General features: G+C 48.5%; 2 protein-coding genes across 4 annotated transcripts; both read left to right on the top strand.

Moving 5' to 3' along the window:
• Positions 1-972: 972 nt before the first annotated feature.
• Positions 973-29,359, top strand: MLXIPL (MLX interacting protein like). 3 transcript variants are annotated; one of them, XM_051991914.1, is made up of 17 exons: positions 973-1,283; positions 10,298-10,404; positions 15,595-15,677; positions 15,928-16,017; positions 16,325-16,369; positions 16,676-16,877; positions 18,183-18,263; positions 21,714-21,874; positions 23,642-24,137; positions 24,479-24,546; positions 24,675-24,813; positions 25,159-25,271; positions 25,358-25,477; positions 26,017-26,144; positions 26,274-26,397; positions 27,638-27,767; positions 27,984-29,359. In XM_051991914.1, exons 1-17 carry the CDS (start codon positions 988-990, stop codon positions 28,100-28,102), a joined length of 2,502 nt encoding a protein of 833 aa, XP_051847874.1. In that variant the 5' UTR covers positions 973-987; the 3' UTR covers positions 28,103-29,359. The 3 variants fall into 3 exon arrangements, with proteins under 3 accessions (XP_051847874.1, XP_051847873.1, XP_051847875.1); XM_051991913.1 differs by having other exon boundaries at positions 24,672-24,813; XM_051991915.1 differs by lacking the exon at positions 18,183-18,263 and having other exon boundaries at positions 24,672-24,813.
• Positions 29,360-44,448: 15,089 nt separating this feature from the next.
• Positions 44,449-51,962, top strand: TBL2 (transducin beta like 2). The gene is given in 8 exon segments (XM_051991911.1): positions 44,449-46,607; positions 46,609-46,828; positions 48,406-48,530; positions 48,812-48,996; positions 49,333-49,484; positions 50,158-50,284; positions 50,382-50,534; positions 50,655-51,962. Coding segments are annotated over 8 exon segments (1,491 nt in total). The 5' UTR covers positions 44,449-46,541; the 3' UTR covers positions 51,118-51,962.
• The last annotated feature ends 8,986 nt before the right edge of the window (positions 51,963-60,948 follow it).

Here is a 60,948-nt window from a genome sequence, read left to right as displayed (position 1 = left end):
TGGAAATAGCCATAGATGGAACCACCGAAACAAAAGCTCTTGGCGGTCTCAGTTTTGTAAGAATATTAAGAGATCCTGAGACCAGAAAGTTCCAGTGCCCTAGAATTTAGGTCCCGGATCTAGACGGAGCAAATCCGAGGCTCACTAGCTGTGTGGCCCTGGGCAAGTCACTTAACTCCAATTGCCTCAGCAAAAAAAAAAATCCGAGGCTCAGTCCCTGCCCGCCCTGGAACTGCGCCGTCCCTCAAGGAGTCAGGATTCTGTTAGGCAAACAAATGGAACGAAGTAACCCCGAAGGGATACAAAGTAGATCCAGGGGGGTCTCGGAAGGGGGCTCTCGGCGCTGGAGGGAACGGGGCGGCTTTAATGGGAAGGATTGGTCTGATCGGAGGCGGAAAGAAAGCTAAGGATTCTAGAGGGCGGAGGTGAAGGAGAGGGGGAGGGGGAGGGAGCCGGTCAGTGCCAAGGCTGAGAGGCCAGACGAGCTGAGTCCGGACAGAAAGATGGCTGTGATTGGACGTATTTCTAGAGCGCTTGCCACGCGGCACTGAGCCCCTTGGAGGTGCACAATCACCCCAGAGTTTAAGGGTCGATCCGAGAGAGCTTGGGTAAGTACCCTCTCCGTGCCTCAGTTTCTTCCTCTGTAAAATGAAGCAGGAAGAGCTCTAAGTCCATGCTACTTGGACAGCCGCGGCTTTGGGCGCGACATCTCTTCCTCCCCGCTGCTTTCCCCTCTCTCCCTCGAGGTTCCTCAGCTTTCCCTCCAGCCCCCGCGGGTCCGGCGGCCTGGAGCACACCTGGAGCATATATTATGTTAATGAGCTCCTCGCCCCGCCCCCGCCGGCCCAGCCGCTTGGCAGGAGACCGGGGGCGGGGCCTGGATGGGCGGGGCGGGTCATGCTAATCAGAGCGCCCCACTGCGCGGGCCGGACGCCGGAGGCAGCGGGCGGCGGCGGGCGGGGCGGACTGGCAGCGGCGGCCGCGGCGATGGCCGGGGCGCTGGCGGGGCTGGCCGGGGGCTTCCCCGGGCCGCGTGCGGAGCCGGCGCCGGACTCGGACTCGGACACGGACTCGGAGGGGCCGGGCCCCCGGCGCGGGGCCGCCTCACTGCTCCGCTCCCCGCAGGTCATCCACAGCGGCCACTTCATGGTGTCGTCGCCGCACAGCGACGCGGTGCCCCGGCGTGGCTCCCAAGAGGGGCCCGTGGGGCCCGCGGACTTCGGGCCGCGCAGCATTGACCCCACGCTCACCCGTCTCTTCGAGTGCATGAGCCTGGCCTACAGGTGAGCCGGAACGAGCAGGGCTCGAGGTGGGGAACCCCCCCCCCCCGGGTGCCGAGGCTCGACTCCCCCAGAGCCCGCTGCCCCCCTCGCTGGGTTGTTCCCGCCCGTCCCAAGGTCTTCCGTTCTTCTCGGACCCGCGGCCACCCCCCCAAAGCCCGTGTCCCCTTCACCGGGCTACCCCATAACCTCACCCCCCACACACACATACCCGGGACACGCGGCCACCCTTCCGCGGGCACCTCGGGGCGTACACGCCGGAGCTCCTCCTCTCTGGCCCGCCCCAAACCCCAGCACCCTCCACCCCCGTCACCCCGGGGACCCAGGAACCGAGGTCGCCTTCGGAGCTGCCGCTACTCTAGAGCTATCCCGGGATGCGCCCCCCTCCTTCCCCTTCGGGGCCTCTCCCCGCTCTCGTGGCGTCGGAGCCCGATCCGGACAGAACCGACGCAGCCCCACCTCCCGGACCTCCCCCCACTGGTTATATTCTGGGCTCAGCCACGGGACCTTTCCTACAGACCCGCATTTTAGGGATCTGCGTTCCTGGACACCTCGGGAAAACGCACCAGAACTTCTTGGTGCCTCCCGAAATCCCCCAAGTTTCCTCACAAATTCCCACCATGCCCAGGGACAGAGCAAGTCCACAGTAAAGCAGGGCTGTCTACCCTCCCCCCCTGATGGCCGTAGTCATACCCGCAGAGTCCCCTCCTCAGAATTCCCAGCCCGCTGCCCATTTCCTGCCTGGACCCTCACTGCCCTCCCAGAGTCTCACCGAGCCCCCGCAAGCGCCATTCTCTCACCTCGGAACTGTCATCTTCCTTCTCCTCAAAACTCGCACCATCTGCGCGCCTCCAGGCTCCTCCTCCCCCAGAAACTCCTGGCCCCTTCCTAGTGCGGAGGGACCTTCCTCTGCCCACTCCCAAGGTGCCCACTAAGAACCTCGCCCAGTTGTGACTTCCCCTGGGAAGTTCCCCTGTCCTAGAGGAAGCTACTGGTAGGGCTTCCCTGCCAGGCTGGAGCCTCCAGCCCCATTTCTCCTGGCAGCAGGCACAGCGCAGGAAGTCTGTCCCAGCAGGGGGCGCTGCAGGCCGCTTGGGGGACCCGGGTCTGGGATGGGCCAGTGGTCCCAGCTGCTCCAGGTCTGGAGGGAGGGCTGGGCTGGGCAGTGGGGAACTGGTGGTCCCAGAGGTGGCACCTCTCCACTGCCTCGGAGCTTGGAGCAGAGGGGTCCAACCTAGAACCTCAAAGGGAACACTGGGGGGAGGGGGCTGACTGAGAACGGGTGGCAGCCTGTGGGGTGGAAGTCTGCGTCCAGCCAGCTCCAAGCTGGGTGCATAGGAACCCCTTTCCCTGCCCCCTTCCTGGCCAAGTGCCCTGGATGTCCCAGAGCAAAGTTCCCAGAGCAAAGAACAGAACAATCCAGGGATTGGGATAAATTATCAACTGGGAATAGGAGAGGAGAAAGGGGGATAGGCCGACCTTGATCCTCTCTCTGCAAATATCTCTCCCTCCCTCCCTCCCCCCTTCTGAGAACCGCTGGCATCCGTTGCTCGCCCTTCCCCCTGCCCTCAAACACCCAGGGGTCCTGGCAAAGGGAGGAGAGTCGCCTCCCTTCAGTTCCAGAAGGGAACATGGCAAGGGGGCGGTGGAGGGGCTCTTTTTGATCAACCGGGGGATTGGAGCCCTTGTTCCCGATGCCGAAAATCTATTGGCCAGGCGAGCAGCGGGTAACCTTGGCCCACATAAGTTGGCACGATGCCCAGGTCATGTTGCAACTCGATCGGCTGGGTGGCCAGGACCAATGTGGAAAGTTCAAATTCCCACCTCAGCTCTCCCCCTCCCTCTTCCTCCCAGGTCACAGGACAGTCTGGGGCATCTCAGGTCCTGAGTATGGTCTCGCCCTAAAAGAAGTTAGGGTCCTTTCTGTCCCTTAACACCCCCCCCCAAAAAAAAAGGTCCCTGGCCTGTGGAAGGTCAGATCTCAGGGAGAGGCCTTCAGACACTGGCCACTGTTTCTCCCAGAAGACAAGGCAGAGGGCAGGGTGTTCCCTACAAATACTCAGCCAGGTTTCTGACTGTCCCTACGGTACAAGGGATCCATGCGTGGGATGAGTTTCTTTGAGCCCTTCAGCCCCTCGGTGCTGTTCCTCCTTCTTTGCCCTCCCTGCTGTCCTGTCCTGCCTTCAGCTTTGGGGACAGGTGGACTGTGGGCCAAGGCTTGGGGGATGGGTCTCACTCTGGGATTGGCCACTGAAAGTCCTGTCCCTCCTCCAAAGAAAAGATTTCCCTTTGACAAGCCAGCTCCTTTCCCCCCCCCCCCCCCCCCCCCCACCCATGGCTTCAGTCCCTCTGCTTCCCCTCCCCCCGTGGTAACACATGTGCTCTAAAAATAGTCCAAGCTGCCCAGAGAGGCAGTGTCACAAGAACCCAGGAGTCCTGTCTCCTAATGTTGAGCAAAGGTGCAAGTGGGCAGTCCCAGACCCCAGACAGGCACAGTCCCAGGATGTGAGCTCCGAGGGGTCCCCACCACCTCCAGCCTAGGAGGTGGCAAAGCTCCTAACCGGCCTCCTCGATCCGGGCAGTCGCCCTCTGTCAGCAGCACTGAGGATGTAATCTGTAACCAAGTGTCCTTGTGTTGGGGTTTGTGGGGAGGCTGAAGGAAGATTGGGCGAGTTCAGAATGTTGAAAATGGCGCTCGATCATAGGCAGTCAGAATTTAAACCCGGGACAAGACTGTTAACAGATTCGGTCTCAGTTTGCACTTCTGTAAAATAGGGATAATACTTGCAGCTTTCACCAGGTGATTGTAGGGCTCAAACGAAGTCACAGGTTAAGTGTTTTGCAAGCTTTAAAGTTTTCTATGAATAATGTTAGCTATTTTTCTTGGAAACTCCTTGCTATTCCTTCTCCCTAGCCCTGGCTTGGAGTGGGGAGTGCTAGGAAGCTGGAGGTGATAAATACTAAGAATGAGAGCCTAACACTGGGGATTGAGAGGGAGGAGGAGATCCAGCCACTGGAGAGGCTCAGCAATCAGCAGAGGCGAGATAATGGCAGTTTCCTGAAGGAAGAATTAGAAACCTAGAGAAGTTCACCAGCATTTGAGGGGTTCTCCAAAGTTTTCAGAGGGGCCTTATATATAGTCTCATTTAAGCCTCCCAGTAGCCCCGGAAAGGAGGGAGTGCAGGTAAAGGCTGGCCTTATGATTTCAATGCTATCAGAACTCCCAGGTGAGGAAACCCTCCACTGATGCAGCCAGCGCCTCCTCTGCAACTTGTAGTCTGAGAAGGTTGTCTGCAGGGTGAGTCACTTGCCTAGCATCCCACAGCCAGTATGAGTTAGAGACAAGGCTTGAATCCAGATCTTCCTGGTTCTGAGCTACCCCTTTATCCGTACACCACCACTGCCTCCCTACAGATAGTGTTATCCCCATTTTCTAGATAACAAACAGAGGCTCGGACTTTTATGAATTGCCTTTGGTTACACAGTTATTTCTGGATCAAGTGTTATCTCCATTTAATAGATGAGAAAAAAGGCTCAGGAAATATAATTGTGAATTGCCGGTGGATTTACACAATTTGTAAAGTAAAAGGCGTACCTTGTCCAGAATCATGCTAAGCTATGCTTGGCAATACCCTAACTGTCCCTGAAGGGACTTCCCTTTGGGGAAGAAAATAACAATGATTCCGATCCATTCAGAGGAAGATGATGGGGAGTCTGGGACTGGGAGTACTTAACCTAGAGAAGAATAGGCCTGGGGAATGTATGGAAAGAACTGTCAAATGGGAAAGGGAGTCGTCTATTCAGAAAACATTTATTAAATGCCTTCCATGTTTAGAGTATCATCTGTGCTGTAAGAGTGCTGTAAATGTTTAATGTGGTCAGGAGCCTGTAAAGTTGAGAAAGGGGAAAAACATGGTCTCTGCCTTCATGGAGTTTACTATTTTAGTAAAAGGGCAAGAGGCAGTTGAAAATAATCCTAATCAGGGCAGCTAGGTGGCGCAGTGGATAGAGCGCTAGCCCTGAACTATCTGATCTCAGACACTTAACACTTCCTAGCTGTGTGACCCTGGGCAAGTCACTTAACCCCAATTGCCAGAGAGAGAGAATATCCTATCCTTATCTGCAATGTTACCTCTGCCCTTTGGAGCTGAAGTTCAAGGGGAAGGCCATAAGTCTCCCATTTCATCCAGGGTCATCTCCAGTCATCCTGATCTATATCTGGCCATGGGACCTGAATGATACTGGAGGGGAAAGTGAGGCAGGTGACTTTGCCCAGCCCTCCCTCACATAAATACAATTGGTTTGCATGTCATAGCATCACTTCCCTGATGTCATGGTCCTCTTAGGACAAAAGACAACATTATGGACCAAAGATATCAAGGAGACAACATGGAGAAGGTAGTTTGGAGGTAGGTTTGAAAGGAATTAAACAGGAAGAGAAGAGCATTGTAGGAACAGAGGAGGGCAGAAGGGAAGGGATGGACGTGAGAGAGTTCAGGGCAAGCCGAGAGGCAGGTCAGCTCAGCTGATGTATCATGGAGACCGGCCAAAAGCAGGAAGATGGTTGACAGAATGTCCAAGGCAAGAAACACCAGGGAGACTTCTTTGCCCACTGAGCAAGAAGGATAATGTAAAGTGAAGCTGGAAATGTAGGTTGGAGGCAGATCCTGAAGGGTTTTAAATAATCAGCAAAGGAGTGAGGGTTTGATCCTAGGGACCATAGGGAACCAATCAGGTTTATGGAGTAGGAGTGTTACATAGATCTGTACTTCAGGAAAGCCACATGGAGAAGGGATTTGAGAGGGAAGAGGTTGGGGAGAGGAGACGGGGTAGGAGGCTCCTGCAAGGAAGAGGTTGGGGAGAGGAGATGGGGTAGGAGGCTCCTGCAAGGAAGAGGTTGGGGAGAGGAGATGGGGTAGGAGGCTCCTGCAAGGAAGAGGTTGGGGAGAGGAGATGGGGTAGGAGGCTCCTGCAAGGAAGAGGTTGGGGAGAGGAGACGGGGTAGGAGGTTCCTACAATGACCCTGACCAGAAGTAATAAGGGCCTGCATTAGGGCACTAGACCTCTGCCACATCAGAAACGTGTTTTTTCCCAGATTGCACAGTGCTGACAGAGCTGGGCAAATCCAGGCATCCTGCCTTTTGGTCTCGGAGTCTAGCTCCTTCCTCCTCCTTCTTCCATGCTCTGTATTGGTCCAGGTGACTAAGTTCTTCACGTAATTAGGAAAAACAACTTTGGCAACACTCCCCTAAAGATCAAGTCATCGAATGAGAGAGTGCAGAAAGGACACAGGGATCCTCAAGAGTGATCCTCTCAGCCATGTAGAACTGGGTCCCAGGACTCAACTATGGGCTAGGTGACAGGCTCGGCCAACCTGTACTTTTCAAGCCAGAAGTTGAAATTAAGTGGTTCCTCCTTCCCCCCTTTATCATCCACCTCCATCACAGTCTCAGTAGAGGAAGAAATATCCATCCATTATCCAAATCACGTATTGTAGTGAAAGTTGGCCAGTCTCCAAGGATGGCACCCCACCACGCCAAGCTCCATATCAGACCTTTGTCCAGCACACTCATGCCTGGGTGGGGCTTCTTCCCAGCTACCCACCAAAGTTCTGGACAGCCAGCTGGGTACCTCCTCCGTCCTTAATTGGTACTCCAACTGGATGGCAGCACATATATAGATAAAAAAGTCAAAATGGAATGATCAAAGGAAACCATACTCAGGATCGCTGAGTATAAAATATCCAAATAAAGAAACTGAGTACAGAGTATCTTGTGCTTAAAAGGATATGTAGTTTTTAAGTCCTTTTGGATTTTCTCTGATCCTGTTGGGGTTTTCTTGGCAAAGATAATGCAGTGGTTTGTAACTTCTCCGGCTCATTCTACAGATGAGGAAACTGAGGCATAAAGGGTTAAATGACTTGTCCAGGGTCACACAGCTAGTGTCTAAGGGTCAAATTTGAACTCAGGTTCTCCTGACTTTGGACGAGTGCTCTGTCCATTGCCCCAAAAAGATAAGAGATCACAATTATTGATACAAAACAGGATGGAAGAGGGAGAGAACAAGTAGGCAATTCCAGATACAAATCTCAAATAATCAGTTGTCGAACAGCTGGACACCAGTAAGCTTGTACTGAGCCCATGTAGGTTAAGATTCCAGTCTTTAGGATGTGTTCCGTGCACTAGCAGACCCCACAGTGTACACAACTGCTGGCATTTGTGAAGTCCCCTTATATGGTTTTTCCCTCTAAACTGGAGAGACCAAGTAATCCTAACCCAAAAGTTGGTCCCTGCGGGGGGTGGGGGGCAGGGCTCCACTTTAGCCTTTAGGCTAATCAAGTGGCTTTGATATCCCTGATCAAGCCAGCTCTTCCCCTTCCCCGCTTTCTGTTCCCCATCATCCCCATCTTCTTCACCTCCTTAGGTTGTTAAAGTGTTTGCCAGCAAAGGCTTCGCAATCTCCTCCCTTTCCTTTCAAAGCTTTTACCCTGACCCCTCCAGCCTGGGTCCATTTCTCCTTGGCCTGTCAGTGAAAGCTGACTCAGGGTTCTAGAGTGCTGGATTCGGAGCCCAGAAGACCCCCATTCAAATCGTGCCTCCAACGCTTTTTAGCTCTGTGATCCTGATCAAACCACTTAACCACTCTGGGTCTCAGTTTCCTTATCTGTAAAACAAGAGGCTTGGGCGCTTCCAGGCCTGAGATCCCCAGATGGCAAAAGTGAAGCTCTGTTTGTGGGGCATGAAGGGGTTTCAAGCCCCCCCTTCCCGCCCCCCATTTCTTCTTCCTTCCCAGATGGTGTTTTGTTTCTGGGGCATGAGCCTGGTATTATGTACACTGTGTTAGAGCAATGAGGCCCTCACTGCTGGGGCCTTGGCCCAGCCCCCTCCAGCTGCTGCTGAGCAAATACACAGCCTGGATACCAGGGAAGGCCCAGATGGGGGTGGAGAGGGGGCCGCAGGAGAGCTAGGGCTGGAGCCCAGATAAGTGCAGATCCTCATACAAACACAGGGGCAGGGGGAGGGGCGCCACAGCCTTCCCATAAGCCAACTCCAATCTTAGAGCTTCTTCCCAAGCCCCGGGACTAAAGTAGGAAAGGAACAGAATTCCTTGAGGAACAGAGGAAGGCTGTAGAGCTTAGAGGCTCAAGAGTCAGAGCACCTGAGTGCAACATTCTACTTCTGTCCCCTAGGCAAATCACATTATTCTCCTGTGCCTCAGTTTCCCCTCCTGTAAAAGGTCTTCTGAGATCCCCCTATGAGTCTGAGGTCTTTGGGGCCTGTGCAGGAGAGAGAATCATTGATAGTATCTATTCTCCAAGGTACCAGGCTGGCTTGAACTCGTCCCAGAGCATATTCTGGGGCGAGCTTTAACTAGCATAGGGCAAACATAGATTGACCTCAGACTGTTATCATAGGAGGGGCGTGCTTTCCTTCTCCCTGACCTCATTTCATGATATTTCCCAGAGAAAAACTGGGACTCGAGCAGCTGGACACCATCCAGAGACTTGGATTCTAGGCAACATGCCTCGCCTGACCCCGCTGGAAGGGCACAGGGGGCTGTGCCAGGCCAAGAGCTCCTTATGGGGGGGTGACTTTTTTCCTTCCAAAAGTCCCCCTGCAACCGTGCAGATAAGGCAGGACCCAGGTGTCTCTCTCCCTAGCAGAGGTTATCAGGAGTCTGGGAGCAGTATCCAGGACAAGGGGTGCTCTGGGATTGAGGAAACCGGGAGGAAACCAGGACTGAGGAATGCTGGGAGAGAAAAGAAGATACTGAAAAGTGAAGGGGAGAAACCACCCCGTCTTGTGCCTCTCCTCTATTTCCCTGCCCTTCGCGCTTCCCGTCCCAGCCAGGCCGAACATGTCTCATTTCTCATTACATGTCTCTTTTGGGACTAATCTGATAAAGTAATTTTAACTAAGGTGTTAATGACTGATCCCGAGTTAATGTGTCATCATGTTTCCCAGATACTATAAATATAAAACTGGGAATGTTGACGGTGGAAGAGGCAAATTGGGATTTGTGGAGAATCAATCAATTACCATTTATTAAACCCTTACTGTATATATGGCACTATGCTAAGAATTGGAGATATTAAAACAAAAGTGAAACAGGCCTTGTCTCAAGGAGCTTACGTTGTAGTGCAAGAAGCAATCTACATACATCTTTGGGTATACAGAATAAATACAAAATGAATACAATGGGGGAAAGGGGATATGGGATAGTTGGTGGGAGGGAGGAAAAGCTTACTGTACTTGGACAGAGACTGAAAGGAAAGCAGGGATTCTATGAGGGAGATGTGAGGTAGGAGTGTAGACCAGACCGGGCGGGGAGTCGGGAGATAGAACATTCTGGATGAGAAATGGCAAATGGGCGAATATGACTGGACTATAGAAGGGAAAAAAAGAGCCTCAAGTATAAGGAGAGTGGGAAGGGAAATTGGGAAGAGTCTTCCGTACCAAAGAAAGGTGTTTATATATGGCAATAGGGAGCCTGGAGTTTATTATAGGAGAGTGACTTGGGCCAAATTACACTTTGGGCAAACTCACTGGAGCAGCTGTTTGGAGGCTGTATTGGAGTGAGAAGAGGCTCAGGGCAGGGTGCCCTCTTAGCAGGCTATTGTCAAAGTCTGAGAAGTGACTTTCCCAAGATTCCACTGGGAATCGGTAATAAATCCAAGCCAGGATTCCAGTCTCTTGATTCGGGGACATGATATTTTCACTAAGCCACCTCATAATGCAGATTTTAATGAGGTTTTGGGGTTTGAGTGAAAGGTGGGGATTTCAGAGATGGTGACAGACGTGTGGGGAAGGTGGGGGGGTGGTAATAGAGGACTTAAGGGTCACTGCCAGCGCCAGATCCCAGGTGCCCGCCTGCTGCCATTGTTATAGGACTGGAAGTGTGGGCATCTGAAATTCTCCTGGAGGTAGGTGGTACCCAGAGCTGGGAGAGAGAGGGCTGGCTTTTCTCCCTTCTGTCCCTCTGTCCTCCCTGACCCAGATCTGCTCTGCCCCTCACAGTGGGAAACTGGTATCTCCCAAGTGGAAGAACTTCAAAGGCCTGAAGCTACTCTGCAGGGACAAGATTCGCCTCAACAACGCCATCTGGAGGGCCTGGTACATCCAGTGTGAGTGGGGGAGGGCATCGGGGGGCTGCGGGCAGCTGGGCTGGGGCCTCCATTTTCCTCTGCTCCTCACCTCAGTCCACACCAAGCCTTGTGCTTATCTTACGGTCATGGCTTCTCCAGAAAGCCTCCCAGATTGACTCTGGTTAGACGCCTACTAGCATAGATTTGGAGTGGAGTCAATCATAGGATCAGAAATTTGGAAGAAGAAGGGACTTTAGGGGTCAAATCCCTCCTCTGACAAACCGTTAGAATCCTGGCAGCTGGCATTCAACTGTGAGACATTGAGCCTCAGTTTCCCCATCTGTAAATTGAGGGACTTGGATTAGTTAGCTTCTAAGGTCTCTTGGCAGCTCTGATCCTAAGACCATCCAGTTCATTCTTTGACACAAGAAGACACTAAGGACTTAAGGGATCAAGGTGCTTGTTTAAGTGCCATAGGTAGGTAGTAGTGGAATTCGAACCCCTCTCCCTCTGACTCTAAATATGGTGCCCTGCTCACTACACAACAGTGGGTGCTTGACTCTGAGCAGCAGTTGCATCCCAGGGGTCAGATCCATAGTCCATTGGGGTCAGATCCATAGTCCATCGAGCTCCAGATTTTGTCAGTCAGGTTGAGGGAATCTAAAGTCACCCCTTACATCATCTGAGGTTAAAGGTGAGCCTCACCTCTTTGTACTCTCAGCCAACTAAGGCTTGTCCATATATGCCTGCGATCTGCTCATATACTCAGCCTATCCCCTCTCGAGGGGGACTGAGCTCATTTCCCCGCCCCCCCATCACACTCCAGGTGCTCATAGTCAAGGTAACCTGGGTTCAAGTCCAACTTTGAACATGTCTCCTCGGTGACCTGAAACAAGTTTTTGTGGCCTGGGCAACAGGTTGTAGAGAAAATGTTGGTCTACCTTAGTGAACGGAATTGCCTCATCCTGAAGTTTCCCTACATTAAGGAAATCCCAAGTTTGATCTGGTCCTAATCCCCACAGGCATCTGAAAGTTTTCTTTTAGCCCCGGCGGTAGCTGCAAGGTTTTAATCAGGAAGCATTTCTTTAGCACCTACTCTGTGCCGCACTTTGGGAAAGGAATAAGTATACAGTGCCTACTGTGTGCCAAGCACTGTGCTTAGCACTTTTTATAAATATCTCATTGGATGATTTTTCATGAGGGGTACAAAGATCAAAATGAAAGAGTCCTAAATAAAACTCGAAGCAAAGTCACGGCCTTCTCTTCAGATGCTACAACATTGTACTTGAAGTCAGAGAGATCTGGATTCAAATTTCACTTCAGATATTTACTAACTGTATAGTTCTGGGCAAGCAGCCTCAATCTTCTGACTTGTAAAATGGGAAGGGTTTAACCAGTGATCTCTAAGAGCCCTTCCAGGTTCAGATCGATGTTCTTGTGATCTGCTAATCTTTTGTGGCACAATAGAATGAGAGCCCTGGAGTGATAGAGCTGGAAGGGAATTTTAATATCAGCTAATGTAAAGATTCTTAATCCAGGAGTCTGTGAACTTTAAAAAAAATTCAAATAAAAAAAACATATTTAGGTCCCTATATTTCAGCATAATTGTGGTCATCTTATGTCAGTGGTTCTCAAAGTCTGGTCCAGAGCATCCTGGGAATCTCTGAAATCCTTTCAGAGAGTCTATAAATTCATAATTGGTTTTTATTTTTAATGTGATCAATATCTATAACTATAAACCACAGAAACAAAAACTCCTTGGACAAAAAAAATCCTCTATCATTTTTAATAGGATAAAGATATTGAGAACAAAAGTTTGAGGACCACTATTTATGTATTTTATTCTATCCATTTAAAAGCTTGATTCTGAGAAGGGTCCACAGACTTTCCTAGACTGCTCCCACTTCCTCCCCTCCCCCCCCCCAGCAAGAGTCAAGGATACACATATGGAAAAGCCTTGAGTGACATATCCACCTTACTTAGCTAAGGGCAGTTTGAAGCAGGTGAGGTCTAATGAGGTCTAACTTTACTTCTGAGATGGTGTGAGGGTGTGACCTTAGGTTCCACCCATTCATCCTACGTGTGGGAAAGCATCAGATCACATCCCCCTTTCCACTTCTCATGGGCTCAGAAACCTCTCCAGTGGGCTAGGTCACTGCTGCTTCAGCTCCCAGAAAGGCTGCCAGAGAAAGGCAAGCATGGGCTTTCTGTAAGAAAGGCTGCCAGAGAAAGGCAAGCACGGGCTTTCTGTAAGAAAGGCAGCACTGTGCAAGAGGAAGCTCTTTGGTTACTGTGGGATCTTGGGAAAACACTTTCTCTTGTTGATCCTCACTTGAAATATCTGTGAAGGAAGAGGTTGGTTTAGATGCACTCTGAGATCCCTTCCATTTCTAAAGATGTTGGAGGCTGTCAGTGTGGGAGGCTGCATGGTAGACTCTCATCTCGGGACCACCCAGCTCAGTTCAGAGATTCACCAACTGAATGGCCAAAAATGATTTTCTGCTGTAGCAGCTCTGAAAACTGTCAACCAAGTTATAGAAGGGTTGTAATCTATACTACCAGAGGATCTGCTCCCAGCCACAAAATCATAGAATTTCCAAAGGGAGGTAGATAATGCAAAGTATGATTGGTTCCTCATTTTGCAGCTGAAGAAACTGAGGTACAGCTAGTTGTAAAGGGTAGAGTCAGGCCCTGAACCAGGTCTGAACTCCCTGAACCTGCTGTTCTTTCCATTACTGTTTCAGCAAGTGGTTTTGGTGACGATCCCGCCCTGTGCTCCATTCTTCTCATATTTATTAGCATTTACATCGTGATTTAAGGTTTGAAAGGGGCTTTTAAAATATCGATTCATTGTCTCCTCACTGTAACTCTGAGGGGTAGATAGTATCATTATCGATATTTTGCAGATTAAGAAATTGAGGCAGACAGAATGGAAAGACAGGAGGAGAAGTCGATAATAACCTCCCTTACTAGAGACAGGAGGATGGACTAGCCTCCAAGAGACTGAGCAATATGGATGACTTCCTTCCTTCTAGACTTGTCCTTTCCCACTGTCTTCTCTGTCCAGGACATCCTTTGAGCTCCTTCCCTCTGGACCTTCTCTAGTTCCCTGAGTCTAGAATCGAAAGAACTTAGGTCTTCTAGGTGTGGAGGAAGGAAAATGCAGCTCTCTTGCTGACCCCTTCTCTAATGCCTACATAATGATGGATGGTTTGCCTCCTGGGCCCTCCTCCAAGCTTGAGACCTGGGAGCTTAGGAGGACTCTCCCACTGAGCACAGGCTCGGTGTCTTCAAAGGCTTGCCTCCCTCCTCCAATAATAGCTTACTTGGAATTGGGGGGTGGGGGGGAGTAAACATGTGAAACCGGAGATAGAGGGTGGAAGAGAAGTGGGGTCATCTCTTCTCTAAGGTCCTATCTTGCAGGCTCGATTCCTAGGTTCCTACATGAAAATTGGAGGAGACCTCAGAGGCCAGCTAGTCCAAGTCCCTCATTTCACATAAAAGGAAACTGAGGCTCAATCTGATTAAGTAACTTGCCCTAAGTCACCTAGGTAGTAAGCCTGAGTGTAGGAATTTGAACTCAGATCCTCTAGCTGTAGAATCAGTCTCTCTCCATTATACAACTCCATAGCTATTTCCCAGATATTCCCTTTACCTTCTTGGCAAGGTTCCCAGAGCTCCTGGAGGTAAGAGTGCCTACTTGGGGAGGCATCTGGGGCAAAACAGAGGTAAGACTTGAACCCAGATCTTTCTATCTCGAAGGCTAGCTCTCTGCTCACCACAATGTGCCATCTCCCTTGATTTATTAGTTTGTTTTCATTTTGTTGTTGTTTGGGGTCGGGGGAATCTGGATTGAGTATTTTGCCCAGGGTCCCACAGCTAGTCGGCCAGATTGGAACTCTGGTCTTCCTGACCACAGGGCTGGTGCTCTATCCACTCCCTCCTGATTTGTTAATATTAATATTAATATTAGTGTAAATATTAATAATCCTATTAATTAATGTAATATTAAGTTTCACAATTCTATTAATATTTACATTATAATATTAATAGTCATAATACTATCATATTCATATTAATCCATGTTAATATTAATAGTCATAATAACATCAATCTTCCTATTCATGTTGATATTAATATTCATGATTCTATTAATATTAGTTGATATTAATAGTCATAATAATAGTACTAAAGAGGAAGTCTAGCACAGAAGAGAGAGTTCTCTTGTGCAGTTCTCCTGCTGGGCGCGGAACTTTTGGGAAGGAAGCAGTGGCAATAGCACCTCACGTCATCCTCTGGCGTGGTTCCATAGGGGAGCCCAGCTGTGGACGCAGAGAACCCGGGACCTCGCCTTCTGGGGTTCCAGTCTCCTGATCTAGAACACGAAGAGGTTGGACTAGACGGCCTCAGAGGGCGGCCTTCTCTGCTTCTAGGACTGAGCCAAAGTTCTCCTTTCATTCCTTCATCAAGCATCTGTTGAGTGTCCTTTGGGGCTTGGCCCTGGGTCATCTAAGGGAGCTCCAGGAACTGTGGGCTTTGGACCTTGGCCTTGAGGGGCTTCCCCTGCAGCAGGAGATACGCACACACACACACACACACACACACACACACACACGCACACGCACACGCACGCGCATGCACACAGTGCACACAAAAATAACTCATAATAGCCGAAACAGCAGAATGATCCGTTTCTGATCAAATCTATGATTCCATAAGTATTGTAGAGAATTATTAGAGATGAATTGGAGATGCCGATGCATCTCGGCAACTGTTTTGAAGTTTATAGTCGTAGGGGAGTACTGAAAGGTTACCCAGCATTCCGTGGCTAGGCTGTGGTAGGGGCAGGGTCTGAACCAGCGCCTTCTGTGAAGTGAAGGGGACACACAGTTGGTGCTATGACCCAAAAGGCGGAGGATGGGGCCGCTAGGTGGCGCAGTGGATAGAGCACCAGCTCTGAAGTCAGGAGTTCAAAGCTGGTCTCAGACACTTAACACTTCCTAGCTGTGTGACCCTGGGCGAGTGGCTTAATCCTAATTGCTTCAGGAGGAAAAAAAGATGGAGGATAAAATCTGGGTGCCTTCAGGGAGAAGGAGGGCTTGGAATGGGCCTGGGATCACGCTGGAATTGTTAGTGAGTGGTTGCCATTGCTCATTGGGAGTATCCTGGGGAGGGAGGCTGGGAGAACAGAAGTCTCCCGTGGCCTGACTTGGCCAACCTCCTTCCTAGATGTCCAGCGGAGGAAGAGCCCGGTCTGTGGCTTTGTGACCCCTCTGCAGGGATCCGAGGCTGATGAGCACCGGAAACCAGAGGTATTTGAGAGGACCCCCCCCACCCCCGCAGAGCAGACTCCTCCAGCCCCAAACCTCTCCCTCAAGGGTGACTGACGTGGCCCACCCCGACAGGGGCCAGCCTGACTCTGGGCTACCCTAACTGGGGCGGCAGGAGGCGGGGACAGAGTGGGGCTGGCTGAGGTGGAGGGAAGGGAAGAATTGGGAAGGGGCTCCTGGGAGGTCTTGGGCCTCCGTGCCTCCCTCCCCACAGCCGTCCTCCTCCTCCCAGGCTGTGGTGCTGGAGGGGAATTACTGGAAGCGGAGGATTGAAGTTGTCATGCGAGAGTACCACAAGTGGCGGATTTACTACAAGAAGCGGGTGAGTGGGAGAGGGCCTCCCCCCAGCAGCCAGAGCCTGGTCCCTCCAGGACGCGCCCCCCCCCAGCCGCTCGGGATGGGAGCCCCAGCTCCTGCTGCCCTTCCCCACCTTCCCAGACCCCCACCTTCCCTTCCCTGGATGGCAATCCCTTTCTCTACAGCCAGCCTTGCAGCACCACCTAGTGGCTATGTGATACCTCCATGTCCTCCCTCCTCCCGGAGCCGGGCCCCCGGGGACAGGGGCTCCTGCTGGTGGGAAGGTGGAGGGCATGTTTTGGTGGGATCCAACCCTCTGTGTGTCCCTGCAGCTCCGAAAATCCAGCAGGGAAGGGGACCTCTTGGCCCCCAAGCAGGTAGGTGGCTCGAGGGAGCGAGGAAGAGTGGGGGAAGAGGGAGGGAAGGCTTTATGTTGAAGAAGGGAATGGGATTAAAATTCCCAAGCGTGGCAAGGAGATGGAAGCGGGGGCAGAGAGAAGGATCATGGGAGTAGGGAACAGGGGACCCCGGGCCCAGCGCTTGGCTGGGCAGTGCCGTCTCCCCGCCCTCTGCAGACTCCGTGATTGGAGCCATCCCTCTAAGCGGGGGGTGGGGGGGGGGCAGGGACGGACAGTGGGCTGACCCCTGTCCCGCTGGCTTGCTGGTTGGTGCCGTCTCCCCAGGCGGAGGGGGGGTGGAGGCCACCAGAACGATGGTGCGAGCAGCTCTTCTCCAGTGTGGTGCCGGTGCTGCTGGGGGGGACCGAAGAAGAGCCAGGGGGCCGACAGCTCCTCAACCTCGACTGCTTCCTGTCCGACATCTCTGACACGCTCTTCACCATGACCCAGCCCAGCCCCGCCCCGCTCCAGCTGCCTCCCGATGATGGTGAGAAGCTCTGGCGGCTTCCGGGGTTGGGGGAAGCCTGCTGGGAGCTGGGGTTCCGAGAGGCTCCGCTAGGATCTGAAGGGCCCTCGCAGTACCCCCTTCTAAAGGAGGAAACTGAGGCACAGAGAGCTTGTGACTTCAAGGTCTTAGGGTCTCAGATGTGGAGCTGGAAGGGATGTTGGAGGCCGTATAACGCAACCCCGCTGCCTTACAGATGGGGAAACTGAGGCTCAGAGAGACTGCAGGAACACAAGGTCACAGAGCTAGAAGGGACTTGGGAGGTCACCTGGTTCAACCCTCTTGGCTTTCGGGTGAATGGATTAAATCTATGCACTGTGTGGCCCCTACAATTTCCCAATAGGCTTATAAACCTAGGACAGGACAAGAACTCAGAAAGCACCTAGTCCCATCCCCTCATGTCATAAAGACAGAGAAGTGCAGGGAAGTGATTCATTTCTGGATTGGAGGACCGTAGCCCTCGAACTGGAATCGCCGGCCCCCGTTTTGCAGATAAGGAAACTGAGGCCCCGAGCATTGCACTGACGTGCCCAGTCACACGTAGTCAGGATTTGAACTCGGGTTGTCGGACTCCAAAGCCGGTGCCTTTTCTGCTATCCGAGCCTTTCAGCTGAGTATCCCCCCCCGGGATGTCGGCACCTCAGTTTCCGCATCTGTAACAAGGGGGGCTGGAATAGATGACATTGGGAGGAAGGGGCAGAGCTCCATTGGAGAAAGGATCGGAGAGGACCTGGCAGAGGGGCTGGAGATGAGCCCACTAGGGAAGGACTCTAGGAGTGACCAGAAGGGAGACGGATCAGCAGAAGGGGCCGAGACGTCCCAGGAGACGTGACCGACATTTAGCCCAGAACAGGCCGGGGGCGGGGATGGGGGGGGGGGGACCTGTCACGGTGTAGGATTGGGCTTGTCCTGCTTGGTCCCAGAGCCCAGAACCGGGACCAAAAGCTCAGTGTGCCCACCCCAGAGGGCCCGGGTCCTCACGGAGTTACCCGTTCTCGGAGGCCCCCTAGCCTGCCTCCTACCCGACCAAAGCTGCGGCTTGTGCTGAGGAGGAGGACCCCACGGCCTCCCTCCCCGGCCCAGGCCTCCCGCTGGCTGGGGGTCCCTGCGGAGGGACGGCAGAGGGAGCATTGGTCGGCCTCCAAGGCCGCTCCCTGCCCTGGGCTTCGGGGATTCCGTGAGAACCCCAGGAGGGGGTTGGGGAGCCCCTGCCGAGAGGCTCTGAGACGCCGTGGCCGGCCGGGCCTCCCCCAGCCTCTCCTGACGCTGCCTCCGCCCTCCCCCCAGCCTACATTGGCAATGCCGACATGATCCAACCAGACCTGACCCCCCTGCAGCCCAGCCTGGACGACTTCATGGACATTTCAGGTGAGGGGGGCCAGGAGAGCTGGGCCCGAGGCCGGAGAGCCACCGGAGGGGAGAGGGATGTCCTGGAGCACGGCCACGGCTGCAGCCAAGGCCCCCCTTGGGCCCCCAAAGATGTCTGCAGAGGTTTCTTCTGAGCCTCGGATGTGCCCGGGAGGGAGCCCTCAGACCGAGGTGCCCGGGAGGGAGCACCGAGTCAGGCTCAGTGCTGGGGACAGTTCGGCATCAGGGATGAGGGCTCCCTCAGGCTGGGCTCGGGTTTCATTGTCAGGTGGGGTCTGAATACTGGGGAGAGGCCCAGGGCTGGGACTGGGGGGGGGGTCAGTGCTGGAATTTAGGGCTCAGGACCAAGGATGGGGGGGGTCAATGTTAGAGCTGAAATTGGGGGCCCAGGGCTGGGATTGTGGCTAAGAGATGGGAGCCCGGGGCTAAGGCTGAGGATGCAGACTCAGGGCTGGGGCTCAGGGCTCAGGGCTGGGACTCAGGGATGAAAATGATGGCTCGGTCAAGGTTGAAACAGGCTTCTTGCAGCAGAGCAGGGCGGTTTCAGGCGGGGAAGGCAGCTCTGAGGGAGCGCTCTCGGTGTGGAGAACGGGGGTTCGGTTCCAGGGATGGAGCCTCCGGGAGGAAGAAAGACTTAGCTCGGAATGGGGCCTCAGCATAGGACAGGACTTTGGTGCCCGGGGGGGGCCTTGGAACACTGAGGTCCAGGACAAGGGAGCAGAGCTGGGGGAGACGGGAATTGGCCTAACCAGGGATGAAGAAGCCGAGGCACCAGGGGCCGGTCCGAGAGCTGGGGTGGGGGCTGGTGTCCCCGCTGCTCCCCACGGGTTCTTTGGGTCTGCCAATCAAGAGGCAGGGGCCAATGGGGATCTGGAATGAGGAAGCAGCCCATGCCTCATGCCTGCCGGGCCAGCCATGGGGAGAGGGGAGGTGGCTGCCTCAGGCAGAAGTGGCCATGGCTGGGCTTGGGGAGCAGGCTGGCCCTGCTTGGGGACAGCCCTGGCTGGGAATGGACACCCGGAAACCAGGTAGGAAGAGGCTGCCCGCAAACTTTCCCCGGCTCATGGCGGGTGAGGGGAGAAGGGGAGACCGAGAGAGAGGAGGCTGGACAGGAGAGCCTGCGCTGAGGGCGCGAGGAGTCCGGCTCGGGGCGGCCTCCCGTGGGGTCCCTGCGTAAGGACCCGGAGCCGAGGGTGCCCGGTACCGGCTGGGGATGAGGACGGGGGCTTCGGGGGCCTCGAGTCAGAGCAGTTTTCGGTTCTCACCTTCGCAGCTGGAGACTAAATGATGGTCGTTGGGAGAGAGATTTCATGAGTGCTGAAGACTCTAGGACAGGGAGGACAGTTCAGTCCTGAGGAGGACTCGTGTTCACTAGCAGAGAGAAGGGCAGAGGCCGAGGGCTCACAGACAGGGAGGATGTTCAGTGGCTGGGGATACTGGAGGCTCAATGCTGGGAGGAGGGAGCTCGGGCTTGAGGATGGAGTCTTGGTGTCCGGGGGAGGGGGGGGCAGGGCCAGAAAAGGAGGTTCTAGTGTCAAGGATTTCATTAAATTCTCCAGGCATTTATTAAACCCCTATTGTATACCAAACCCTGTACTAGGTGCTGGGCAGTCAAAGTTAAAAGGAAAGACTCCCTGCCTTCAAGGAGCTTATATTCACAGCTAAGCAAACCCCTTTTGTCAAGGAGATTTGGTGGGAGCACAAAAAGCTGGGGAGACCCAAGAAAGCCTCGTGCAAGAAGTGGGAACCCGGGGGCTAAGGGGCAGCAGGGAAGAGAGGGTCCGGCAGACACAAAGGGCAGAACCTTTGGTAGAGAAGAACCAGGGGCCCCAGCTGACCAGAGCGTAAAGTGTGAGGAGCAAGAATGGGAAACAAACCTAGAAATCGAGGCAGGAGCCAGAACGCCCGGCCGGGGAGCCTGCATCTCCTGGGAACTTCCCGAGCAGGGGAGGGATGGGCCCGGCTTTGTGCTTGAGGACAGTCTGGGGCAGGGAGCCGGACCGGCAGCAGTTAGTGCCCCACCCGAAGGTTGGGCCCAGGACGGGGCATCGGTGTGGGGAGTACCAGGGATGGACTCGGGGTCACCCATCGGTGATGGGGAGGGACACGCTCCGCTCTGGGGGGGCTTGGGGTTATGTCGGGACAGAGGAGGGGGCTTACGAACAGCGAGGAGGTCTTGGGATTCGTGGGCTCGGGCTATGACGCAATGTTGGGTGAGGGTCCCATTTCACAGATGGGACTTAGTCCTGGGGGGGAGATGGAGACTCGGTGCGGGGTGTCAGGGCTTGCAGTGGCAGGGGCCTGGAGCTCCATGCTCTCGATTCAGGAGCAATGGGGGCAGGCAGAGGGCCGAGTCCTTGAGGGCTACCGCAGCCCCTTGGGGGAAAGGCTAGAAAAGGTGCGAGCTGACAGGTTCAGGTGGTCTGCAGCCTCAGGGGTGTATGGGACCGTGGCTCGTGGAAGCCTGAAAGGGTGGGCGGGGCCTTTTGTCTCTGCTTCCCCACCTTGGGCACCTAGTTAGCTCTGGGTGGGGAGGGGGCCACTTTCATCCCATTGTCTCCATGGGATCCATCAGCACCTGAGATGTAGAAAGGCTTCTCTGAGATCGGGAGGCTCCGTGGCCCCTCCTTGTCTGAGCCTCCCTAGGGGTGGGGGGCCTAGCCCATCCCCACCTTGTCCTCCGGGGTTGGAGGCTCCAGGGAAGAGAGAGAGAAAGAGGCTCCATCCCTCAATCTCTGTTGCTCTCAGTCCTTCTCCAGGCTCCCAGCCCCCCCAATCCGCAGCCGGACAGGGCCAGGGGACCAGCAGCAGGGTCAGGGCCGGAGAAAGGTGCCGGGAAGAGGGCAGGGGGCGGGCAGTCGGCAGCGGGCGCTTCGGAAAGCCCTCGGGATGTGGTTAAGCCACAGGCAGCTGCTTCCCAAAACCAGAATAGCCTTCGGCTTACACAACCCCCACATGGGCCAAAGCTGGGGCTGCCCCTGCCCCCTCCTCTCCCTCCACCCACCGGCGCCCTGCCCCTCCCTGGGGCTCTGTACCCTCACTGTCCAGTTCACGGACTCCCCTTTCTCTGACCTCTCACTTCCCTTCCCTCTCCCAACCAGAATGGCAGAACCCTGCCCAGGAACGGGGGTCACGGGCTGGGCAATAGGGCACCCCTGGGAGGGCCATTTCCGGGGGTCTCGGCCCTCTCCTCCTGGCCCGGCCCACCCCACCCCACCCCAGAGCCGCTTCCCCCATGAGTGAGACAGAAACTCTCCCAGTTTCACAACCTACTGTAAAAACACAACCACCCACGGCCACACAGAGACCTTCCCCGACGGGCTTCTCGGGGGGACTGGAGGCCCCCGTCCCTCTCCGAGGCCTCCAGGTGGAACGTGGCAGAGAGGGTCACTAAGGAAAGAGAAGCGCGCCCCCCCCGTGTCCCCTGACTTGCCTGTCCTTGACTTACAGATTTCTTCACCAACCACCGGCCCCCATCGACACCTGCGAGCTTCCCAGAGCCCCCCAGCTTTAGCCCCATGGCCGACCCTCTGTTTAGCGGCGGGTTCCTGGCACCAGAATCCCCGGCTGCCCCCCCGGGGGTGCCCCTTCTCCTGGGCAGCCGCCTACAGGTGAGTGAGTGTTCCCACCTCCCCCCCAAATTCCCCATCTCAGCCCTTGATGTTTTGTTATTCTCACACTCATTCAGTTAAAAGGCCCAGTGGGGGCAAGAAGACCCCACTTCAACTGTAGCCTCAGATACTTCCTAGCTACGTGATTCTGAAACCATTTGCCTCAGTTTCCCCATCTGTAAAATGGGGATTTCCCTCCCAGAGTGGTTGAGAGGATCAAATGCCATCATAATTGTGAAGCACTCGGCACAGTGCAGGGAGAGATTCAGAGAAAGGAGGTGGGGGAAGTGTGAGCACTTATGGGGGCTGGAATAAACAAGGCACGTCTGGGGAACGGCCTGCCTGGAGCTGGGGAGAAGTCACGTCATTTGTGGAATTCTCGGCCATCTACAAAGCCCCTTTTCTCAGCACGACACTTAGGTCGGTGGTTCTGGGGTCATCATGATCAAAATTCCCATATTATAGAGGAGGATACCGAGGTTCCAAGAGGTTCTTGGACTTGCCCAGGGTCATAAAACTAGGACATTACAGAACCCAAGGTTCTAAATGTGAGGGAAAGCTGGGCTGGAGAGGGCTCTGAAGCTCGAAACCCTCCAGGAATATGGGCGGCCACCATCCCTTCATCCCAGGCTCCATCGCCACGCCTTCTAATGTGCTCCCTCCCCTTCAAGTCCTGCCTTCTGCCCGAGGGCTTCCTCCAGCTCTTCTCTATCTGGCATAGACTAAAGGGGGACGCGTCCTTCCCACCTGAAAATGCAAGCTCCTGGAGGACTGGCACTAGTGGTGCTTTTTCTTTTTATCTCCAAAACTTAGGACAATACCTGGTGCATAATAAATGCGTGTCCCCCTTCTTCCTTTCCATGGACATGAGACTGAATAAAAAACCACTTAGGGAGTTGCTATGTCAAAGGCAAGAGGTTATGGGTGTCTGAAGGGGGGTGATGGCAGTGGTAATGGGGAGGAGGGGACTCAGTCAATTAACAAGCACTTATTAATCACCTACTGTGTGCCCAGCACAGTGTGAGGTCCTAGGGCTGTGAAGACAAAAGTGAAACGTCCGAGTACATCCTGTAAGCCACAAAGTGGCTGCAAAGTGTAACCGAACTAGCTCTGGCCTTAGAGTCATCAAGGCCTGGGGTAAAATCCCTTTCTGGACACTTAACTGGCCGCCCGGGCCAATCATTTCCCTCTGAGCCTCAGTTTACTCCCCTGTAAAACAAGGCTTCTGCTGGAGCTGAGACATCTCCTCCGCCCCCCCTCCCTCCCTCCCGGCAGACGTCTCCTTCCCTGTTCATTCTGCTGCTTTCGTATCCCTTCCTCTCTGCCTCCGCCCCTAGCCTTGTTAGACCTTGGCTCTCGAGCTTGTGAAATCCCCTTTTAAAACCCCTGCCTCCAGGAAGTCTCCTTTGCCTACCAGGATTTTCCGCTCCTCTGCCCGGGCCCAGTGACCCCATCTCCTTTCCCCCCAGTGCGCTTCCTTAGCACTTAGGCCGCCCCTTTGTCTTACTGGGTTCGAATGATCTGCTTTGCCAACCCAAAGGTTCCCGTCCTTCACATCCAGAGACCAGCTGGCCCCGGGTGACCTCCCCCTTAGTGACCCCTTCAGAGGGTCCTTAGCCAGGGCTTCCAAATGGCAGGATTGTGTCTCCTTCTCCTGTCCCCTCACTGTGCCCAGCATAGAGCTCGCCATGAAAATTGCTCATGAGTGGAAGGAGATGATGGGGGAAGGGGCTCTCTCGGCCACTAAGCTTTTTGCCCTTCTTTCAGGCTCGGAGCAGCTGCTCTGGACCCCTGGACTCGCCAACTTTCCTGAGCCCCGACTTCCTCCTGCCGGAAGACCCCAAGGCCAAACCCCCCCAGTCCCTCCTCCATTTCCCTACTCCCACCAAGGTGCCGGGCCTGGAGCCCTGTCCCTCTGCCCCCTTCTCGCCCCTGGCCCCTTCCCCTCTCCTGATGCAAGAGGACTGCCTGTATCCGCCCAGATTTCCCTTCCCTAATACAGTGCCCCCTCCAGCAGTTCCCCCACTTCCCACCCCCACAAACTTCCCCCTGACTCACCCCAACACCGGGCCTTCCCCATCCCCTTTCCCCCTGGAGCTCCTTCCTTCAGGATACCCAGAGCCCTGCTGTGAGCCCCAATTTGCCGTGCCCCGGCCACGGCTCAAAAGCAAGCCTCCCACGCCGGCCCCTCGGATGCGAAGGCCCAGCCCCCCGGCCTTGGCCGGGGCGTCCAACCCCTGTCTCACACAGCTGCTCACTGCTTGTAAGGGGGACCCTGGGAGATGGGAGGGGATGGGGGCAAGAAGTAGAGTCGGTAGAAAGGGGGTTGGGAAATGGAGGAGCTGGAAGGGGCAGGGACCCTCCTTGGGGAGTGTTGAAGGGATGGGGGGGGGGGGGAGCCAGAGGGTTAGGGACTGTGGGAAGGGAGGGACAACTGAGGACAGAAAGAAGACTCCATCTCCAGAGGTAGTTTTGGCTGCTTGGGGCTCAGAAAGGAGCCCAGTGGATCCTGCTAAGAGTCAGGATGAGGGAGGGAAGGAAGGGGCAAAGACTGGCCCTGGGCAGGGATCTCTCTCACCTCTCGCTGCTCGCCCTCCTCTTCAGCCAAGCCAGAGCAAATGCTGGAAGCGCCACTCCCTTCGAGCACTGCCCTCAGGCCTTCTGGATCCCCGGTAAGAGAGGCCGTTGGGGGCTCAGGCTGCCGGTCACAGAGATGGGGAGGGACCTGCACGTGTACGGAGTGGTCCCAGGGCAGCCCCTCCCCTCTGACCAAGCCTTCCTCCTCATCTTCTTCCAGAAGCCAGGACCCCCGGACTTCCCCTGTGCCTTCTACTCCCCGCCTCTGGCCCAGCCCCAGCCCCCCCTGGCCCCCATTACTCTGGCTGCTCCCGGGCCCTTAGTGGTGCCCAAAGCCGAGAAGCTCTCGCCTCCAGCGCCCGGTAAGTGGGGCAGACACAGCGGTAGAGGCTGGCGACAGGGCCGGGAAGGAGAGAGTTACTGAGTGAGTGGGAAAGCTAGCACAGAGTGAGCACTTACTGAAGGAGAGGGCCGAGGGCGGAGGGTCCCAATGGGAAAGGCAACGTCGTCCTGCCCAGGGCTTCCTTCTGGGAAGAGGATACGCATGGGAACGGGCGGCCCGGGAAATCCTGGCCCTGGTCAGGCAAGAGTGGGTGAGGGGATACGGGACAGCGGCCACAGACAGACTGAAGGTTGGCAAGGGCGGGAGCGGGGTTTGCATCCAGATGCCAAGGCTCGGGAACACTGACGGTCTTCTCTCATTGCAGGGAACGAGCGGCGTCTGTCTGGGGAGCTGCCTCCCATGCCTGGCCCAGCGGGGCTGGGCACGCAGATCTCTCCCCCACAGCCCACTTTGGGCAGAGCGCGCCCGGACAACAAGGTGGGGCTGCCTCCCCCTCCTGCCCTTCCCCTCCCCGGCCTCCTCCCTCCGGGGACCCTTCGGTAACCCTGGCCCGTCCCCTGCAGACGGAGAACCGGCGTATCACTCATATCTCAGCGGAGCAGAAGCGGCGTTTCAACATCAAGCTGGGATTTGAAACCCTGCGCGGGCTGGTGAGCACCCTCAGCGCCCAGCCCAGCCTCAAGGTGAGCGAGTGCCCGCCCCGGACCCCCGAGGAGGGCATGGAGGCCTGGGAAGCCATTAACCAGTCTCACAGGGAGTGTCGGAGGGGGCAAAATTTGAACCCAAAGCCTCCAATGCCAGAGCCAGGCTCAGGAATTTCCATTCTGCCTCCAAATTACTGCCTCCTAGCTGTTCTCCCTGTTCTGGGCCTCCCACCCACCCATCTACCCATCCATCCACACACACACACACACACACACACACACACACACACACACTCATCCTTCCTTCCTTCGCGCTGCAGACATCTTTAGTCTCTGTTGTGCGTCTGTTGAATTTCTCATTGGAATCATGGCTATGTCCATGTCGCTCCTCCCAGACCAACAAGGGAGAAGTTCTGTGAAGGCAGAGACGGTCGCCCTGAATTTTTGTGCCCTTGCATTCAATGCATGCTTAACACACAGTTATTTTAATGAGTCGAGGAGAGACGAGCCCCCACCCCAGGGCCACCCGTGCTCCTGGAAGGTCCCCCACGGCCCTTTGCTTCGGCTCCATGTCACAGGTGAGCAAGGCCATGACTCTGCAGAAGACGGCGGAATACATCGTGATGCTGCAGCAGGAGCGGGCGGCGATGCAGGAAGAGGCCCAGCACCTGCGGGACCAGATCGAGGAGCTCAACACTGCCATCAAGTAGGGAGACTAGCAGCCGACTGGCCAGGAGGGAGAGGGAAGCTGGGACGGGCGGGCGAGGCCGCAGAGGGGCCGGCCGCTCACCCTGGCAGGCCGCCCTGATCCCCTCTCTTCCCTTGGGGCCTGCAGCCTCTGCCAGCAGCAGCTGCCCGCCACGGGCGTGCCCATCACCCACCAGCGCTTTGACCTGATGAGGGACATGTTTGACGACTACGTCCGGGCTCGCACCCTGCACAACTGGAAATTCTGGGTCGTATCCTTCTCCGAGCAGAAAGACCCCGTTGTCAGAGGGCTCTAAGAAACGCCCCAGAACCAGCCTCCAGGACTCAGAGGGGAGGAATACTTGGGCTTTATGGGTCCGAGCTGATGACTCCATCCAAGGGCCTGCGGAAGATGTGCAGGGATGGAGTTGGGCTGTGGGCGGCATTGACCCTTCAGCCCCACTGGAAGCCCAGCATTGTCCCTGGTCTAAATTATTCATTATTTCATCGCTTAGGACAGTACCTGGTGCATATTAACTGCTTGACAGAGGTATACTGACTTGCTAACTCAAATAATTACTAAGCACTAGCTACCAGGAATAACAGCAACAATAGCTAGCACTTATATAGTGCTTTAAGGTTTACCAAGGATTTAATATGCAGGGTGAGCCAGTATTGAGACTTTTGAGACTCACACATCTAGTATATGAGGAAGGAGTCAAATTCAGGTCTTCCTGACTCCCGAGTGCAACTTTCTTCTCCCTACACCCCCTAACTGTGGAATAGGGACACCCCCATTCTCATCCGCCACCCTTTCTCCATAAGGCTATGATGGAAACAGGTTAGTAGGTGTCCCTTTCTCTTCCCTACTTTTTGCATTCTGACTTGAGACCTATTCTGTTCCCTCTCCTTCCTCATCATTCATTGAGTCCCATCTCTCTACTATTTACAGCCAAAACTTGGCTGAATTCTGGGAATTCCTGGGCAGCCTGTGTGGAATAGGGCAAAAACAGGTTTGGGAGTCAGAAAGCCTGGGTAAGAGTTTTGGCTCCCCATAAAATGTAAGTTATCTGAGACAAGGAACAAATTCCTTCTACATGAAATTTTTCCTGATGCCCCCAAAATAGCTTTCATTTGGAGGAGTATATATTTTGGGCACACTTCCATATTGTCCCCATCAACCAAATGTAAGCTCCTTGAGGGGAGGGCCCATCTCACTTTTGTCCTTGTATCCCCAGCATCTCAGCACACTGCCTGGAACTACTAGAGCAAAAGGCTCTCCTGGTCACTTTGAGCAAATCACTTCCCTGGACTTTCCTCTTCTGGAAAATGGGGGAGACCAAATGGGTCTCCAAAATCTCTTCCAGGTCTAAAGTCTATGATCTGGAAAGTGAAAATAACTGCATTTCCACTCTTTACCTCACAAAATGGTGACTGTGTGGTAGCTGTGTGGAACAGACAGAGGGGGAATCTTACCCGAGATGTATCTTCTTTAACCCATGGGGCTGCCAGTTCAGCATCCTTATCCGGCCTTTGTTTGAGTCCTTCAATGGGATGGTGTCCACAGCAAGTCTACACAGCTTACGCCAAACTTCACTGGCCTGGCTGGACCAGTATTGTTCTCTGCCTGCCCTGCGCCCTAGTAGGTCAAATTCTGGCCACCCCCCCTTCTTCCCCGACCGCCACTCCCTTCATCCCACTCCACTGCATAGATCACAGCCCGCCAACCATCAAACCCCATCATGACTAATGGCCCCCAGAACCTGCCCTTTCCACCCCCTGCACCCAGCACTGCTCCATCCCCCACGCAGGATAGGTATGGATGATCTGACGGATGGCTGTCTCCTTCTCTCACCAGCGGTCCTGAGCTCCCTCCGCCAGCTGAGCACCTCCACCTGCATCCTGACTGACCCTGCCCGTGTCCCTGAGCAGGCTGCTCGAGCTGTCACAGAGGGCAACCTCAGCAACCCCTCCTAGGGGTCCAGAAGCTAGCCTAAGTTGTGAACCTCGACAACTTGGGGTTTTCCCCCACCCTACCCAGTGCCTCTTTTCTGGATGTAGGATCCAGAATCCTTCTGTCAGAGGTTGGGGGCAGATATCCCAAGGATCATAAATATAAAAGCTGCACCAGCCTTGAGAAAGGGGAAGCAGACCCCAGGGAGAAAGAGGGTGTTAGGGTACGGGGAAGCATGGAGATAACTAAACTGCTTGTCTGGCCTCATGCCCTGTTCCCCTACCCGCTATGGTAGGTATTTGTAACCATGATATGATGGCCACCCAGCCATGGAGAAATTACAAGTGGGTGTCCCACCGGGATGTCATTAGTGTATCCCACTGTGCTATCCCCTTGATCTCCCCTTTTCCCACCCCTCATCACCCCCATGCCTCATTTCAGCCCCCAAATGGGACTCATCCCAGGGAAAGAAATGAAGATTAATTTGTATTGGGAAGGGAGGGAGATGGTACATGCCTTTAGCTCCCCCCAGGCAACTGGGGGGGGGGGCAGAATCCCTGGCTGGAAGGAGCCCTGGCCACTGCAAACTACCATCTCCCTCTTCCTGTCTCCAAGCAGGGCCAATGGCCAGAAGGCAAAGGTTACCCTCACATTTCAGCTCTGAAGTATAGTTCTGTGCCAAGGGAAAAACAAGGGAAAAGTCAAGCACCCAGGGTTGCTTCATATTACTGCTGGGACCTTCTCTGTGGACAAGTCCCTTGTCCTCCTAAGCCTTAGTTTCCCACTATAAAGTGAGGAGGCTGCCGATGGTATCCCAGGTGCTGTTATCTCAGCTGGGAGCCCAGGGAAAAGTGGGGAGCAAAAGAAGAGCATGGACTAGCTAAAAGGAGGGAAGCTCACCCACTCTCCCCTCTCCTGCTCCAATCTAATCTCCAACTCCAGGTGGACAAGGATTTCCTTCTTTCCTTGTCTCTTCCTCTGTACTTCTCTGGCTCTTTAAATGAGACCCCCTCTGCGTGTCTAGGAGAGAGAGCCCCAGCTAAAGTCCCAGGGGCCTTTGCTGCCACTCACCCCATTCTCTCTCCCAGCAGTCATCATCTGTGGGGTCCATGGCAGGACAGCTCCCTGGGACTAGGGGGATTAGGCTAGGGAGACACAGCCAGGAGAGCTTGGCCCAAACGAAACCCCTGATCATCAGCGGAACGGCGGGCATATTTCTGGTGTGTGTGAATTTTCTGAAGAATTTTTGTCCAATAAAAATAAATGAGACTCTGCCGGGACCTGGCTCAGCCTCTTCTTGTTCAGGATTGGGTCAAGCAAGGCCCTGATTCCACAAGGCCCCTAGAGGCTGCCTGCCCCCTAGCTTTGAGAACACCTTGTCTTCCCAAAAAAATGTATATTTAATTGAAATATGCCCACTTGATGCCTTTTGTCCACCTTCCTCCTGGACTGAACCCCACCCTTGTCTGATCTCTGAAGTGAAGCAGGTCTGTCCTGGCCTTGTAAGATAGCATGGGGATACCAGTGGCTGCTGGCTTTTCCTTTTAGGGCAGTCAGTGTGACCTAGGAAGTAGATCAAGAGTTCTCTGATACTGGAATTAGGAAGAAATGGTTCGAATCCCGCCTTAAGCTTAATGATCAATAAGTACCTTGTGCAAGCCTCCTAATCTCATTGGCTCCTCATCTGTAAAGCCAGATAGTTGGACTAAATGACCTCTGAGGTCTCTTCCATTTCTAAATTGATAGTCTCATCTCTTGACGATTAAAAAAAAAAAAGGAGCAAAAACATCAAAAGAGTAGTCACATCTGACAATGGATAATAATCTGCCCTAGGAATATCCTACTTCCTCTCTGAAGGAGTGGACATGTTTCATTATCTTTTCTCTGAGTCTTTTACCACTTTTCTAGCTATTCAGAGTTTAAAGAATCTTTTCTCCCCTAACTTTGTCTGTGTACCATTTAATAATGAATAATTATTAATAATGGTGCTAACCTGAAATGAGATCTAACAGACAGATGGACAGATTGATAGATGGATGAACAGATATAAAGATGGATTGATAGGGCATTTTTAAGGACATTCAATGTACCAGGTACTGTAGTAAGCACTGGGGATAAAAAGTCTGTTCTCAAAGAGCTTACATTCTAATGGGAAGAGGCCTTAGAGCAGTACTAAAAAATGAATGGGTTATAGAAGGGGGGGTGGGGGGGTGGTAACTCACTAACTGAAAAGAAGGAAGTCAAGGGTGGGGCCCTTCCTAAAATGGTGATCTGAGAGTGACCTGAAAGAGGAGAGCCCCAAAGCAAAAGTTTCCCATGGTGACCATGTCACAAGTGAGAAGAAATCAAGGTTACAATAGTAGGAAATGTTCTGTCAAGCAGAAAAAACGAAGATAAAGAATGGTTTCTGAAATGTCAAGTGAGTCTGGAATACTGGGTTGGGGGGAGCAGAGGGTAGTGTATTCTATTAACCAAGAGACTATGTGTGAAAACGGCTTTGTGGTTTTCATCCAACCCTTGCTATTATCACACATCTACAGTGGCTGGCTTCCTATTACTAAAGCTATTCTGCTACTCTGCAGGTCAGTCCCCCCAGGAGCAGATTTGCAGATGTTATCTGCAAATTTGATAACCCTGTTGTTTATATCTTCATCTAAGTTGCCAATAAAAATGTTGAACAGAAGAAATCATTAGTTGGTTGGGAATCCATTAGTTACCACAATTTGGGTCAGTTCCAATCTCTCGTCCACCTGAATTTCTTGAAAATTGCCAAGTGCCTAATTGAAATCTAATATGTTGTGTCTATGACATTTCCCCACTCTATGTATATGGTTATTCTGTCCCTCAAAAAAAAAAAATTCTGCCCCATAATCACCTTATTTCTTCTTCCTATATGCCTACCAACTTTTTTCGTAATAAATTTTAGAATTTTGCCCGGTAACAAAGTCAGCCTAGAGTTTGAAAAATCTATTTACTCCTTTTTAAAAATCAGGATGACATTCACCCACTTTTCCTGTTTCCCATAATTTTTCACAGATCAAAATAGCTGATATGTCTGTAGGGCATATGGGTGGCACAAGGAGAGAGTGCCAGGCCTAGAATGAGGAAGACTCCTTTTCATAGTCTATATCTGACCTCAAACATTTATTAATGCTTACTACAAGACCCTGAATGGGTGACTTTATCCTATTGACCTCAGTTCCTCATATGTAAAATGAACTGAAGAAGGAAATGGCAAACCAAACCAGCCTCTTTGTCAAGAAAACTCCAAACAGGGTCATGAAATAATGGACACAAGTGAACAAAAACAAAATACAGCTTTTAAAGTTTGAGATGCACTTAGCATATCTCACTGATTCTCAAAATAACCTGCTTTTCCCCATTTTATAGATGAAAAGACTGAGACTGAGACTGTAATTTTCTCAGAGCCTAGTAAATCCTTAGAGTGGGATTTAAACACAAAGCTTCCTGACTCTAAATCCAGTTCCTTATCTACTACGTCACAATGTCCAATGGTCACTGATTACATATACAAGGTTTGGTTTTATCATCCTGAGCTATTACTCTGTGTCAAGTTATTTTAATTTGCTGGATTCCTTTCTTATCTTCTCTCTTAACTTGGCTTTCAGTTACTTTTCCCACATCCAACCAGATCTTTCTATCCTCAAAATGTCTTTTTGGGCCTGCCCTCATTTCCATTGCCATCAGCTTGGTACAGATTTCCACCATATCACACGTAGACTGCAACTGCTTCCTAAGCAGTCTTCCCACTGTTAATCCCTGTCTTTCCATTCTACCTGCGCACCTCGGCCAGAATAACTTTGATGAAGCACTGATTTTATAATCACTGTTCCTCTGGCCAAGACCAATCAATAATTGTCTACTGCCCCAGTCAAGTTGGCTGTGGGTGAGGGAAATGCCAGCTTCCCTAGAAGGGCAGAGGAGAAGGAAGTGAAAGTCGCCCCGCTTGCTTTCAGGGTTCCTCCCTCAGGATTTGCTGTCTGTCCTTCTGAGAGTGTGGGAGGAAGAAGGTGGGAGTGGGTATGATTCTCACTGGAAATCCTAACCCTATTCTCAAATGCTAGAACCTTGAGCACTCCCGGTTCAGCATCTGTTGAACCACAAGAGAGTCAGGGTCAAAACCGGCTCTGAGAAGGGACTGGCAACAAAGAACCAACAGCCAAAGGGTCTGCTGTGATCCTCTCCCTCCCAGCCAAGCCTGTTAGATAAGGTTACTGAGAACTCCTATCCCTCTCAAGGTTGACGTTCTACTACCATCCCAACAATCCTCATGGCGTTAGTATTTTACATCATCCAATCAACCAAGCGGCACTTACTCATGAAGCTTCTACTGTGCATCCAAGGGATGCAAAGAATGAAACAATCTCTATTCTCAGAGTTTACATTCTAGGGCATTTTTCAACCCAGGACTATTGAGAACAGGAGAAAGAATCATGCTAAGCAGTGCAGTACAATAGGATGGGAGCTAGATCTGATATCTAAGACCCTGGGTTCGAATCCCAGTTCTGCCACTTAATAGCAGCATGACTTTGGACAGCTCATCTAACCTCTCCTTTGTAAAATGAGGGATTGACCATTTCTAGGGGATTGTGATGCAAAATGGTTGATAGTACCAGGAAAACACTATACACGATAGCTACGATGCTGATTAAAATAACAAAATTATCAGAATAGATTATAATGGCCAAGCTTGGTCCCAAGGTAAAATCAAAAGAATCCACCTCTGCTGTCCTTTGTAAAGGTAGTGGGAGGGGAGAACGGGGCAAGAAGGGAATAAGCATTTTCTGAGTATCTACTGTTTTCCAAGCACTATGCCAAGTGTTTGGAAGTGAGGGACAATGACTGTAGAACAATGAATAAAATGACAGCTTTGGGTAATGCATTGGTTCATTTTTGCTGAACTTTTTAAGGTTTGTTTTTTCTTTTTATTCTGTGTTCCAAATGTAATGAGAAAGACCTGTGTGTAGGGGTTTCACAGAGGTGACTTTCTGGGAAGAGAGGGAAGAGGGATAAATTAGGAGATATAGCTGGTAGAAAATTCAAAGATATCAGTTGATCACATGGTTAGTATATGAGGTTGGATCGAACTCAGATTCTGTTGAGTCCAGAACAACACTCTAGCAATTGTACCACTCAGTTGCTTTGATCCATGTAAACTCAGAATCAGAGCCTCCAAGTTTACAGGCTACACCAAAATAAAACATTTTAAATTGGAAAAATTTTGAAAAAGCAAAAGATGAAAAGTTTTTTGCCCAAGAAACAACATTTCTAAAATAAAAGATTTAGGGAGAAATTTTTGCATGATCCATATCAGTTAAAGATATGACATTTAGAACCTATAAGGAAGTATCACCTATCTATAATGACTGTAATATAGATTCCTAAATGGAACAAAGAGCAAAGGTCATGAGTAGATGATTTATGATAGAGGAGATACAGACTAGGAACAACCACGTGGAAATTTTTAATAATTACATAAATCCAAATCCAGAGAACCTTAAGATCCCACTTAATACCTTCTAAGATGGCAAAGGTAATGCAATCCAATATTGGTGATAAAATTGAATCCAGAGGTGGCAGAATTCAGATTAAGAAGTATACATAGGACAAAAGTATTTTTAAATGTTTGTTAATTTGGGGGTTCTATCTTGTTAAATGCTAAGACTTTTATGTAGGATGCTATTGCTCCTTTGAATTCCTCATGGAATTAGAATTCTGGAGTTAGAAGGAACTTTAGATGCCATATTGTCCAGCTCCACATTTTTATGGTTGAGAAAACTGAGGTAAGAAAAGTTACTTATCCAAATATATCGAGGAAGTAAATGCAATAGGTAGGATTTGACCCCTGGTCTTCTGGTTCCAGAACCACTACTCTCCCATTACCACACTGCTTTGTCTATTTTGGGTTTTGTGGACAGTTGAGTTCTTAATGGGAGAGACACAGAGAGACTATGAGTAAGCTGACAGTTCTTACCTGTGTGATTAAGTCAGGTCATTTAAACTGTAATTGTGTGTTTTCTCCCTCTTCCTCAACTATATGACCCTGGGCAAGTTACTGAAGTCCTATTTGCCTCAGTTCCTCATCTGTAAAATGGGGACATGCTAGAGAAGGAAATGGCAACCTACTGCAGCATCTTTGCCAAGAAAACCCCCTAGACAAAGTCCATGGGATCATATAGAGTCAGCCATGGCTGACCAACAACTTTAGATACTTTCCTCAGCCATCCTCTCACAATGGATTTCACAGGGTTGTTGTGAAAAAAAACATTTTGCAAATCTTAAATGCTCTGATACCATTCACTCACTCCCCAGCCCTTTGAAACCTAGCTTCCAGTCCCATCACTCAACTAAAACAGCTCTCTACAAAGCTTCCAATAGTGTCTGAATTCCCAGATCTCTCCAAAGTTACCAATAATCTCTGAATTCCCAAATCTGATGGTCTTTTCCCATCCTTCTGGATCTCTCTTTACATGGCTGATGACCTTTTCCTCCCAGACACTTCATTCTCTGTGTTTTTGTAATGCTATTTTTCTTTTCTTAACTATCCCATCACTCTTTTGTTGGAAGTTCATTTATTGGATTATCTTCCATATCCCAACAAGAAAAAATTGTTGATCCTCTTCTCTCCTCTCTCTATACTCTCTCGGTGATTTTGCTAGCTCCCATAGGTCTACTTATTATCTCGTACAGCTGACTCCCAGATCTATATATCCCACCGCAATTTCTTACCTAAACACCAGTTGCATATGACTAGTTGTATATTAGAAATTTTGAAATGGATGTCTCCTGAATCTCCAGTTCTTTTTAAAAATATTTTTCCAAATTATATGTAAAACAAAATTAATGTTCACTTTTTAAAATTCTGAGTTCCAAATTCCCTCCTTCCCTTTCCCCCCCTCTTATTGAGAGGGCAAGAAATTTGATACAGATTATACATTTGCAATCATACAAAACATTTCCATATAAAACATGTTTTAAAGAAAACAGAAAAAAAGGAAGTAAAAAATAGGGTGTTTTAATCTGCATTTGGATTCCATCAGTTCTTTTTCTGGAGGGGGATGGCATTTTTCATCATGTTCTCTTTACAGTTGTCATGAGTCATTGTATTGCTGACAACATCCGAGTCATTGATGATCATTATACAATGTTACCATTAATGTGTAGTGTTCTCTGGATTCTGCTCACTTTACTTTGCATCAGCCCAGTAAGTCTATCCAGCTTTTCCTAAAACCATCCTGCTCATTATTTCTTATAGCACAATCATATATATACCACAACTCATTCAGTCAATTCCTAATTGAAGGGTATCCCCGTAATTTTTGATTCTTTGCCACCTTTTTTTGAATCTTTTTTCCTTTTTTTGTTTGAATCTCTATTTCCTAAGTTTGCTTTTTTTTGCCTTTAGCTTTTTTAGTTTAAATGTGGTATTGCTGATTTGTGTGTTTCATTACTCAAATGCAACAGAAAAAGAAGAGGGGGTAATGACTGGGAGAAAGAGAGAAAGAAATAGCAGACAGTTTTCCTGGCTAGCGGCTCCAAGCTTTAGAGACTTGGCAATTCCTTTTACAACTTTATAACTTTCCAGAGTAAAAAAGAAATCCACACACAGCTCTCTCTGGGCAAATGAGTCATTAGTTGTTGAAGATCAAAAATGACATCACTATTTTAGAATCGCATTGCAGTGACCACCTGTGGCTGATCAGACCAATACGAGCTCAGAGTGCTCTGCCACAGCTTGCACACAAATAGTCCCCATGAACATTTGGGCGGCTGCTCTGATTTTGCACATCTTGCATTTCTTTTGGGCCAATTCCGTTGTGTTTTGCTCACAGAGCAAGGTCCCTTCTCTGATGAGGGGACGCCATGCTGGGCGGTCCCGTGCCAGTGCATCCCGTATCAGACCAACTTTGATGATGAGGTAGTGATGAACGGGGGCTGGCATGAGGATGAGCTTTGGTCATTCTTTCTTCTCACAGACTTCCCCCAACTGGTGTTAAAGAAAAACAAATCCTTCACAAAAGTGAGCCGAGGCAAAGAAAGTCAGAGCTGGGAGGAAGAACCAAGCCTGACCAAGAAATAGAGAACTAGGAGGGAGAACCAAGCCCTTACTAGTCCCAAACACTACCACACTCACAGCACTGATTACTAGACATTTGTATATAGGTTGTTTCTGCCCAAAGAATGTAAACTCTCTCATTCTTTGTTTCATTCTTTGTAGACTCAATCCCTTTACAGAATACTTACTAAGCAGACAGAAGATATTTAATAAACATTTCTTTATTCCACCTCCAATTATAGTCACAAAGAAGCCCCACTTTCCCACATAACATAACAAAAATATATGCAAAGGAACCCAGAAAGATTAATAATAAAGAAATATCCTTGAAAAGCAGAAATGAGTTCCTGCCTCCAATCCATAAGAGTCCAAAAAGACAGAAGTTGACAGGGGCAGTGGAGAGGTCTCATCAGGGGAGCCAGGATTAAGTACAGGTGACCAGAAAAGCAAAAACAGGGAATGAAATCCCACTGAGAGACCAGAGCGACCCTCCTTCACCAGGCCAGAAGCTATGAAAGGCACTGAGAGGCTGAGAGGAGGATCCCCATCAGGGAAGTTTGCAGAGGACCAAGAGATGCACTGGAAGCCAGTGTTCTGAACCAGGCTGGTATCAGCCACTGGCAGCTTCATTTATCAGGCTGATTTCTGATGCTATTTCCCTGCCCTAGCTTATCAGAACTGAAACAGGGAACAGAACCAGCCTTACACGTCCAGCACAAGAAGACAGAGCCCTGGGAGACACAGCCAGACACAGGGTCCACACGGTGTCGGGGAAGTTCTGGGAGAGCCAATCTGTTGTCTAGTGTCTCAACAGAGGATGGAACCAATTCCCATTTAAAGGTCATACAAACTATGACCAGAACCCATGAAAGATTAGACCACCAGAAGACTGAAAAGAAAGGCTGGAATGGTGATGGAGGTCAATGTCAAAAACCATTTCTCATCCAAAAAAATACTATCTCAGAGACAGTAGCACCCAAACTCTCTGATGAAAAGGTAAAAATGGATCAGAAAGCAGAATCCAACAATATGCTACTTACAAGAAACAGAGAGAAAGGTTAAAATGAAGGGCTAGAGCAGGGTTTATTGTGTCTCAGGGAATCTCAAAAACGCAGAGCTAGGCATCATGATCTCAGATAAAGCAAGAGTAAAACACAGATTTGCTTAAAAGAGATAATCAAGGACCTCACTTGATGTCCATTGTCACAGATAATGAAATATCAATACATGATATATACAAATGGCATAGAACAGTGTGCTATTATGTGTATTAATATATAAATATATACACATATATATTTATATTATAAAAATTGTTGTATTTCAGGAACGTGTGACCCCATTTGGGTTTTCTTGGCAGAAATACTGGTGTGGTTTGCCATTTCCTTTTCCTTTTCCAGCTCATTTTGCATATGAGGAAATTGAAGCTAACATATTAAATGATTTGCCCAGGGTCATTAGTAAGTGTCTGAGACTAGATTTGAACCCAGGAAAATGAGTTTTCCTAACTTTGAACCCAGCTCTCTATCTATTAGGCTAATTAATTGCCCCATTGTGAAATCTAGGGACCTCAATGTACTCCTTTTGGATATAGACAAATCTAACAAAAATCTAAATAAGAAATAAGTGAAGAACCAAAATAATATTATAAAAATTGGACATGATAAATTTTCAGTGAAGAGGAATGTAGCAGATAAAACCTATGTACTCTCTCTCTCTCTCTCTCTCTCTCTCTCTCTCTCTGTGTATATATATATATATATATATATATATATATATATATATATATATATATATGTATATATATATATATATGTTAAGCATGTTACATATAAGCATATAACAAATGCAATATTAAATCCATCCCTTATTGACCACAATTAAATAAAAATTCTAATCCATAAAAGTGCTCTTAAGAAAGTATTAAAATTTAAGTAAAGATTAAATAATTTAATTCTAAGAAATTGATGAATCAAAGAAAAATATTAGAATCAATACACAATTTCATAAAATGATAACAAGACTTCATAACAATCTATAGAATACAGCCAAAGTGGTACTTAAGAAAAATTGTGTCTTGGGAGGCAGAGCCAAGATGTCAGAGTAAAGACAGGAACACGCCCAACCTCTTCACTAAACCACTCCAAATTCTTTAAATAATGACTCTTGACAAATTTTAGAGCATCAGAACACCCAAAAAGATGGAGTAGAATGTTTTCCAGCTAAAGACAACTTAAAAAGACAGCAGAAAAGATCTGTTGACAAGAGGGTGGGAGTCCAGTGTACAGTCCTAGTGCAGCTCAGCCCCTGCCCAAGCCTCAGTGGGAACTTTGAATCAGCAGAGTGCAGGTGGCTTCTGGACTTCTCAGCTCAAGGACACTTAGGAGGACTTAGAAAATCAATGGAGAGGATCCGTGGCAATGGGTGGGAGTCCAGTGTGCAGTTCCAGCACAGTCCTATCCCCAGTGTCAGCAAAGCAGAACTTTGTTAATTTAGCACACTAAATCTCACAGCTATAGTGGAGGTGGAGACCCTCCTAACAGTTCCAGGACAGAAAAGAGTGCTTATGGTCAGATAGAAGGATCTCTGAAAACAGCTGCACAAAACCCCAGAAGCCTGAGACAGTGCAACCTCCATTCTAGAAACAGAGCCCTACTTTAACAAAGAGTTAAAAGCTGAGTAATAGACTAGGAAAATAAGTGGACAACAGAAAAAGTTTCTGACAATTGAAAGCTATGATGATGACAAGGAATATCAAGTCATGATCAAAAAAAGAGCCTGGATGTTATCATTCAGGAAATTATCAAGGAAAATTGTTTTGACATTCTAGAACCAGAGGGTGAAGTAGAAATTGAAAAAAATTCATCATTACCTTCTGAAAAAGATCCCAAAAGGAAACTCTCAGGAATATTATAGCCAAATTCCAGAACTCCCAGGTCAAGGGAAAAAAATTACGCCTTTCTATGTTCTTTCAATAATGAAAGAAAGAACAATTCAGTGAATTTACACAAAGAAAAAGCTAACAAAGTGACAAATACAATAGTTAAAAAAAAATAAACTACTGAAATTAGTGTAACAAGGAGCTTTAAAAAAAATCTAATAGATAAATGATTACCAAATTTGAATTTTTAAAAGTGGAAAACCAAATTGCTAACATGAAAATCTACAAAAAAAAATAAAATACTCAGATTATCAGAATAGGGAGCTTAAATAATAGTCTTAGAAAAAGAAATCAAATTCCCATAAGTGAATTCTCAAAGAAGAAGAAAAAAAGACAAGATTGACTTATGAGTGTATTCTATCAAAAAATTAACTTCTTCAATTTTACATAAATTGTTTGTAAAAATAAATATCAAATTTTACCAAATTCTTCCTTTGAAAAATATAGTCTCAATACTTAAATTGTTGAAGAAAACAATAGATGAATATACTTAATGAATATCAATGCAAAAATGCTGAATAAAATTATATTAAAGAAATTACAACATGTTAAAAAGGTTACCCTATAAATATATATTTGGGGCGGGAGGCAGCTAGGTGGCGAAGTAGATAGAGCACTATCCCTGAATTCAGGAGGACCTGAGTTCAAATTTTATCTCAAGACACTAAACACTCCCTACCTGTGTGACCCTGGCCAAGTCACTTAATCCCAATTGCCTCAGCGCAAAAAAAAAAAAAAAAAAAAAAAAAAAAAAGTGAGAAGGGGACATAACAAAACCTAAATCTCAAAGTTCACTATAAAATAGCAAACGATCAAAATGATCCTGATTAAAAATAGAAGGGTTGGTCAGTGGAACAGATTAGGTACACAAGATCCAGGAGTAATTGAATACAGTAGCATAGAATTCAATAAACCCAAGCTAATAAGAACTGTTTTACAAAAGCTGCTGGGAAAACTGGAAAACCATCTGGGAGAAATTAAAACTTAGATCACTATCTCACACAATATACTAAAAAATTAAGACAATTGACATCAGGAAAGCAGTAAGGTACAAAATAAACCCACAGACCTCATCAGCCTTATTCCCTCTCCCTTCTCAGGACTAATGATCAAGCCTGCTTCCCACTTCTTGGGGAGCTGTTAAACATGCATTTGCAAACACAACTATTATAATACAAATTTGCTTTGATTCTACTTCTGCAATAAGGGAGGACTTTTGTAGGGGTGCAGGGGGAAGGCAGGAGAGAGTTTGGGAGAAAATGAGAGGGGAGTAATAGTGATGCAAGAAAAAAAGAGAATGACCAATTTTAAAATACACAGAAGGAAGTTCCAAAAGAAAATGCTGGCACTCCCATGTTAAAGTGGATGCAATGGGGAAGTAAACAAAAAGAACCCATTCCTGAGAGCCTCGGTAGGTGACTCATGTATTTGATGAGTCAGCTTCTAAAAGGTCAGGATATCTTGGAATGGATAAGCTACACTCTTCCGTTTCCATATCATAACTAAGAGGTAGAAAAAAGGCTTTGGGATTGGTTTCTGAGCTAGAAATTAAAGGTTTTAGTGCAGATTTTACTATTTTTGTTTCCTGTAAGATTTAAGTAGGGTTCTTGAAGCTTTACAGGATCAGTAAAGGTGTGGGGAGGGGTGCTCTTGTTCCCCTGGATCAGCCAATGAACTATGACTATGACTAGACTATGGATAGGTTTCCTATGGGGGAGACATCATATAGTCAAAGGAAGAGCTTAAAAGAAACTTGTACCTCAGACTAGACCTCACCAACAGACATTGATGGGGTTTCCTCAGATCTAGTTTTCAATATTGAGGCTTCAGGAACCCAGATTCAACGATTCTAGGGGAATAACCAGGCAATGAACAATTCTTTCATACTACTTATGTCCATAAGAGACTAATGAATCAGGTGGTCAAAGTATTTATAATGGGGGAAAAGATCAGAAAGGCTGATCAGAGATCCAGAGATAGGATGACCCTAACTCCTTTCATATAAGTAGAGAGAATCACTGATCTGGTGCTGGGGGAAAGAGAACTCAGAGGCTATTTAATTCCACCTCATTTTACAAAAAGAGAAACAGATCTAGAAAGAAGTGATTGTTATGTCACAGAAGCAGGATTTAAATCTAGGTCCTCTACTATTTATGATATAGGCTATATGCTCAGTTTCTGGGCCTTTCTTTAGCTATAAAACGGGGAGAGACTGAACTGCATGGCCTCTAAAGGCCCTTCTGACTTTAAATCCCATGGCTTTAGTGAGTAGGTCTCTAAAGACATTAGCACAATTTGCCTTATGTGTAAGATAAACTCTACGAGGCTCGACTCATTTCTAAATTGGGGACAATACATTTACTTACCTCAATCTGTGGCCAAAGAAGAGTACATCATGAAGTGAAAAATGGATAATTTTGATTATATTAAGTTTAAAAGTTGTTGTGATACAGGAGCCACCTGCCAGTGGCTGCTGGAGGTCTAACTCAGACCTGTAGAATGGATCTCTTCATGTGAGAGGATGATACAAGGAGACTGAGGCAGTTGTGTTCTCTGACCTCTCCACTGAGAGGCAGTTGTAGTCTGACCTCTTTTCTCTTCCCTTTTGCCTCCAATTTAATTCCCAATCCACAAGGAACATCTGCTTCTAAAGGCTGCTTTGCAACTCCTTCAAGTGTTACAATTCACAGCTGTGGAAGCTCTCAGAGAACTGACCTGCCCCTTCACTTAGGCATGGTCCTTCACAAAAAGTTTTTGTACAAACAAAACTAATATAGATAAGATTAGAAGGGAAACAGAAAATTGGGGGGAGGGGGGAATTTGTACATTCAAGGGTTCTTAAAGTCTTATTTATAAAATATATTTATAAAATTATAATCGACTCAAATTTATAAATTTTATAAGCCATTTTCCAAATGATGAATGGTCAAAGGATATGAAGAATTTTTAGGCAAAGAAATTAAAACCATTTGAAAAAATGCTCTAAATCACTACTGATCAGAGAAATGCTAATTAAGACAACTCTGAGGTACCATTACATATCTCTCAGATTGGCTAAGATGACAGGAAAAAATGTTGGATGGGATATGAAAAAAACTGGAACACTAATACATTGCTGGTGGAATTGTGAACTGATCCAATCATTCTGGAGAACAAAATGGAACTATGCCCAAAGAACTCTCAAATTGTGCACATCCTTTGATCCAGCAGTGTCTCTACTAGGTCTGTATCCCAAAGAGATCATAAAAAAGGGGAAAGGACCCACATGTACCAAAATGTTTGTAGCAGGTCTTTGTAGTGGCAAGAAACTGGAAACTGAATGGCTGCCCATCAGTTGAGGTTATGGCTGAGTAAGTTATAGTATGTGAATGTTATGGAATGTTATATTCTATGAGAAATGATCAACAGGATGATTTCAGAAAGACTTGGAGACTTACATGAACTGATGCCGAGTGAAGTGACAGAACCAGCAGATCATTACACACAGCAACAAGATGACACAATGATCAATTCTGATGAATGTGACTCTTTTTAAAACAGTGAGGTAATTCAGGCCAGTTCCAATGTACTTATTTTAGTATATGTGCTGCTGAAGCAAGCACTCCAATGTACTTATGATGGAGACATCTAAACAGGGGACTAAATGAATCACAACATAGTATTCTCACCTTTTTTGTTGTTGGCTTGCTTTTTTTTTTTTTTCTCATTTTTTTCCTTTTTGATCTGAGTTTTCTTGTGCAGCATATTTGTGGAAATATGTATAGAAGAAGTGTACATATTTAACATATATTGGATTACTTGCTGTCTAGGGGACGGGGTGGGGGGAAAGGGGGAAAAAACTAGGAACATAAAGTTTTGTAAGGGTGAATGTTGAAAACTATCTTTGCATGTATTTCGAAAATAAAAAGCTATTGTTAAAAATATATATATATATCTCCAATCAATCACGGTGAGAGTCAAGGAATTGGCTACACAACAAAGGGGCCCAGGCTTAAACTGACCCAATCAGGCTAGGGTCCACGATCGACATATGGAATGGGTGAATAGAGGATTATAATCAGACCAATCTGAACCGTGAAGGGAGGAATAAGGAACTGCACCAACTGTATAAAGCTTGCTCTCACTTCAGCACTCTGGAATGTGTCTTGCCGCTGACCTCACCTGCTTCTCACTGAATAAAAGATTAAATCACTGAATAAAGGATTCTTCTCTCTAAAAGAGCATTGGTTGTAATACTATTCCTGGCTTAGCTTGCAAATGGGGAAGCAATGTCATGGACTTACTCTCCAACCCTGCTGAGTTCCACCGGGTCTTTTGATTACACACCCTGTTTACCTCAGTTTCCTCATCTGTTTTAAAAAAAAAAAAAAGTGAAGAAGAAAATGGCAAATCACTCTCTTTGCCAAGAAAATCCCAAAAAGGAGTGAGAGAAGAATGTACTGGGAGAAAGGGAAAGAGAGAGATACAATGGCATTCATTATCTGTTCTAAAAAAGGCAAAAGCTTTTACAGTGGAGAGGAAGACGAAGAGAGAAGGGGGATCAAGTGAACCTTACTCTCATCAGTATAACATACACACCCAATAAGATATAGAAATCTATCTTATTCTATGGGAAATCAGGTTGGGAAGAGGCTATGAGAAAGGGGGAGGATGTTAGAAAGGAGGGTATATTAGGGGAAGGAGCAATCAGAAGCAAAACACTTTTTTGAGGTGGGATAGGTGAAAGGAAACAGAAAAAAAACACAGGAGTGGAAGGAAATAGTTAATGAAAGAAATTGTATAAATTATTTTGAAGCAGGTTTCTCTGATGGCCTCATTTCTCCTACACATGGGAACTAAGTGAAATTTGTAAGAAATGTGAGCCCTTCCCCAGTTGAATGGTCAAAAGATATGAACTGTGCCTTGGGGGCTAGGGAATCATGCATATCTTTTGACCTAGCAATGTCATTGCTTGGCATGAATCCCAAGAGATTAAAAAAAAAAGGGGGGGGGGGGGACCTGCATGCACAAAAATCCGTACAGCAGCTCTTTTCTCGGAGCAAAGAATTGGAAATTGAATGTCCATCAATTGGGGAATGGCTGAATAAATTGTCGCATGCGATTATGATGGAATATTATTGTTCTATGGAAAATGAGCAGGATGTTCAGAAAAACCTGGAAAATACCCCATGAACTCAAGCAAACTGAAATGTACTTTGTACAAAGTAATAGCAATGTTGTGAGATGATCAGCTGTGAATAACTGCTATTGTCAGCAGGACAATGATCCAAGATTACGCTGAAGGATTTATGATGAAAAATGTTATCCACATCCAGAAAACCAATTGTGTTTGAATACAAAGCTTACTTTTTAAAAACTTTATTTTTTTTTTTTTGAGGCTTTTTTAGGGGGGAGGGCAGAGATTTATGTTTTCTTTTGCAACAGACTTTTATGGAAATGTTTTGTACAATTTCACATGTGTCTTCTCAATCGAAGAGAGTGGAGGGAGAATCTTAAATTCACAAGTTTTAAAAATGAATGTTAAAAATTGTTTTATGTGTAATTGGGAGAAAATATCTATCTATAGATATATATAAAAGAAAAAAGGAGGGAGGACCACAGAGTCAGAAACAACTGAAATGATTAAACAAGGACTACCTGTTCTTAAAAGCTATTTCCTTGACTGCTGGAGTGACTTGGCAGAGCTCTCTCTACCCTAGACAGTGCTAGATAAAAAATGGCAAGATTCTTTCTCGGGACTATTTGCAGAGTCTCCAAAGTTTATCATTCCTAGGATTAGCATTTCCCTGTATTATGTCTCCCTTTGAATCTTACAGCACCCACTCCAGTGGATCCTTGGCCTTCACCATTTGAGTATTCCCTGCAAAAATGCAGATTTGAAGCCATCTATTCCACTCATGCTCCTGACCCAAGGATGCTTTGCCCATGTGCCAATGGAGCACGACTGTCTTACCACAAACAGTGCATCTTTTTTGATCGGACATTTACGGGATGTTCCCTTTACACAACTTCTCCCACGTGATTATTGATTTGCGATGTGTTACAGCCTAGTCATGCCCGCCATGCCCCTCTCCATGGTCCACTGAACGATCCCCAATTTTAATACTTCAGCAACTGCCTGGTTCCATGATTTGCAATCATACACCAACAGAATGTTCGGAAAGACAGGCCTCAAAGATGGAAGAATGGCTGAGCAAATTTTGTTACACAAATGTAATGTGGTAGGAGTCTGAGAAGCCTGGGGAAACATCTATGAACTGACGAAAATAAGCATAAGGAAAACAATAGGCAATCACCACAGCAATGCAAACTGAACGACTCTCCTTCCTACCTCCAAAAAAAGGAAACTCTACACTTTCTCATTGTAATCATAAAATTCAGCCCAAAAGAGTCAAGAAAAGAAACTGCCTTCTCTTTTCTGGGGAGGTGGGAGCCGAGGTATGTGAAATAGCAGATGTACTTGTTCTGCTGCTTTTCAGCCCAGGCACAAAGTAAAATGTGAAAGATGAGGGATACATCTAAAATGAAAGCCTCGTGAAGACAAAAAGGTCCACAAGATTTTAAAAATAAAAATTAATAAAACAGAAGGGTAATCCTTTGTAAAAAGGAAATTAGTAATACCAAAAACTTCAATTTCCCAGACAATCTGGCCTCTCCTTCCTTTTCGATGATAGCAATTACATAAACTCACTGACTTTCCGCAGCCTATTGGGGTATGTGTAAGTCCAGTCCCAAAGGCCATTGGCCAGGACTCCCTCCTCATTGGTGGAAAGCGACACCCCGCCCCTTGCACAGGCCTCTCCACCAATGAGGAGGAAACCTAGCTACTGGGATTCGGTTTTTCCCGATAGGGTTGGACAGAGGCCGCTAAGGGGCGCCATAGGGCACAGAGCGCAGACTTGCAGTCAGGCACTCACATGCCTGAGTTGCGTGACCCTGGGCAGGTCACTGTTGGTCTCAGTTTCCACTTCTGTAAAATGAGTGCGAAAGAAAAAGCAAACCACTGCAGAGTCTCTGCCAAGAAAATCCCAAAAGGGGTCAGGGAGGGTCAGACTGGGTCATTTAGTTAACATTTTCTAAACACCTACTGTGTGTAGCTCCCCATTTGTGACCCCAGAATTTGGGGGAAAGGCAGCTGACCTCCCAGATCTAAAGCTCCGAGATCATCTAGTCCTCTGCCTCGTTGAGAGGGAGGATCTTGTCCAAGGTCATAGGGTCGCCCAGGGGGTTTTCCGCCAGACCGCACTAGCAGGGGCCCCCAAGGGGGTGCTCTTTTTGTCCCCAGCGCTTAGCACATTGCCTGGACTGATAAATGCATGATGTCCGACTTATAGAGGAGCAATGACTAGCCCATGGTCATAAGATCCGCACGGGACAAAGACGAGTAGAGTTAGGGGATAGACACTCCAGAGGGGATCCCGTTTCCCTCCCTCAAACCGGAGGAATGCACCAGGCGCCCCTCCCCCTGAAGACTTGCGCCTGCGCCCTGCTGCACCCGAAGAGCGCAGCCCCCGTGGCGGGCGTGCTCGTGCCCGCGCCCGGCCCCGCCCTGGCCGCGCCACCGCGACCCTCCCCCACCCCCCCATCGAGGTGGCAGCAGCAACAGAAAGATGGAGGTAATGGAGCTGCTGATGGCGTTGCTGCTGTTCGGGTTGTTCGCCCTGCTGGTAGTGGCGATCGCAGCGCAGGGTCGGAAGGGCTGGTACAAGAGGTCCCGCAGCCACCGGGACGGTAAGCGTCGGAATTCCGAGGCGGTTTAACCGACGGCACGGCCTAGGTGTTGCTGTCGAGGATCTCACGAGCTGTGCGCGGGGGCTACGGGTGCCGGGAGGGATGGACAAGGTTCGTGGCCGGGAGAAGCTACGGAAGCCTGGAAGCATAGAAGGAATGGTTACTAGGCAATGCTACGGGTGCCTGGAAGGATGAGGGAAGCTGAGACCGGAAGCAGCTACGGATGCCGAAAGGGGGAGGCGGCTAGGAAAACTTGCGGGCTATGTGAGCCGGGAAGGCGGGCGGGGTCTAGGGGAGGGAAATCACAGGTGCCAAGATGGGACCCGAGTTCTCTGTGGGCGGGGTGCAAAAGAGTCTGTGAAGACACGTGGCACCTGGTGCGGGCCGAGGCTGATTGGGTTTTCCCCTCCCCCACGAGGAAGCATTATTCTTGGGACACGTTCCTGGCTTAATCGAGCTCTGCTTCTAATTTCCCAGGCCTCAGTTTCCCTCGCTGTAAAATAAGATTAAAGTCTGTCCCTCCCCTCTGTGGAGGACTAAATATCTATCCACCAATGGATGTAAGGCTCTGGCCCGAGCTTCCCTTCTCATGCTTCCTTTTTCTGAGGCCCCGGGATGTGGGGGCTCTCGGGTAAACCCGCCACTGTAGGGCGCCCCAAGAGGCCTAGGATGGCCTGTCCCGCCACGAAGTAGCGAGCGACCAGGATGGAAGCGGCACGTTTTGTTTTAGTTCAGACTTCACGTGAATTTTCCGCTGTGTTCCTCCCCCAGTACTCTGCATGTCCAAAAAGCCACCTTTTAGGGAATTTTAAAAGGGGAAGAAAAGCCCCCTGCGAGTTATCAAACAAACCCATCTGCCTTTGGGCAGGAGCTGGGCCCTCCTCCCCACCCCCCCTTCAAGAAGCGGGAGCCCTGGTAGTTTCACTGGCTGTTACCAGTTTCCCCGTTGTTTCGGCCCCTGTATGTTGTTCCCCTGGTTGCTCATCTCATGGGGAGTGGGTCCATGTGCCTGTCATGCTCTCAGCCTGAGGTGACAGCAGGAAGGATGCTGGGCACCTTGTGCGGGAGCTGCCCCAGTGCGGCTCTGAGAGGCAGGAGGAGGGTATTCCAGGCAAGGGGGAGGGAGGCAAGTCCCTGGGGCCTTATCTGCACTCGAGTCTTACTGATCCCCTCCAGTGCGGCCCAGCTGGACTGAGGGAGGTTCAGGAAGGGAGCACTTTGTAATAAATCGGGCCAGACTGTAAGGCTCCAAACCCCGCAGACACTTTTCTGCTTGAGCCCAGAGGTGACATGAGTTCTGGGGCAGGCACCTTGGCCAGGCCTACGGGCCTGTGCTTTAGGAAAGTCTGAGATTGGCAGCAGCCCGGTGACTGAATGGAGAACGTTGGGAGAGGATGGGGGCAAGGAAATGGCGAAATGTGCCCAGTGCTTGATCCCAGGCTGAGAATGAGAGGAAAGTTGGGAACCAGAGCCCTGAGGCCCAGAGAGCTGGGCCTGTGCCATCCTGGGTCTTAGTTACCGTGAGCTCCCCTGGGTGCCCAGGTCTGTGTGAGGGACCTGAATCTTCTCTCTTACAGATACAAAATCCAACGGCATCTCATTCCCTAAATGCCAAGGGCACAGAAAACAAAAGCAGCGGTATCGGAAGGAAAGGCCTCATCAGCACACTTTTACTCATGCTCTCCTGGCTGCCGAACTGAAGGTAACCCAGCTGCTCCATCCCCGGGCGTGGGCACCGGGCTCACTTTTGCCCTGCGGGTTGGCCCTGGGCATCTCACAAGTCACCTTTCCTCCGCTTCCTCTCTCAGTCCAGCCCCTCCTGGCCTGGCTCACCATGCCAGCCTTAATGCCAGTGATTGGTGCTCCTGCACTCCTGGGTCTCGGGGGGCACCCGCCAGCCGCCAGATCCTGCAGGCTTGGGGGAGGCAGGTTTCTGGGGCCACTTGGGGGGTCTTGGGCCCAACTCCCTTCTCTCTCTCCCAGAGCCATGGCGGGAATGTCACCAGCATGGACTTCAGCAGAAATGGTAAATATCTGGCCACCTGTGCCGAGGACCGCACCATCCACATCTGGAGCACCAAGGACTTCCTGCAGCGGGAACATCGGAGCCTCCGCGTGAACGTGAAATTGGACCATGCGACCTTGGTGCGCTTCAGCCCTGACTGCAGGTGGGATGGGGTGGGGCCTCAAGCCCTCACCAGCTCCCGGGGCCATTCCTTCTGGGGTTGCTCAGAGAGGGCTCCTTGCGGCTCTTGGCGCCCGGCAGGGGGTCTCTGGAAGGAGGGCGGTGCGGCAGCGCCCCTGTGCGTATGGCCTCCTTTGGGCTTCTGGGGTCATCCCCAGAGTCTCCTTTGGAGAACAAAACCTTTCTGACTTTGGAGACTCAGTGGGGGGGCAGGAGTGTGGGAGAACCAAGACCAGTCTCTGAGAAGAATCTGATGGGCAGAGCCCTCGGGCAGAGCGAGGGAAGTCTTTGTAACCTGATTGTTTCCACCTGTGTCCAGAGCCTTGGTCACCTGGCTGGCTAATGCGGATACCATCCGGGTTTTCAAGATGAACAAGAAAGAAGATGGCAGCAATAGTTTCCAGCCCCTTGCAGAAGACTTTCCCAAGAAGCACAAGGCTTCAGTCATCAACATTGGCATTGCTGAGACAGGTGAGAGGCCCCCAGGACAGAGCCTCTGTGGGCAGCCCACTCAGGGCCTGGGAAAATACGGCTTTGAATGGAAGAGTCAGGCGAGCACAGTTCTCTGCCTCAGAGAGCGGGAGCTGGAGGGGAGCTCAGGCCTCCTTTTCTTTTACAGATGAGGAAACTGAGGTTCTGAGAAGTTAGGTGACCGCCCCAAGATCACACAGTTCATTTTGTCTGAGGCAAGATAGTGACCCAGTTCCCCCACCTCCATGACCAGTTCTCTTTCACTGTGTTGGGTGGCCCCCTTTCTCATCTCTCTGCCTCTTTGTCTTTCGCTCACACTCTCTCTCACACACACATTTATACGTGCACGTGGGTATGAATAAACAATAGACATGTCATCATGAGTTCACAGACACATCACCAGGGGGTTTTGTTTTAAGGAATTGATTGCAAAATTAAGGTAGTTAAATACCTACATGCTAAAGAGAAAAATTTGAAGGCTTCCAGGCACTGTGGTAGAAAGAAGAGAACATTGAGATGAGATGTGATGTACCCCCGTAGGGAGGGAGGAGGGTCAGAGAGACAGTAGCCAGCAGAGGGAGCCGTTGAGGAGTGTCGTCCCTTTGTCCCCTGTCCTTCCCCCCTCCCCCTTCCCCGGCCTTCTGTCACCAGCCTATGCCTGCCTGTCCCTCAGGAAAGTTCATCATGTCTGTCTCCAGTGACACGACCATCATCATCTGGACCCTGAAGGGGGAAGTGCTGTCCATCATCAACACGAACCAGATGAACAATACCTACGCGGTCATCTCCCCTTGTAGCAGGTGAGGAGGAGGGGAGGAGGGGAGGAGCCGGAGGATGGGGCGGGGGCCTTTGCATGATGGAGCCGAGCCTTACAGTGACCCTGGTTCTCTGCGGCAGATTCGTGGGTTCGTGTGGCTTCACTCCAGATGCTAAAGTGTGGGAAATTTGCTTTAGCAAAAATGGGCAATTCCGGGAAGTGGCGCGTGCCTTTGAGCTGAAGGGCCACACTGCCGGGATCCACTTCCTGGCTTTCTCCAGCGACTCCTGCCGGTGAGTAGACGCCTTCTTGGCCCGTTGCCAGGGATTTGCCGCTGCCAGGCTGGCGGCCAGTGCTCTCTGCCTGGTATGTGTGGGCAGGGCCCAAGTGAGGACCTTTATTTCCCGCTTTAGGATGGCGACCGTCTCCAAGGATGGGAAGTGGAAGTTGTGGGCCACAGATGTGGATTACAAGCAGCAACAAGACCCCTACCTCCTGCTGACAGGCCTGTATGATGAGGCAGCCATCATGCCCTGCATCTTGGCCCTCTCCCCGGATGCCCAGGTCTTGGCTCTGGCCAGCAGCAACAACATTCGGTTCTTCAACACAAAGCGAGGCGAGGAAGAAGAAAACTTTCACAAGGTCCATGGGGAGTATGTGGCTGAAATGACCTTTGACACTACAGGTCGGTTCCTGGCTTCCTGTGGAGACAGAGTGGTGAGGATCTTCCATAACACCACGGGCCAGAGGGCTATAGTGGAGGAGATACGGGGGCTCCTCAAACGGGGCCCCACCGAAACTACCCGTCAGAGGCTGAATCAGCAGCTGGTCCAAGCCCAGGCTAACCTCAAAAGGCTGGGGGCCGCGAAGGTCTGAGCAAGGAAAAGTTGGACTTAAGAAGGGAGCAAGGAGACAGGAGGGATCCTTGCTGCACTTGCTCTTGCCCCCCTCCCTTGGTCTTTGGGTGGCTTTGAATCGGGGCTTTTGGAAGGGGGACATCATAATAGGATCTCTCCTTTGTTTTCCCCCTTTCCTTGCCCCCCCACCCCCTTTTGTCTCACTACACATTTTTGGGGCTGCAGACTAAAGCTAGCCACCCTCCACCAGCTAAGGCTTTGTCCCTCAGTCTCTGGAAACATTCCATATTGACATTCTGGCACTTGGAAAAAGTTCCCCTGGTTGTGTGACTCTAGGCCCTACTTTTTCTCCAAGGAAAGACCTTAGACCCATGAGCCCAGTGTCCTAGCAGTTCCCTTTGGGCATAGGTAGTAATCAATTGTGGTGCTTGAACCTGCTGTGGGTCCAAGGGACTGATTCCAGCCAGACCTGGGTGTTATGGGAAGAAAAGTGAAGGTAATGGAGTCCCAGTGATCGTTTTTCTTATGGCAGCTCATTTTAAGCATGCTAAGAGGTAGACCAAAGCTGGGTATTTAGATAAGGACCAATATTTGTCGGAGGGCAGAATGGGAAGGTGTTTTATTTCCAAACAATGGAGCTAGGGCCAAGAGTTGTGAAAGTGGGGTCATTATTTACCCATGAATCTTGGCTCGGGGGTAACCTGGGCAGGCCACTAGCTCTTCTGTTCTGTTCTCCTTCATTTCATCGTTTATAAAAGAAAGGATTGATACCCACCTGTTAACCTACCTCACAGGGATGTTGTGAGGGCGGATGAGACCGTGTCATGTTCTTCCATTTTGGACAAAAGATGCTAAAGCTTTGAATATGCTGTGTGGTGTCCTGTTTTTGCCATGACCTGGTGGAAGCCGGTATTCCAAACGGTTGTTTCAGTGATGCTGGGACAGGAAGGGGAAAGTCACAGCCCCTCTTGTTGGAGAGCTCCCAGGGGCTTCGGAGAGGTCCAGCAGGGCAGGCTTTGGGAGCCCGGCTTCCTTAGGCTGAGTCCACCTCAACTCCAGCTCTGGTGCCCCTCTTGACACCTCATCAGTTGCCTTTTTTTAATGTTCTTAAATATTTGGAGTTTAATCATGTCCTTTTGAACATTCACTCCATTCAGTTCCACAAGTACTAATTAGGTATTTGTTACATGCTAGATAGACACTGTGCTTGTTTCTAGGTATAAGAAGAAAAACTAATTAGTCCCTCCTTTTAAGGAGCTTATGTTCTGCTGGGGATTTCAGGGTGTATGTTTAGGGGAAAAATAGTAGGGACCTTCTTTCTCGGGGAGGCAGGAGGCAGGAGGTGAGAACCCATAACTGAGATGGAGAAAGGATCCAGGAAGAGAGGATTCCAGGCAGTGAGATTCAGCCAGATGGCAAAACCACATTGAGAGGGAAATCCCATGCCCATGGCAACAGCTGCAAGCTAGAATGGATGTGTCCGGGTCAGGTTGGAGCCCAACTTCAGGGCTTAGGATATCAGGAGGATCCAGTTCTGGTACAACCTCAGCTAAGGGACTCAGATCATATTCCAGCTTGGTCCCCAATTATCAGGACAAGAACTGAGGCTGAGGAGGGGAAAATAGGGGAGATCAGAGAAACACAGGAACAAAGTGGAGAAAACATGGTTACCTACCTAGAGAAATTTTTTTTTTTTAATTTCCCTGCTGGCTAGATAATAAGAAGACAACTCATTATCTCTGCTTGCCTTTGGCAAGGAATCTGATTTTACATATGTATGGGAAACACTGTCAGAGCCCAGCCTGAAGCATTTTGTTCCACCCTGTCAAAAGCTGTTTTGTGATCCACAACCAAAGGGTCACCATTTTCTACCCCTCTCAGTCAGTCACTATTACAACTGTAAACGTGTGGCTTGATAGGGAAATTTGCCCAGTGCTTCTCTATACCCATCTCATATTTTCATCAAGGCTGCTCTTGGTCTGTGCATAGGCCATTCAAGGTTTTTTAAGCTGCCACTATCTGGAAAGCATTGTGCCTGCATTAGAGATAACAAGAACTCAGGAACCAACGACTGCTCTCAAGGGGTTTATACATTCATAGGGAGAGCGAAAAATCAAGTAGAATGCAAGGAAAATAGAGGTAGCAGAGGTACCAAGTTTTGAGAATAATTTAGCTTAAATCCTAGTACTATAGAGGATGTCCATGCAGAATATAAATGGGAGAAAGATTCCTGACAAATGGATGGGTTTTCCAGATACTCCTTTCTATAGATGACATTCTACAGATTGTATCAAGCCTCCTTGATAAGATCATTTGAGGCATCAATCCACACAGAAAGAACCGAGTGCATTTAAAAAAAAAAAAAAATTCATGTTGGTTAGACCTGCATGTAGTCGATGGGGAGTTCATTGGATTTTATTTTCAGCAGTATCTGTCTTGATCAGATATCTAGCAACGGTTGAGGATGGTAACTGAGAACTAAACAGGCAGAAAGCAAGCTGGATTTCATCTAGGAAATTAAAGAGGACTTTTAGTGATCAAAAGGCATCCATTGACACAAGTCAGTAGAGAAAAGGATGGTTAAAAAGTTTGAGAGAGATAATTTCTAGGTAATTTCATCATTTTATTATTAATGCCAGCTTTTTAAGTAAAAGGGCAATGGCGCTCTGGAATGCCAAAGGCCCTCCTGGTGGCAGGTCCATGGCTTATATGCCCTTGGAAGAAGGGTTCCCAAGAGGGGCAATCAACTCTGGCTAACATTTAATGAAAGAATGAATGATACAGTGAGGGGCTAAACCTATTTTAATGAACTTTACCATTTACTTTGAAATTCCCCTCCGTCTTAGTCTTTTCAAAGAATTTATCTCCCACCCAAACCTGAGTAGAAGGGAATTTCACCTTAGATTAAAAGTCTGATCTAGTTAGGAAGAATAGTAGACTAATATTACGTAATCGATCATTATGTTAAAATGAACAAATGTTTTCAATGTTAAACATGTGAGAACTGACAAAAAACAACCTCATTGATTTTACGGTCAGAATAGCTAAGTGTTTCACAATTGAAGCAGGATTTTAAAAATGAATGTCTATTTTCAAAACTGTGTCCAAAATCCTCAGAACAAGAAGAAAGTTAAATCTGTATTGGAGTCAGGAAGATTCAAATGTGGCCTTGTCCTTGAGAGATTTGACAAGGAAATAGGAAAGGGGAGAGAAGGTTGGGTCTTCCCAATTTTAATAATTGGCTATAAGTGAAATAAAAATTTCTCTCAAGGGAGAGATGAGAAAGAATCACATGATATTGAAAATCTACGGAAACAACCAGAATGAGCTTCCCTATATAAGAAAATAAAACTACAGTCTCTGTGACCCTGGAAGACTCCACTTATGTAGAGTTATAAGGTGGGTTCTCTTGTCTGGCTGAGCCTGTAGCCTTTTTCTTGGATCCTGAACTAATAATTCATCTAAATCTTCCTTTAACTTTCAGTTTTGTCCCCCAGAAACAAAAGCAGCTTTGGGTTGGCTCAACTGTACCCAGTTGTAACCCAAGGGTCAAGACTGGTTGAACGGCCTCACCAGGCTTCTGGAAGCGTGGCAACCCCAGCAGGTCCTGTCAAAGACCGAGTGTTCCTGATTTGTTGACAGGGTTCGTTTCATGCTAAAGAATATCCTTATTAGGACAATATCCGATCGACTGAATGAATTTCTGAAGATTTATCCCTAGTTAATGCTAAGGGAGTCAGGGAAGTGACCAAACGGAGCAGGGAGGCTGAAGAGCCCATCAGAAGTAGAATGTAGAGTCACCATGGATACCCGGTGTCGTCTGACTCCCCGGTGAGAATCCTAGTTAACACCAATATAAAGGCTCTAAGGTTGCAAAGCGCTTTACAATCAGAGCTGTTTGGAGACTGGTTACAAAGTGAAAAGTGGGTCAATGAAACAGCTCAAACCTGGGAGAATCAGGAAAATGGAGCTGACTCCGGGGTTCGGTAAGTGTGCAAGCCAAAAATGACTTAGGATAGTGAAAACCACTGCTGGGGAATTCAGAAAGCAGTCTCTCATCAAATGGGCCCAGCCAACATTTAACGCAATCTGCGTAACCCTGGCGTGAAGGGGACACCGAATATTAGCGTTCATGCCGGGCAACGACTCCAAGAAAAACGTCCCCCAATAACAGCAGCGCGCATTTGGGGGCCGCTAGGTGGCGCCGTGGAGAGAGCGCCGGGCGGGGAGTCAGGAGACTCAAATATGGCCTCGGACACTCGCTCACCAGAAGGCATCAGCACGTGACTCCTGCGTCTGCCGAGAAGAGCCCAGACGCAGCGCCCGGGGCTGAAACAACCGCAAAAGTCCCCGTTTGTAGACAAGACCGTGGGTGCGGAGCCCTGTGCGGGGATAAATGCCCTCAGGGCAGGCCCGGGAGGCAGGTGCTGCATTTGCCGGGCCTGGCCCGCGGGGCCCTGGGGCGCCACCTAGCTGCCCTATACACCCTGGTCTCCTCGCTTCCCAGACGTCCCGCATCCGACAGCCAAAGGGACCTTCCTAACTTACCCATAACTGTTAAACCCCAAATGTCCTGAGCTCGGAAAATTCCCTTCTCTGCTCATAATCTGTCATTCCATCCATCCTACAGCCTTATTACTAATGCCCCTTCTCCTCGCCCCCACCCGGACCTCTGCCCCTTCTCCTCATCCTCACCCGGACCTCTGCCCCTTCTCCTCATCCTCACCCGGACCTCCGCCCCTTCTCCTCGCCCCCACCCGGACCTCTGCCCCTTCTCCTCGCCCCCACCCGGACCTCTGCCCCTTCTCCTCGCCCCCACCCGGACCTCCGCCCCTTCTCCTCATCCTCACCCGGACCTCCGCCCCTTCTCCTCGCCCCCACCCGGACCTCTGCCCTCTTGGGGCAGAGCTTGGAATACTGGGACAGTCTTCTCTCTAGCCTTCCTGCCTCATCTTCTCCCTATTCCAATTCATCTTCCAGAGAGCTGTAGAATTGACTTTCCTGAAGCTCAAATGTGACCATGAAGTCCCCCATTCAACAGATAACAAGGTTCCTTTATTACCACCAGGATCACCACCAGTGAATGTGTATTCACTCCTTTGCTCAGAGTTTAAAGTACTTTACCACCTGTCCCCCTCATACCTGACGAGTCTTCCTTCTTCCTCACACTGACGTAATGACGTAATGGTCCCCTTGTTTGCTGTTCCTTACATAGAACACTCCAGACTACGTCTTTTCACTGGCTGGCTCCCATACTTAGACTCTCTCTCCTCAGCTCTGACTTCCAATTTCCTTGGTTTCCTTTAAGACCCAGCTCTAACCTCCACCTTCCTCAGAAGCCCTTTCTCTGCCCTTTTCCTTCACCAAAAACTTGGGGTCTCTTCTGAGCTTTTGCCTTCCATTTACACTTTTGTGCATAGAAGCTCTTAGATTCTTATTCCAATTCTCAGTCCCACAGAAAAATCTCAGATCACAGAGAAAAACTACACAGCGCCCCCTCTCCAAATTTCTAAGGTATCAGAAGGGATTCTGGGAATGACCCCTCTCCAAATTTCTAAGGTATCAGAAGGGATCCTGGGAATGACCCCTCTCCAAATTTCTAAGGTATCAGAAGGGATTCTGGGAATGACCCTTCTCCAAATTTCTAAGGTATCAGAAGGGATTCTGGGAATGACCCCTCTCCAAATTTCTAAGGTATCAGAAGGGATTCTGGGAATGACCCCTCTCCAAATTTCTAAGGTATCAGAAAGGATTCTGGGAATGACCCCTCTCCAAATTTCTAAGGTATCAGAAGGGATTCTGGGAATGACCCCTCTCCAAATTTCTAAGGTATCAGAAGAGATTCTGGGAATGACCCCTCTCCAAATTTCTAAGGTATCAGAAGGGATTCTGGGAATGACCCTTCTCCAAATTTCTAAGGTATCAGAAGGGATTCTGGGAATGACCCCTCTCCAAATTTCTAAGGAATCAGAAGGGATTCTGGGAATGACCCCTCTCCAAATTTCTAAGGAATCAGAAGGGATTCTGGGAATGACCCCTCTCCAAATTTCTAAGGTATCAGAAGGGATTCTGGGAATGACCCCTCTCCAAATTTCTAAGGTATCAGAAGAGATTCTGGGAATGACCCCTCTCCAAATTTCTAAGGTATCAGAAGGGATTCTGGGAATGACCCTTCTCCAAATTTCTAAGGAATCAGAAGGGATTCTGGGAATGACCCCTCTCCAAATTTCTAAGGAATCAGAAGGGATTCTGGGAATGACTCCTTCATATGATGTTTAATCAGCCCATCTGAAGCTGCTTTTTAAAAGAGGTACCCTTACAACAGTAGGAGAAATAAGTGATATAAAAAAATCCCCACAGAAGTCTGAGACATACTCTCCCATAAGTACAAATAAAGTCCTCGGGAAAGTGGGTTCAAGTTTAGGGGGCACATGTACCAATTCTTGGCTGCCAGATCTTTTTTCCCTTTCATGGGAGGCTCAGTTCCCTTTACGCAAATATGATTTCTTTGCTGGTCTCCATGCATCCCAAAGCAGACACTGTAAACAATGGAGGGAAGAAGGGGGGAGCCAAGTCTTCCCTTGGAACCCACCAGGTCCTAATTTGTCCAAAGGGGAAAGAAGAAGGAGAAAGAGAAGGAGATCCAGGCCAAGCCAGTGGCCAAACTATCTCCTTTCTTTCTAAGGTGGTTCTCACTCAAGAATGTGTTGAAACTTTCTCTCTCCTGTTTCACCACTTAATGGAACTGTCTGTTTGCTGGCTCACTCTGTGTTTTTAGACAAGATCCAGAAAGTGTGATGGAAGCCTTCAGGCAATTGAAATAGACTTCCTGTCTAGAGTCATTTTACTTTTCCAGTGGCTTAAGATTTTTTATACTTAGGTTTCTCAAACTATGTTCTGGAGACCCTTAGGAGTTCACAGACCCTTTCAGTGGGCAGGAGACCAAAAATAGTTTCATAATTCTAAGATATTTACATCCTTAATATGATAGTTATTGATAGATATAAGTAATTTATATTAAAAACTTATTGGGGATCTGCTATCATTTTTAAGAATGTAAAGAGATCCTGAGACTAAAGTTTGAGAAAAACTGGTTTAAAGTCTATAATTGAAGACCTTATCACTTTAGGTGGGGAGGAATTGAGTGAATAAACTAGTCAATTCCAACTTACAGTAGGCTTTTGTTTTTATTTTTTACCTTGTAGATACTTAGTTATTTTTATGTGTTTCTCTCTATTAGAATGTGACCTTCTGGAAAGCCTACTGTATTTTTGCCTTTCTTTCTATCCCGAGGACTTAGCACAGTGCCTGGCACATAGTAGGTGCCTAATAAGTGCTGGTTCACTATATTTTTCAAAAGTAGCTTGATCTAAATAGAGAAGCAGGTCTGAAGTCAGGAAGACTCCCCTTTCCCAATTCAAATCCAATGTCAGATACTTACTAGTTGTATCACCCTAGGCAAATACCTTTACTCTGTTTGCCTCGGTTTCCTTATTTATAAAATGAGCTGGGGAAGGAAATGGCAAAACCATTTTGCCAGATCACAAAGAATCTGAAATGACTGAATGCATTATTTTCAAATTGTGTTGCTATTATATTTAAACCAAATCTGTGATTACATTGGTATTAGGAATTTCCAGAGAGGACAATCCTTCTGCTAATATAAATTAGAATCTATTCTATTTATTTATAAATATAAATATTTATATGTATATATTTATTTATAAATTTATTATGTCACCCAGGGAATCACACTCAGCATGGCTCATTTCTGATGCACACTATGACTGTGTGACCCTAAGGCAATTCTCAGACTTCTCATTATTAGTATTTAAATGCTTAAAACTATGGGAAAAAAATAAGCAAAACCATGTCACAAGTGGTGAAAGTAAGATTTAGGGATTGACGAAGCTCATACATTCCAGGCACTGGCCAGGACACAAATAAAGGCAAAAAGATACACCTCCAAATAGGAAAGAGCAGGGAGAAGATGTCTTCTGACACTGGGCCTTTCATCTGATGGACAGTTCTTCCCAGAACCTCCACTTAAAAAGGGGACCCTGATAAGAACTCACTATTTGACAAAAATTGCTGGGAAAATGGAAAACAATATGGCAGAAACTAGGCCTTGTACTTTATACCAAGATAAGATCAAAATGGGTTCATGATTTAGATATAATGATACTATAAGCAAATTAGGAGAACAAGGAATAATCTACTTCTCAAATCTGTGGAGAAGGAATCAATTTATAACCAAGAACTAAAGAACATTATGAAATGCAAAATGCATAATCTTGATTATATTAAATTTTAAAAGTTTTTGTATAAACAAAGCCAATGCAGCCAAGATTTGAAGGGAAGCAATTACATCCAAGGGGTTCTGATAAAGGCCTCATTTCTAAAATATATAGAGAATTGATTCAAATTTATAAGAATTCAAGCCAATCTCCAATTGATAAATGGTCAAAGATGATCAATTCTGATAGACATGGGTCTTTTCAACATTGAGATGATTCAAACCAGTTCCATTGTGCAGTGATGAAGAGAGCCATCTACACCCAGAAAGAGAACCATGGGAACAGAGTGTGGAACACAACATAGCATTCTCACTCTCTCTGTTGTGATCATTTGCTTGCATTTTGTTTTCTTTCTCAGTTTTTCTTTTTCTTCCTTCTTGATCTGATTTTTCTTGTGCAATAAGATAACTGTATAAATAAGTATACATATATTGGATCTAACATGTATTTCAACATATTTAACTATACTGGACTACCTGCCAGCTAAGGGAGGGGATAGGGGGAAGGAGGAGAAAGTTTGGAACAAAAGGTCATGCAAAAGTCAATGTTGGAAAAATTACCCATGCATATGCTTTGTAAATAAAAAGCTTTAATTAAAAAAAAAAGGATAAATGAACAAAGGATATGAACAGACTATTTTCAGATGAAGAAATTAAAGTCATTTCTACTCATATGAACAAAATGCTCTAAATCACTATTAATTAGAAAAATGCAAATTAAGACAACTCTGAGGTACCACTCCTCACAGCTCAGATTAACTAAAATGACAGGAAAAGATAATGATGAATGTTGGAAGGGATATGGGAAAACTGAAACACTAATACTTTGTTAGTGGAGTTGTGAACTAATCCAATCATTCTGGAAAGCAATTTGTAACATACCCAGAGGGCTATCAACTGTGCATACCCTTTGATCCAATTGTGTCTCTACTGGCCTATATCCCAAAAAGATCATAAAAAAGGGGGGAAAGGACTCATGTGGAAAAATATTTGTAGAAGCCCTTTGTGTTGTGAAAAGGAACTGGAAACTGAGTGGACGCCCATCAGTTGGGGAATGGCTGAATAAGTTTTGGCATATGAATGTTGTGGAATATTATTGTTTTGTAAGAAACGATCAGCAGGATGATTTTGGAGAGGTCTGAAGAGACTTACATGAACTGATGCTGAGTAAAGTGAATAAAACCAAAAGAACATTGTATGCAGCAATAAGATCATGTGATGATCAACTGTGATGGAGTGGCTCTTTTCAACAGTGAGATGATTCAGGCCAGTTCTTATAGACTTGTTATGGAGAGGGCCATCTGCATCTAGAAAGAAGAATATGGGGACTGAACATAGATCACAACATAGTATTTTCACTTTTCTTGTTTCTGTTGTTTGCTTGCTCATTTTTCTTTCTCATTTTTTCCCCTTTTGATCTGATTTTTTCCCCTTTTGATCTGATTTTTTCTTGTGCCACACGATAAATGTGGAAATGTGATAAGAATTGCATATTTCTAACCTATATTGGATTCCTTGCGGTCAAGGAAAAGAGGGTACAGAGAGTGAGTGAGG

The sequence above is a fragment of the Antechinus flavipes genome, chromosome 4 (genome assembly GCF_016432865.1).
Source record: "Antechinus flavipes isolate AdamAnt ecotype Samford, QLD, Australia chromosome 4, AdamAnt_v2, whole genome shotgun sequence".
Taxonomy (NCBI): Eukaryota; Metazoa; Chordata; class Mammalia; order Dasyuromorphia; family Dasyuridae; genus Antechinus; species Antechinus flavipes.
Note: the sequence above shows the minus strand (reverse complement) of the source record. Positions and strands in the feature narration are given on the sequence as shown.

Excerpts from the sequence above, each read along its gene's own strand:
- MLXIPL (XM_051991913.1), top strand. The coding sequence starts at position 988 with ATGGCCGGGGCGCTGGCGGGGCTGGCCGGGGGCTTCCCCGGGCCGCGT. Across the intron at positions 15,678-15,927 it reads ATGAGCACCGGAAACCAGAG|GCTGTGGTGCTGGAGGGGAA; the intron begins GTATTTGAGAGG and ends TCCTCCTCCCAG. Across the intron at positions 27,768-27,983 it reads TCTGCCTGCCCTGCGCCCTA|CGGTCCTGAGCTCCCTCCGC; the intron begins GTAGGTCAAATT and ends TTCTCTCACCAG.